The 60,948-nt window shown below is 42.4% G+C and overlaps 1 protein-coding gene across 1 annotated transcript; it reads right to left on the bottom strand.

The window, feature by feature from the left end:
• Window positions 1–16,838: 16,838 nt before the first annotated feature.
• LOC306982300 (vitamin D3 receptor B-like) lies at window positions 16,839–52,299 on the bottom strand. The gene is made up of 10 exons (XM_079582211.1): window positions 52,192–52,299; window positions 51,468–51,546; window positions 36,393–36,540; window positions 33,020–33,150; window positions 29,569–29,765; window positions 28,329–28,428; window positions 24,803–24,980; window positions 20,715–20,866; window positions 20,155–20,271; window positions 16,839–17,104 (listed from the first exon to the last, which is right to left on the bottom strand). The coding sequence occupies exons 3-10, from the start codon at window positions 36,536–36,538 to the stop codon at window positions 16,851–16,853; spliced, it is 1,275 nt and encodes a 424-aa protein (XP_079438337.1). The 5' UTR covers window positions 36,539–36,540; window positions 51,468–51,546; window positions 52,192–52,299; the 3' UTR covers window positions 16,839–16,850.
• Between the last annotated feature and the right edge of the window lie 8,649 nt (window positions 52,300–60,948).

Genomic DNA, 60,948 nt, shown 5'->3' with positions numbered 1-60,948 from the left:
TGAACATATTTTTTTTGATTGACTCCTGTAATGAGAAACAGAACGTTAGATTAAATGCTTGTCGGAATCAGACTTAAAGGAAAAGGCCATCGTTTTTCCGTTCTGTGATATGTTCTTACCTGAGCTTAGACGAGTTGATGTGTACCCGTCTGGTCTTTGTGCCCGTGGAAGAGCGCGGTCGCTTCCAACTTCACCCCCAGCTATAGAAATATACTGGGAGAGGCCAAATACTAACAACATCTTTGGTTTTGTTTTTGCGTGACTGAGGGCAGTTGCCGCAGTGCACAGCCTGGGAGGTTCCGCAGAGTGGCTTTAAGTTAAGCCCAGGACGTTCTATACTTAAAGCAGTACTAAGTAACTCTTCCCTCTAGAGGCCATAAGCGCAACTGCAGGTGTCGTAGCAAGTTACGATTTTTTAACTTATTAATGGTCTTGGAGAGTAAATACTACGCTGACAGGAAAGGCGAAGGGAGAGAGGGTTACTGTGCATCCAATTATACAATGGAAATATTTTTTTTTCACTCTAACTTGGCTGTAAATACAGTTTAAAGTGACGTTAGCCCGCAGTTAGCTTTGCCCGTTAGCATGTTAGCTTCTTCTTCGTGATTCCATTAGTGTGTATTGCTTTCTCCAGTCAAGTTGCAAATATGGTTTTCTGTCCAGAGACACCAGGGGGAGATGAAAGACCCTCCAATCATCCCATAAACACTTGTATTACCCCCACAGGGACGACGGGAAGGATTTATAAAGGTAAACACGTTACTTAGTGCTGCTTTAAGTCCACGTGACATTTAGGCACAAAACCGAGACTTGTTCCCCTGTTTTCCTCCGCCTAACCTCAGCTAACAGCCCTCTCCTCTTTGGGCTTATCAGCTCACAAAACGTGAGGCCCGGACTGTCGGGTTAACTGCCTGCTCGACTGGATCGCTCTGATAACCAGCTCGTACATAACGCACGCCGTCTCGCCATCGCAAAGTTATCTCACGTCCGGAGGAGAAAACCGACTGAGGTGAAAAATCTGGAGCTGGCAGACTGAACCGGGGGTGGGGGCATATACAGTGCGAGAGGGATATGGGGCTTTTCGGGGCTCGGACGCTGGGGTAAACATGGAGGAAAGAGCCCCCGGACGACGTGGGGAGAGATCAGAAGTATTACTGTTGCTGGTGGAGACTGGCTTCGTCGAAACGCTTTGCTTTGGAGTGGAGATGAAAGGTCATGAGGTCGCAGGAGGCTGGAGGCCAGTGGGGGAACACTGCCCTCTGATGGTGACGTGGTAAAATAAACTTTGAGCTGGGGTGGTAGAAAAGCCATAGGGAAGTTAGGAATGAATTTGGATCACCTGGATTTGTACCATGGTCTGGGCAGTGTTAATTTTGACAACATATTTTAATTAAGTTTTAGTCTTTTGACGAAAATGTAATTCGATTTTAGTCTAGTTTTAGTCGACTAAAATTGCAAGTAAATTTAGTCGACTAAATTTAAGACTAATTTAGTGGACTTTGCATTGATAATATTCATTATAATCATATTTAATCCTGTTCCTCTGCTTCATGTTTCTGCTCCACATGAACAAAGCTCAGAGCTGCTCCTTTGGCAGAGAATTTACATGATCTGAGGCTCTTTCAGACGCTCAATAGAAGTTTGGATGATTTTAGTCTCTCCTTTTCATTTTTATTTAGTCTCATTTTAGTCGACTAAAATATCTGGACATTTTAGTCATAGTTTTAGTCTCATGAGAAACGTTTAATTTAGTTTTAGTCCAATTTTAGTCGTCAAAAATAACACTTTGACTAAAATTAAGACTAAATATTTTAGTCGACGAAATTAACACTGGTCTGGGTAAATACTCTGGCTGGAGGGTGCAGCTTAAAAAGTGATCATCTAGACCAGTGGTTCTCATAGTGGTGGGTCGGGACCCCTCAGGGGGGCCTTGGGTACATCATAGAAATTTGTGGAATTCATTCAATTATTCAAAATAAACTGTTTAAACACATCTTAACTTCATTTTAAAATGTTTTTCTGCCCTTAAAGGAATAGGCCACCGTTTTTACATACTGAGATATGTTCTTACCTTAGCTTTGACGAGTTCTTTAGGACCTGTCTGATCTTCACCTGTGCCTTCAGTCACGTAAACACAGCGCAGACGGCGTTAGCATTTAGCCTCTCCCTCTCTCCACTATAGCTCCAAAACAGGTCAAGATAGAAGCTACCAAGCTCTTCCACATTTTCCCTATTTAAATATGGTTACGTGAAGTGTTCCACTATAGTATAATTACACAAAATTAAACAATGTGGATTTTCTAAGCGGATAAAAGGGGGGACTATATTGTAAGGCGTAATAATACCAGGAGTAGTTCAAAATCCGCGCAGTAATCTTCACTTTACTGTGTGGACGTTCGGTCAGTGGCCTTGTTCAGGCTCTTCTAACCTGTGGGAAACACCGGAGAGAAGTTCTGAGGCGGTACTTGGAACCCCGTTGAGAATCTTTGGGATGTGCTGGAGACGGCTTTGCGCAGTGTTTACACTCGCTCATCCTTGAAGCAACGTGTGGTGTAATCAAAGCTAAAGGTGCTACATCCAAGCGTGTTGTTGAAAGGTCAAAGGTTATCTCATCCCCAAAAACTCCGGTATAAAAATAACTGACCAGTTCTCAAGATGAAGCGGCGTTCATGTGGAATTTTCTTCTCGGCAAGCGGTATTTACCAGGATTTTGATGCAACATGAAGGTAGCGTCAACATTTTTCCACCCTAGAAATGCACTTGGTTAAGAGGTTGTGTAAATTCATAATAAAAAAAGACCACGACCGACCTGCTGCTATGTACAACCGTTTATTTTGATTTGCAAAACACTTGACAAAAAATAACATTACATTAACACCGATTTATAAAAGGGAAAAAGTCATCTTTGAAAACAAAACAAAAAAATAGTAAAGAAACAAGATAATATAAATTTACTTTAGAATTTCAGGTGACTTTTGTCAATACTAAGATTACTTGGACGCGCTCCCGCCGCCCTCTAGTGGCGGCTCAGGGCTTGTACTATTCTAATTATTAATAGACTTTTACAATAAGTGCTTTTCGTTGGTTTCAGGCAAATTCTTTCTTTTACAACAAGTGATTATTAAAGGTTCACAGTGCACGATTTCAAATTCTAATTCTAGTATATATTAATATGGAACCCCTTTAGTAACCGATGCAGCTGCACGGGACGAGAGAGCACGTGGCCTTTCCAATGGGAACAGGGTCCAAGTAGCCGACATGAGCTAATGGAACAGTTGTGAGATGGGGGGAAATGCTGATTCAGGATTTGCGTTCGTTTAAGTGCTTCTAGTTTCTCACAATAGGACCAAAAACGCAAATCTGAGCAAAATTATTGTGCGAAAATAGTCAGGATTTGTTTTTTTTTTTTAGCTTTTAATCATGCCAGAACAACTTATTATTAGGGCTGGGTACTGTTAAACGATACCAGTATGGTATGGGGGGGGAAAAAGGTTCAGGTACTAATGGGATTGAAAAAAAAATAATGAAAAGCAGGAACCAAAAAGTCTAAATCTAAATCATAGATATAATAAAGATGAGCGGGTCCCATTCAGCCCGACTCATTGAAAAAGGTTCCCGGGTCCTGTGTGAACCTTGATGGCCGCTGTGACTCCTCCTACGCAGCCTGTTCCTTAAAAGGGCAAAAAGGCGGGAAGCCCTGCACTCATGGGGTGGGCGGAGCCTCCACAGAGGTCCGGAGCCAGTCAATGTACTGAAAAGGCTTCCAAATTTCGGGCAGATAAACAAAAACTAGCGTGGTTAAAAATATTTCACTTCCCCCAGTGTGGTCACATGGGTCACGGCGATTTTTACAAAAAGAAAAACTCTTTGGAGCCAGGCTTTTAAACCGTTCTTGGGACGTTTCAAGTCCCATTAGAGTCAATGGTCCCAAATGTCTCTTGGAGTCGCCCATTGATCTACATTCAAGTTTTGATGCTGTTGGTCATCAAAATGTCAAAGATAAGATGTGAACGACACGCTGATAAAAAAAAAATGGAGGAAAAAAAGGGGAGAAAATTGAGAAAAATCAATATGGAAAATTTGGGAGGAAAATCTGAAGAAATTGGTTAAAAATGGGGGAAATGAATAAGAAAAACTTGGAAAATGTTTTTTCTGCGCTTTTGTAGTTAAAGGAAGTTTCTTGGTTGTTTCGCCTCAAACAAATGTTACAGATGCAAAAGAAGGAAAAGGTCTAAAAAACATTATTCATTTGTTATGGTTCTATATGACAAATACTGTTGAAGTCGCGGTATAAAAAACAGTACCCAGCCCTACTTCTTACATGACTCCGTGACAGTTGAGGAGCAGTACTTTAATAACTTCAGTGTTTAGACTACAATAACTCACAAACAAAGTGTCTGTTAGCAGAAGGATGCTAGTTGCAGTTAGCCATGCTGCTTTTTGGACTTTTCAACAGGCTCCACTGCCCAGTGCTACCAGTAGAGGGCGTGCTGTGAGCGCTCCCAGTGAAAGAGGCCAAATGTATTTTTGATAGAATGAAGTGGTTGAAGTGGAAGGCCTGAAAAACAGAGGGCAATTTGAGCGCTGAAATGAGCAGGACAGAGTTGTATTGACTTTAAAGACGTCATACCGTGATTAAAAGCGGTTTACCGAAACCTCTCGTCAGATTTGTGCGTGCAGCTGATTCGGGTTTCCACGTAAGGGCCCATGTACAAGGGCAAAACCCGACACCAATTCAACAACCAATGGAATCACTCGCTTTGGGACAATCCTTTTTCTTTTTTTTTGGGGGGGGGGGGGGGGGAATTACGAAAGCCAGTTTCCGGACAATTGTATTGTTAAAATGGCACACATCTTGGCTGTTTGATTGAAAATAGGTGATTCTTTCAGTGTTAACCAGAAGCAGTTTGACATTGAGAGAAAATAACATCAATTCAAAAAGATCACCATAATAATAATAATGATAATAATGATAATGATAAAAGAAAGTTGAAAATAAACTCTGATTCGCTTGGAATTTTACCGGAGGGAAAAAAGAAGCAGCGTAATTTAAAAAAATAAAATAAACATTAATAGGAGAGGTGTGAAGACTTTGAACAATAAAGGAGTAGAGACAGGTAGGGGGCGCTCTAGAGAGACAAGCATTGATGCGTAAAGAGAATGATGAGGGGAGCGGACAGGAGCAGTGATGTCGGAGCGGATACTGGGCTCAAAAAGTACCACAAATGTATTATTCCATCATATTTTAGCCTTTTGGTCAACCTTAAAGTGCATATGACTGCTGTTCATTACTCCAAAACCTCGATATCGGTGCGTGTTTGACCGTTCAGTGACGCAGCCGCTGTGTGTGGTCCGCATGGCGCCTTTGCTTTCCATCGTGGCGACCTCTGTGACGCTCCGGGATTCATTATTTTCAGGGTTTCTGGTAGGCATACGTTCCATTGAGAAAACCTACCGGGAACCGAAAAAAACAACTGATCCCGGAGGTCATGGAGGTGATTTAAGTTTAAATAAACCTTTTATTTGTTGCATAAAAAGCCCCATAATGCACCTTTAAATTGATGACGGCTCTCGATGCCGATGATGAAGTCTGATTGGCTGGAGTTACGCACACATTTGCATGTGATCTTTAGTGGATCTAAGAGCATTTTGTGTCCAGTCTCTCACCTCAACCATTTAGGCTTTCTGGATGGAATGTTAGCGTAACCATGGAGATGGTTCCATCAGCAGAGAAGACCAACCAGAACCCTAAGCACAATAGATTGCATAGATACCGACGGCATCTCGTCATAGAAGGGGGCGTGGCTTCGCCGAGGGGGAAAATAGAATCTTTAGAGAAACACAATTTTTCACTCTACCATTTTCTGGTGGAATATGAACTTATTTATCACATATAAAGTCCAGTGTAAATCGGGCCCATATGGATATTTTCTCACAGCAGATTGTTCTGTAGAAGTGAAAAAACGGCAGTTGTAGCAAGCGCTAGCTAACCGTTAGCATTAGCCCGATGCTAACATGTAGCATCAAGTTAGCATTCTCCGTTATTCATGTATTTATGGGCTGTTGAGCCACTTTGCTCCTCCCCATGTCTTTGTATCATTATTTAGTAGAAAATATTCATATTTCAGCATTTGTTAAAGTAGTTTTTGAATAATTAGAGAAAGTTTAGATTTTTTCAAAATTGTTTTCCCCCTTAACTGTTTTCAAACATGACCATTTATGGACAATTCCAGAGATGCCATCTGTATCTATTGTGTCTCAAGAATTCCATAATGGTAACTATGGTAACTATGGCTAACATCTTTGTCATTTCTGGTACAATCCGCATGAAACAATGTTCAGTGTCTTCCTAAAGGACTTTCAGCTTCAAGATGAATATTGACAGATTTGTTGATCCAGTCACTGCCAAATAATGATCAATTTGAATATTTGTCCGTTTTTCTTGACCATAGAGTTGTACAAAACCTAATGGGTCATAAAGTTAAACATGCATTAATAACACTGTTTCTTTTCCTGCATAAAAAAGCTCCATGAAGCACCTTTAATCTTTTCATTTCGACTGAAGAAACTGTTACATTTATTATAATTATTTTACCAAAGGACCATAATGGAAGCGTGTGTTGCAATGTTTGTGTTTGGAACTTTCAAAACACAGCATGACTGTACAGTGCCGGTTACTCAAAGGAAGTGAAATATTAATCATCAGAAAACTTGGCAGCATTTTGAGAGAGAATGTGTCATATGCACTTTAAGAAAACAACTTTGTGGGCCGACTGTGAAGCCTGTGTCTGTAACAACTGTACGTGATTTATCTAACCTGTGGATACCTTTTGTCGCCCAGTTTTTCACGTTCCGGTGGTCAGATGTGCAGGCACTCGTTTTGAAGAAATAATACAAAAAAAAAAGGCAATGTGAGAACCGAGGGGGAGGAGAAAACAGAAAACAAAACCAGAACTGTACAATAAAAAGAAAGATCTGAATCGGACTTCATTTGAGCTGGACTCTCCCAAACGTTTTGTGAGAAATCTGAGGTAATCATTGCAGTTTTCATTGATAATAAATACAACATGATACAAATACTTATTACAAAAAAGAGGCAAAAATGCTTGATGCTAAAAGTTAAAAGAGGTAGGTCTTCTCTGTTCATAGGTAGATAACTGTGGTACATCCATTTTTTTTTTTTCTCCATAAGGACTACATTGAAACGCATTACAATCCCTGTGCCAAGCGCCAGAGTTCAGAGAGGAAGAGTGGCTCGCCAAAAGGGAAGACGCCGCTTGGGGATTTCGCGCGGTCGTTCAAGCGCGTCTTAACCGCGAGACCTTCTTTCGGTTTTCGTCAACTCGTTTGGAAACTGAAAGTGACGCAAAATCCCGACGGCGATCTTCCCCTTTTTTTGATATCAGGACAGGCTTTGTAATGTCGGATACATAAAACATGACGACAGTAAAGCTTTTGCTGGTGATTGTGTACCATTGAGTCAGTTCCTATTCAGATATTGCAGGCATTGTGTAATTCTGATGCTAAACCAAAAAAAGTCAATTATTTTCTCTATTTTCTCGTTCGTTCAAGTTCCGACGTCAAAAACCGCAACACAAAACAAAACTCAGAGCAGCGAGTGACTGAGGAGGCAGAAGATGTGGCCATAGCGTCGCAACATTGGCTCGATATTTTTTTGTTTTTTGGACAAACCATTTCTCGAACGCCATGTCCCGAAGTCTCCAAAGATCCAACTAACCTTTGCAGTTCTCCAAAAACGGATCTTCTCAATTTGGTTCTGATGAAGAACATTCAGCCTTCGTTTTGCCTTGAAGTATAATAGCGAGAAAGATCTACGCGGAATCTGTTTTTTTGTTTGTTAATACGTACGACGTCGCTGAAAGCATCAACATCGTCGGAAAAAGAATCGTATCGTGTTGCAAAATATCGCGATATATTTCCAAATCGATACATTGCTGTGGAACATGTCATTTTTCCCCCTGTCATTTTTCCCCCTGTGCATTTAATTGAACATTGGCAAATTTGTGGTGGGCGTGGCTCTAAACCAGGGGTGGGCAATTCATTTTCATAAGGGGCCACATGAGGAGCCTGAATTGAGTCGGAGGGCCGCACCAACAATAACTCAAACTTATATCGGGATATAAGTATAATATATCGGGAGTGTATCGCTGGGGTCCATGAACAAAAGCTCCAAAATAAAAAAAAATGTTTTGATTGGGAAAATACATTGAGGACTTTTTTTCAATATCTATAAATTATTTCAATATCTATAGATTATATCTATATAATCTATAATGATGAGCCTGGCAGGACTGTAGCCTCATAAAAACGGCTTACACTTTACAAGCCTGTGTCACAAGTCTCTGCTACATTGTAGTCAATATTCATTCACTCCGCACTCCGTGGTAGTAAGCTACTATTGTAGCCACAGCTGCCCAGGGGCAGACTGTCCATTTCCCACTTGCAAGTCACACAATGTGTTGTTTATATCTTTATATCTTATTATGCCAGTGCCCTTTGCTGGACACCTGTGGAATTCTTTACTTTTATTCTTATTTAATCTGCCCCCTAGTGGCTGGAGTGAGCACTCTGGTAATAAAAATAAAAAATCACAACTCCGCACAGGAATGAGCTAGAGACTTACTTTTTTTTTTGACATGCTTATGAATTTATGCCCTACAAGTTATGGGCCGGACTGAATCATCTCGCGGGCCGGATGTGGCCCGCGGGCCGTACTTTGCCCAGGTCTGCTCTAAACGATCCAGAAATGAAAATCGAATTGAATAAATATCAAAGGAGAACTGCAACGTGGAAGGTAGATCATAGTGTGGGCCTTTGGTTTCCGACTTGGCTTCCGACAACGGCTTTTTGCTTTTTTAATGTCAACGTTTACAGCTGTATGGCCCGCATCCTCTGCGTTTTCTTCTTATAAATTTCATCTTTTACCCTGTTCTTGTGTGTTGGGATCTGTCCCCTCGTGGCACTTATGTTATTCCACAAAATCCTCCACGATTTTTTTTTGTTACAACATCAACCTCTCACTATATCAAAAAAATAAAATCAGGAAGAAAATTCTTATTCTACGTATGCATTCCGTTCAAAACATTAACTATCAACCCACGTGGACAAACTTCCAAACGTTCAGTAACCAAGCACATAGCTGTCCCCCTGTGTGTAACCGAGTGGTACTGCCTCGAGACTCGTCCGATCAGGTCACAGCTAAAAGAGGATCTGTCAAATTCTTTTTCGAGAGTCAAGAACCATTGCAAGACAAAGAGGGCAGGGGTGAAGGCCCATGCACTTAACAGCAGCCTCCCTCCCTCCCACGTAGAACGATTTCAAAAAGAAGCCGTCCTTCCTGTGCACATCGGCTCTTCACACCCCTGATAGGCGTCTTTCCATAGGAGTGGTACGGGGCGGGATGGAGCGAGTTGGGGCGTTTCCAGGAGTAGGGAAAAGCTGCAGGCCAGGAGGCGCAACGATTCGCCTTCTGTTGGTACAGCGGATCAAGACTGTCAGCTTTTAGGAGGTATCGACTCAACGCACACGAGGAGTCAGTAACCCAGATATTTACATTTTTTTCATTAAAAAAATTTATGTAATGTATCGAACAGATTTGGAAAGTGCTTCCGTTAATTGATGAAGATAACTTCAAATCTAAGTTGCTTGTTATTTTTGTTCCCTAATAACCCTAGCAAACTAAACCCTAGCGACACTAACCCTAGCGACCCTAACCCTAGCGACACTATCCCTAGCGACCCTAACGACACTAACCCTCGCGACACTAACCCTAGGGACACTAACCCTAGCGACCCTAACCCTAGCGACCCTAACCCTAGCGACCCTAACCCTAGCGACCCTAACCCTAGCGACCCTAACCCTAGCGACACTAACCCTAGCGACCCTAACCCTAGTGACCCTAACCCTAGCGACACTAACCCTAGCGACCCTAACCCTAGCGACCCTAACCCTAGCGACACTAACCCTAGCGACCCTAACCCTAGTGACCCTAACCCTAGCGACACTAACCCTAGCGACCCTAACCCTAGTGACCCTAACCCTAGCAAACTAAACCCTAGCGACACTAACCCTAGCGACACTAACCCTAGCGACCCTAACCCTAGCGACACTAACCCTAGCGACCCTAACCCTAGCGACAGTAACCCTAGCGACCCTAACCCTAGCGACCCTAACCCTAGCGACCCTAACGCTAGCGACCCTAACCCTAGCGACACTAACCCTAGCGACACTAACCCTAGCGACACTAACCCTAGCGACCCTAACCCTAGCGACAGTAACCCTAGCGACCCTAACCCTAGCGACCCTAACCCTAGTGACCCTAACCCTAGCGACCCTAACCCTAGCAAACTAAACCCTAGCGACACTAACCCTAGCGACCCTAACCCTAGCGACCCTAACCCTTGCGACCCTAACCCTAGCGACACTAACCCTAGCGACCCTAACCCTAGCGACCCTAACCCTAGCGACCCTAACCCTAGCGACACTAACCCTAGCGACCCTAACCCTAGCGACCCTAACCCTAGCGACACTAACCCTAGCGACACTAACCCTAGCGACACTAACCCTAGCGACATTAACCCTAGCGACACTAACCCTAGCGACACTAACCCTAGCGACACTAACCCTAGCGACCCTAACCCTAGCGACACTAACCCTAGCGACCCCGACCATAACACCCCGAGCCCTAGCGACACTAACCCTAGCGACCCCGACCATAACACCCCGAGCCCTAGCGACACTAAGCCTTGCGACCCCTACTGTAAAACAACCTGAGCCCTAGCGACCCCGACCATAACAACCCGAGCGACCCAAGAGAGAATGGCAAGCTAATGTTGAGCGAAAACGTTTAGCAAAACTAAGCTAGCTCATTAGCAACATCTGTTTGGGGCGCTAGCTTCAAGAATTGACAATGCAGCTCTTGTTTGGAAAATATTTCGAAAGATGGAACACTAGTTAAACCCATTACATTGCACAATGAGTTACTGAAATGTAATACAGTGGGGCGAAGAGGTGAAAGGAATACAACACGTTTGGCGATAAACAGAAAGGAGTTTCCCCTTAGCTGTAGCTCGGCCACTCCCATGGAAGTCTGAACAGCTTTATTAAAAATAAACACACCGTGCAGCTCCCATTGAAAGACGCCCATTTCCACAACAAACCAGGACCAGGAACTCGCATAACCCAGTATCACAGTGATGTATATTCATATAGGGCTTAGTTCACTTCCATTAAAAACTACAAGCGCTCTCATCAACAGTTACTGACACAGATCAGCCAAAAATCAACTCTGCGCTCCTCGTTTCCTCCTACATTTGATCAGACGGTACTTCAAAACGGACCGAGCTACGGCGAGTAGAACCTCACTGGTCACTTTACTAGTCCTTTGAGCGTGACATGTCGAAGTCTGCGACAGCGGGACCTAACCTAGCGCCCGTTGGGTTCCCATTACTGGCCATTCCGATTGACAGCAAAGGTACACAAGCGGCGAAGGTCAGAGGCGATCTGTATGGCTTAGTTCTAAGAGAGCAGCGCGGGCTTTAGCTTGTCCAAAATGAAAAGACACCAAAAATAAACAAATAAACGGCTACTTTAACTTCACCTATTTTGACAGATTTCTGCACAGAATTGCTCATGTTTATTTGTTTATTTTATGAGTGTAGGAAATTTGTCCCCCACCAAAAATAAAACAAAAGATGTACTTCCACTTACGCCACTACAGACAACTTAATAGTGATGATTCAGTATAGTACTTGCATATATATAATTTCTTCTAAAATGAAAAAGTTGAAATAATAAACCTTTATGGGGCCCTATGTACAGCTGCAGGCATTATCATACTGTTTAGATATACATTACATTTCTACCTGGTATTTACAGAAAAGCCAGCAGAGGGCGGTACACCTCGACATTGTTCCCAGTCAAAATGAAAGGGCTGTGTGATCCGAGGAGGTCTGTATACTGTATACTGAACTGCCACAATTCATGGAATTGCTATTATTATTATCATTATAAACGTCATCCGTGTAGAAAAACAATAGGAGCTTTTGCATCAGTGTCAACAGGTGCCCATCCGAGAGTACGGAATACAGTGGGGAAACTTGGACCGTTTTAAATGTCGAAGGGATATAAACTTAGAGAAATAAAGTGTGAGCAGGGAGGGCATCTGGGGCAAAAACAAAATCGACAAAGCTTTTTATTTGAAGTAGTGTCTGATTTAGTGACGTTTCAAGCTGTTTTGTTTAAATTTAAGTGTAGTCAACAGCTAGTCAATTTTAAACAGTCATGTTTTTAAAAATATTTTGTTACTTATTGCTGGGTTGCAGGTGACATCACCGCGTTCTAAAGGCCAATGCTATAGATACAGACGGCATCTCGTCATAGAAGGGGGCGTGGCCTCGCCAAGGGGGAAAATAGAATCTTTTAGGAAACACAATTTTTCACTCTTTTTAGCCATTTTTTGGTGGAATATGAACTTATTTATCTCATACAAATAAAGTCAAGTGTAAATCGGGCCCATATGGATATTTTCTCACAGCAGATTGTTCAGTAAAAGTGAAAAAACGGCAGTTGTAGCTAGCGTTAGCTAACCGTTAGCATTAGCCCGATGCTAACATGTAGCATCATGCTAGCATTCTCCTTTTTATAATGTATTTATGGGCTGTTGAACCACTTTGCTCCTCCCCATGTCTTTGTATCTTTATTTAGTAGAAACTATACTCAGAATTCAGCATTTGTTAAAGTAGTTTCTGAATCATTAGAGAAAGTTTAGATTTTTTCAAAATTGTTTTCCCCCTGAACTGTTTTCAAACATGACCATATATGGGCGATTCCAGAGATGCCGTCTGTATCTATTGAAAGATCATGGACCTAGTGATTGATATTAATGATCATTTTTCTAATTCATACATTTTCTTTTGAGCTACGACTTGTGAAAGTGTAATACTGTTAATAGGGAAAACTGGCTCCTGCCCCCCGCTGGGCCCGATGACATCACATTCTAGAACCTGCAACCCAGCAATACCTGAATTTTTCAAAGTAGCCCAGACGGTTCTTTTTTTTTTTAAACACAAAGGAGGAGGAAAGATATTTGCATTTTCATAGCATTACTATGAAAGTCGAGCTCCAATTTGCTCTCCGTTCATAAAAACTCCCATCCTTGTGCACTGGAATATAAACTCAACAATTCATTGTTGGGGGCGTGGCCTAGCGAGGGGACAGGAAGTTTGACGTTTTCTGTGGACTATGAGCATACTCGGCACACACAAATTAAATCGAGTCAAAACCAGGTTCATATGACTGTTTTGACACAGCAAATTGTCCGGGAAAGGGAAAAAAAAAAAACTGCACTTGAAGCTAGCGTTAGCATGTAGCATAGAGCCAAGGCTAGTTATTGTTAGCATTCCCTGTAATATGTACAAAGCCATTTTTTCCCCGTAGTATTCACAAATTACTGATAAGCACCTGTTTTTCTTCTTTTTTTTTTTGCAAGTGATGTTCCACGAGACAGGCCTGTTGTGATTGGCTCGCAAAATATGCAAATTGTCCAGTTAGCTTCGGCGTGTTAGCCCTTACTGTGTCATGATTACATAGATACAGATACTGTCTATATCAGTACATCGAGTCCAAAGGTGGTATTTAACAGTGCTTAGCAGTACAAGTGGAAGCGGTTAAAGTATTTACAAGAAAAAACACTTTGATACAGAGAGGAAAAAGCAGTAGAAAGTATCTTAGGCTTGGTGTGATTGTTAGTTGTAGTGTATAAAGATGAACCGTTAGTGGTCGCCAAGCCCCGAGAACATTACAAAAAAAAAAAAAAGATAGAGAAGAAGAAGAAAGATTCCCGTTCCTTCATGGCTCGTCGGACATTATGGAAGAAAAGTAGAAGAGCGTGAGACCCCTTTGGCGACACGGATTTTTGAATGACACAGAAATCGAGCAAAACATTACGACCACTTAACCAATCAGGATGAAGGCAGGAAGATAAGCTGCAAAATGGATAACATCAAGAGCAGGAAGTCATGAATAATTGGTTCGGATTTTCCTGGAGGAGGATTCCCAAAAGCTTTATGACACTAAAAGCGATACAATTGACCTTTCCCAAAAGCTCCGCCCTCCTAGCAGCTGTTAGCTAGCTCCGTCAAGACACTACAACTATTGGGGCTAAAGCACCAGTCTCATGTGAAATCGGAAAAAACAAATTGCCGGAGCTATCTTAAATGCAACCGGCACAGTTGTGTGAACTAGTCATGCTCTTGCACTGCCAGGTAAGTTCTAGTCTTACCTCGGCTTACAAGTTAGCAGGAGCTGTTTTCATCTTTTCCTGTATGGCTGAAAGAGGAAAACTACATAGTGCTCCACTATCTTCTTTGTCAGGTGATCCGGAAAACGGGCAACGGTTGCTATGAGGTATGCTTGAACAACAACTGTTTTTTGGGGGCAGGGGTTTTGCCAAAGGACAATTATAATCAAAACCTTTAGATGCAAATTTGCCATCAAAAAGTTGACGTCTCCTCCTAAAAAATATCCCACGGGCCGGCTTGACAAGATGAAGGCGTTAGTGGTCGTAATGTTTCGGCTGATCGATGCATATATGTTGTATACAAATGCTGCCTTGGAAAGAAGCATATACAATGAAATCGAAAAATAATATATAAAAAAAAAAAACCTTTTAACAATAATGTGCAGGCACTGCTGTCGTCGGATGACTCTGCGCGTCGTCCTGAACTCCTAGGGTACGGTCATATTTTCACATCGAGGCAAATGCTAAATATTCATATATAAAAATAAAGAGGTAGAATCAACAGAATGGCTAAAACTGAACTGAGCTAATGTAGGTTGTGTGTTGAACATATGGATATGTCAAAAACATCCACATGTGTTTGATGTCCAGGCATTTGAAGCAGCTGAAGTTGGATTTCTTAAATACATAAAATAGAAGTATAATAGGCAGGACATACATGTACTCATAAATTGGTATAATATGGTAGTGATAATAATCATAATAATAATCATAATAGGATGCTCCCTTGGATCCAGTGGTTCTCAAGTGGCCGTCAACTGGGACCCGCAATAGGCCAAGACAATTCACATGCATTTTAAAGGTAAAGGGAACTTAAAGGAAATGGGGGAAACAATGTGATTTTTACATTTGTTTGCATTGTAAATAATCTAGACAAAAATAAAAAATTATAACACAGGGCTCTCGAAACTACTACTATTATCTTATTTTGTAAGCCTTGTTTATGGGGGATTTAGCTAAAAATGACTAATACCAAGTTCCAAGATATGGTAGGCTTTCACAATTGAAAAATGTGCAAATATATTTTGATATTTTCATCAAGCTCAGGGGAAACACACAATTAACTTTTTGTTGTCATGGGTCTAGAATAGCATAACCTAATGTATTACTTTGAAGAAAACCTCTCATGGGAATCACAATTATTCACTATTTTTAGCCGTTTTCTGGTGGACTGTAAACATATTTATCACACGCCAATAAAGTCAAGTCTAAATCGGGTCCAAATGGATGTTTTTCACAGTTAATTGTTTAGTAAAAGTGGCAAACAGCACTCGTTAGCTAACGTAGCATGAAGCTAACATTAGCTTTGCTGGCATCCTGGTTCGCATGGTCTGTTTTTGCAATATTTATGGACCGTTGAACCATTTTGCCCCCCTTTATGTCTTTGTATTTTTATTTAGCAGGAAAGTATATTCATAATTCAACATTAGTTAAAGTAACTGTGGATAAATGTTCAGTTTTTTTTTTCGTTTTCTTTGTTTTCCCTCTGGTTGCTTTGAATATGACCATATATGGTTTGTATCTATGACCAGTTTTGATACATAACTTAATACGTACATTTGTTTTATTTAAATATTTTGGTGAAAGGAGCGTAGAGCGCCATTTCTTAAGTGCCTCTTGTTGACTCATTTCTCGTTTATCATATCGTTTCATGCAACTAGAGAACAACATCTATGCCGAACATGAAGCCCCTATTCAGCCTCTTTGTGGCTCGCTTTGTTTTTAGCTCGGGGTCCGCCAGTTGAGAACCACTGGTCTATTCTATAACACCATCAACTCTTTTTTTTCTCGATATACTTCTCAGACAAGACGAAACAGAAAAATCTTTTCCTACCAATCCTCCTGGGACTCGAAAATGACACGTTTGACTTTAAATAAATGCGTCTGTCCATCTTCCCCGTTCCATTTCTTTACGCTCACTCAAAGAAACCAAAGTTATGAATCGCTTTCGGCTCGAAATCCGTGTTGCGAGCGTGTACTTTTCCGCTGTACAAAATGGCTTCCTTTGGCTAAAGAGGCATTTAAATATCGCCAACATGCCATTGTTTGTCGAGTCCCGTTACATTTCCGCCCCCTTCTCTCCTACTCCGCCTATTTTGTTAGTCATATATAAGGCCTGCGTCAGTCGGCCATCTTGTTTTCTTGGAGGTAGTTTCTGGAGTCTTAATATCATCATACTCTAATAATATGCTTCATTTTAGTCAATATTTTTTGTGGATTCTTTCTAAAAATTCTGCCTTACTAAATACATACTGTTCTCTCTTTCCATCTGTGGTATTTTCGTTATTTTTCTTTTGTACATTACTTGTGCATAAGGATTTTAAGTCGATTAAAAAATGAAAAAACATGACACTCGGTCGGCCGTGTTGTTTTTTGAGAGGCCGTCCTACAAGGCTCATTATTATTGACTAAAATTAAAAGCATATTACTCAACTTGAACTTCAACTTTTTTGTTTTTTTTTACCAGTTCTTTCTCCTCTCCTCCTCCTTTCTTAACATCGCCTCCCGCCTTTGTTTCTCTCTGCGAGTCCTACGAGACCTCGCTGCCGAACACCTCCAGCACGAGCGGGGTGAGCTGCATGCTGTGCTCGGGCTGGAAGGAGAGCGAGCGGTACTGCTTCGAGTGCTCCTCGTTCAGGCTGCGCAGGTCGGCCAGCTTCTGGATCATTTTGGCGTAGAGCAGGCGTCCGCCCGGGTGGTGCAGCTGGATGTAGGCCTGCAGCGTCTCCGACAGCCGGTCCTGCAGCGCCTCGATGCGGGCGTGGTCCTGGACGCCGGGACGGTCTGAGAGAGGGAGGAACACAAGTTTGGTTTTCTTAACTTAGCGATATATTCATTATAGGGCTGCTCGATTATTGAAAAAATAATAATCACGATTATTTTTGTCATAATTGAAATCACGATTATTCAAACGATTATGTGTTGCCTTTAAAAAAACGTCTATCTTTATTTTATTTATTTATTAATCAAAACAATATGATGATATTTTATGTTTTCTGGACAGTCATAAAAGTACAAGTGATTTCAACTACGCCTTGATTAAAGAGAGGTCCCTGTTTCACACCTGCCCCCTGCTGGCCAGCCCTCACACCTGCGCAAGCAAACTGAGCAGCGCGGCCTGATGACATCATCACACAGCGCTGTTTGCTTTTATGTCAGACAAAAGCACGAGCCATGGCACGTGAAAAGCGAAGGGAAAATAATCCCAGCGCCGTGAAATAACGCAAGTCTGCTTTGCAAAAAAAATGTTTTTAAAACATGTCGTATTTGACCATTCAGTGACCGGCAGGTGGTCAGCATGGCACCTTCACTTTCCATCCCGGTGACCTCTAAGGTGCTCCGAGACCAATTGTTTTTAGGGTTTCTGGTAGGTTTCCACTACAATGGATCCGTCTTCATGGCTAGGACACATTCTATCCCGAAAAGCTACCAGAAACCTTAAAAAAAAAAAAAAACTGAAATAAAATTGGTCTTGGAGTGTCCGAGAGGCCTCAGCGATGTGAAGCAAAAGCACCGAGCTAATCACCAACTAACTCATTCAACCCAGCACTAACCCCGATGCCAGCGTTTAGCTTCTGTGTTGGCAGCAACAATCCCTAAAATAAAAGCTTCATCAATGTAAAAAGATCCTTTTGCCCACTTCGTTCAGTGGCTGTGTCGGTTTAACTCTCGCCCTAATCTCTGCATAATTAATGAGGAATGCAGATCAGAGCTAGCCACACGTTAGCGAGACCTGCATGAAGTCCATGTATAAAATATGGGCCTTAGCTCCTTCAAACGCTCAGAGAAAACCCCCTCATGAAGGAGCAGCGCTGGAGAACAGCTGCCCCTTCAGTCGCTCGTCTCCACTTTGTATAACAATGACTCGATTTTTGATAAACAATTGAGTAAGTGACACAGACTTCCCCTCACAGTTTAAATAAAAGGAAAACCCAGCCACAAGGGGGCAGTAAAGGCACAGTCTCGATGGTGGTAATAACAGGATCTTTGGTTTCAGTCAGGTAAAAACAGTCAGTTATTGTTGTGATCTTTTACATTGTAACATTTTACGACTTTTGTTTTCAATCGGTGGAATGTATTGTACAGGAATGAGTTAGTAAAAAAATGCTACAATATTGTTATAATATTGAAGACCGCTATAAAATTATTATTGTTGTTTTCAATGGAAGCACTGTGACGTTTAAATCTAAATGGATTCTTCAACGTAGCAATTTGAGTGACAAATACAAAGCGTTACAAATTATTATGCAAATGACATTCTTAACTCAAATGAGTCAGCATGATTTTCAAGTCTTAAAAATATATGTGATAATGTGGAAACTATTGAAAAAACCTCCCCGTGATAACAGTATTTTTTTCAAAGATAAATATAGTAAACAACTCAAAATCTACTGTTCCAAATTATTATGCAACTCATCGTTTCAATACATTTTAAAGCTTGAAACTGAAAATGGTCATTTGTTGAATTTGCAGCATTAGGTCATATTTACTGAAATCAAAAGATATTTCAATCAAAAACATTTTAACAGGTCAAGTTATAGTTTAACATAGGACTTATTTGATAGGAGCTTCTAATTCTTAAATCTATTAAACGTTTCTGCTTGGATTTCGTTGCAGGATGTCAGAATAGTCTCCCAGAGCTGCTGTTTGGATGGTTGAGGTCAGGGGAGGATGGAGTAGGGCTGGGCGATATGGACCAAAAGTCTTATCCTGACATATTTTGGTTGAATATCGATATACCCGATATACGCGCTATGGTCTAATTCCATATCTCATAAAAAAATATATCGATACATCTCAAATATCGATATATCGCCCAGCCCTAGAATGGGGATCCACATCATGAGTTTCTCTCCTTTTATGCCCATAGCAGCCAGTGATGCAGAGGTTTTCTTTACAGCAGGACATGGTGCTCTGAATCATCCACAAATCTCTAATCAGTACGATGATTACGCTTAATCTTTCATGAAATATCGAAGGTTTTCATACCTAGACCAAGGCATTCAACTATTTCACGTATTTCATCAGCAGAGATCCTTTTTCTTTCCCTTATTACTTGAAAATGTTGGTCTGCTTAATAATGTGGAACCTCCTTTTTTAGTTGTTTTTCCCTTAACTGGGCGTCTGAGATTGAGGTCAGTGATTCAAAGAGCCTTGAGACACAATACCATCAAAAACTGTTTTTTACCTTTATGACACTGAAATACAATTTGCATAATAATTTGGAACGCGGTGTAAATGAATAACTTTGCAGACTTGCCACTCAATTTGCTGCCGTTGTCGTGGTGGACTGGTAAATGCCGTTCTGTTGCTACGTTACGACATTACATTAGTCAAATCTATCCAGCCTTTGCTAAGCAACCATTCACATTGCTTGAGTTAAATTGTATGGACAGCACTTCAGTTTGACTGAGCGAGCTCAGGGAAAAATAATAACATAATCAAATGTATTAGTTTAGTTCATTTATACGTTTTAAAGTGTAAATGTACCTGTACATTTCTCTCTTGAAAAATGTGATGACGCACAGAGAGAAAAGCCCTTTCATGTGCAATGATGGCGCTTCAACTGCGCCTTGTAAAATAGGTTAAAGCCGTAGTTCTAACCTTTTCTTTATAGAAGTATAACTTTTATGTGTCAGTCACTTACTTAGTTATCTTTGTTTTCCCTCCAGACTTTTTATTGTCGGCCTCTTCGACTGATGAAGATACGTTGGCTTGACATTTTTTGATCATCTCAACTTATATATTTTCCAGTCATTTGATTTTCAGACCGGCCAAAACGGGGCTAAACCCGGCTAACGGAAGCCATGCTGTTCCAGAGTGTTCGACTGTACCTGGGGACAGCAGGCAGATGGCCATGAGCATCACGTGTTCCTCTTCATGAAGGTTCAGCTTCTTCAGTCCCACCTGGAACTTCACCAGAGGCTCCAGCAGCTCCAGGGTGTGCCCCGCTAGACGCAGGAAAGACAAATCAATGAAACAGAAAACAAATAACTAGAGACGCACCAACGCAAGATCGGATGTCGGTGCCGGTCCAGGAAAAATACCGGATCAGATACCAGATACTGAATCAATACCGTTTTGGCTTTTTAAAAAAAACACAATGCCATACCTCATTTGAAAGCTCCTACCATCTAGTTTTACAGTTTGCATTTTACATTTCTGGTGAATAGTCGGAGTTAGTGAATGAGGAGCTCTGAAGGGAGACACAGGCCATTAATATTGGAACACGCAGCAGGAGACCTATGTGTTTGACATCGAGCTGAACACCGTGGGGTTTCTACACGTGTTATCACAGGGAAAAGCTGAGCCCGTAGAAACCTCTGTGACTTCTGAAGGGGAATGCGTTGAGAAGAACCGTTCCCGCCCCCCACAGTCAAGAGTCTGTCCGTACCTTTAGTGACGTCGCTGATCTGGTACTTGAAGTCCGGGGCTCCGCAGCTCCAGCTCATGTCCTCCAGGTTGAAGGACTGGTTGGAGCGCAGCATGATCACCTCGATGGCACTGGACTTCAGCAGGGCGATCTGGTCCTCTGCGGTCAGCTCTCTGCACAGACAACAGAGGATTACAGAACGATGGCATGATGCTCCCGCCATATTGTGCTCTGAGGACAAGAGGGAATGGAAATAGCATACGCTCGTGTCCTTGGCTGTTTCACCCAGTGGTTACACGGTCACCACCACTGACTGTCAGACGTCAATGCCCTTTGAGAGGCTTTGCTACGACCAGTGTTTGGGAAACACGTTACTTATTTTAGCAGCACAGACAGAACTCATTACATTTTCAGCTCGTCATGGAGCATGTCAAAAACCACAAAATCACTCGGTGCAAAACTTTAGGGCTGGTTTTTCTCTAAATGAGGTTTTTGATCCACTCAGGTGGACGCCAAACTTTCCAGTCTTGGACTTAACAAGACGTTTGACGATCTAATTCCAAGCCTGATTCATTGAGCTTTAAACCCAAAAAACAAGGACGTTTTTACAGATTTTTTCACTTAGCTTATTGAAAAACTAACATTTTTATGCACAAACTTGCAATATAGTTTTGACTTCTCATATTTATATAAATAATGTTCAGCAATTTTTTGAGTGATAGTCTGTAAGTCTAAATATTTTACAGATTTGCTAGATTGCGAATAATTGACCGCCTGTGTCTGCAATTTGACGCAACGCAAATAATATTAAAGGTCCTATATCATGCAAAATCGACTTTTTGGAGCTTTTAGCCATGTTGTTTTGCTATTTCCTTATCAAAAACACCCCCAGAGTGGTTTGTGGCTTCATTCACGCAGCTCTCAGTAATCCTCCTGAATCCTGCTCTCTGAGCAGCTGCTCCTCCCTCTCCTCGTGAACGACTGAGTGTTCAGTTGTGTCGTCACAGCGGAACGGAAGTGCTCGACGTCTGTAATGCAATGTCTTAATTCTATGTTTACGGCCTGATTTTAATTTGTAAAACAGCTTTTTCATTATTTCTGTTGTAAGAAAGAAATAAAGGGGAAAAAAAAAAAAGAAAAAAAAAAGGATGTGCCCGAGGTGCTTCCAGGTCAGCTGTGGCCAAAACAAACACATCTCTGAGCGTCTGAACAGATCAGTCATGTTTGCGCTGCAGCTGAAGATGGAGCTCGTTATAACTGGACACACCTGTTCTTTATTCTTACCTAACGATCATGTCACGGAGAAAAAGAAGCGCGTTTGGCTACAGAGTTTATTCAACCTTTTTCAGGAAGAGGCCACTCAGCTGTTTTTTTCTCCGGGATTCGGCGACTATCACCAAAATATTGTTTTTCTGTGACTGTCTCTGATGGATGTTTGGGGAACCTTCGCCAGAACCAAAGTGGATTAACTTTTATAACCAACGCGAGTCCCATAATGTAAACAGCGATGGAGCAGAGGGTGAGTCAGTCCAAACGCGGGTTAGCTTGTGTGTTAGCATATTAGCATGTGTGTTAGCCATTTATGAAGCTGTGTTGCAGATGTCAACTCCATATAACTGCATCGTGAAGTATCTTCACTTATTGCTGTTTATTTATATTACGGGAAAGTTGTATGTGCGGAGAGAGGGGGCGGAGTTAACTGAATCGAAGCGTTGTGTCTTCCGGGTTTGAAAAATACCTCCAGAAAACACTTATATTTATCACAAAAATGAGTGCTCCATAATGGTAGAGGTAAAATATATCATATACATGCCTATACTTAACTTTGGAATGGCTAAAATAGCATGATATAGAACCTTTAAATTATATAAGTCCCTCCCTTTGCTGAAACAAATCAGAATCCTCGGTGCCATCACTTGGACCAATGAGAACCGTTCTGTCAGGAGGGCAAGGGAAGTTGATTGAATATTTTTGAAAGTTTGTTCTCGCTCTCCTCATTTTGCAAAATGACATTTGAAAGCATACCAGAAACCCACTCCATCTCTCTTCTCACTTTGCAATCTTAAGAACGATCGCTTTAAAAAGGAGCTGCTCACCATGCGAGCACATTTTCTCCAGTTTTACCCAGTTTTTGTTGTCACTTTTAGTCGTTTTTGTAGCATTTTTAAATCATGTTTTCGATGCGTTTTTGTCACGTTTTTAATGTTTCTTTTGTAGCATTTTGACCGCATTTTCTTTTTATATTATAATGTAACTGATCAAGCCACAAACATGTGACCAAATCATGTCAAAAAAAGCAACAAAAAGGTGGTGAAAATACAACAAAAGAGGACGAAAACGTGACAACCTTAACGGGGAAGAAGCTCAGATCAGCTTTGTAGGTCTTAGCTTTCAAATGAGGCGTTAACCTGGACTACAGGTTGTGTAACGCCTATAGGCCAGGTTATGAGAAGCTTCAATTTGGGCAAAGCCAGACTGGAGAAAATACAGGTGGTTTTAAGGGGGGGTTAAGAGGTTAAATACGTCTATTAAGTTCAGAAAAGCCAGTCAATAATAATAATCATAATAAAAATAATAGCAGCTCAGTCACTTAATGGGACTTTTAAAAGTTACACGCCCCAACTCTAGCCCAGTTCCTCCTGTACCTGAGACGGGAGCTTTGTGTCAGCAATTCAGATGATCAGGCAAAACATCTGTGTCAAGAATGTTGCAATAACAATAATTGGGCGATTCATTTTGCAGCCCCGGACTGTGGATTTTCCCTTTGGATCGCTTTCATCCTGAAGTATCTGAAAACAGTCTCGAGACCTGTTCTTCTCTTCAGTTCAAACCCGCTCTGGCCTCTCGGTCGGCCGGGTCTGGTTTTGTTGAGGACTTTAAAAGAGGACAAACATTCCAGCGTGATCAGTGCTGTCCATCAGAGGGGGTCTGGGCAGGCGAACTTTCAGGAAATACAGGCCCGGGCACGTCCACAGCCCACAGCCACATGAACCCACGACCAAGACCTGGGGTTAGGGCCGTCCGGAAGACACGGGGATAATAAACTCATTACTGTACAGAACTAAACCGCTAGGGCTCCCTTTCATTTAGCCTCTTAACCCCCACCTTAACCCAGCACAATTTCTCCAGCTCCACATCTTACAGGTGGTGGGCCTTACCTGATTTTTCAACAGAATATACTCAGCTTTCCTTCTTTTGGGGGCTAAATCTAAAAAGCAGCGTTCGTGCTGATAAAATGACTTGTTTCACACCATGCCGACCTAACCAGGGACCCTCTGACCACTCGGACGGTGTCAGTAACTTCTGTTCTCGTGACGAGGTGACGGGAGCGTTGAGGCGCATGGCCTGTGGCTGCAGCAGTTACGTAATGATGAGTGAGGTTACTTTTGTTCAAGGCTGTTTTTCTGAGGAATGTGTCCTGGTTTATGTAAGCGTGGCTTTACCCCACGTTGTGCACTTAACGCTTCGATTTCAGGATTATTTGGGAACTCTGACTGACATCTCTATAAAAATAAAAAAAAGCTGCGTTTGAGATTTGTTTACTCTCCTTTGTGGCAGCAGATGGTGAGTTCAGGAGTTGTATATGGACAAAGACCAAGTTTTAGTTTTGTTTACTTATTCTCTATCATTTTATGTATCTCAGTCAGCCATTCCCCAAAGTTCCCCCCAATAATAAACAATAAACAAAAAGGTCATTTCATCCAGGAAGGACTGTAGGTTTAAAAACTGTACATTTTTGTAAATAAATGTATTCTTTCCACAAAAAAAAATCAATGAAATTGTTTCGTGATCAAGCGTTGCCCCCCTTGTAATGCCCCTGAGGCCCACCAGGGGGCCCCGGACCCCACTTTGGGAACCACTGACCTAAGTGATGAAAAGTGATGGGGTCAAGGATCAACACTACGACTTGGTATCATGATTTTTCTTCCCCGAGACCGGCACTTAAACAACACATTTCAGGATACCTATATTAAAATATATATCATACAGAACCATAAAACATACCAATAATTTCATTCCATTTCATTTCTTTGACATCTGTATTATTATCTGTATTATCTATTTGACAACCAACAACCAAGGTTTGGAAAACAGAGGCGGGTTTGTACCTGAACCCTGGGATCATTTTGGCGAATCCGATGACCTTCTGGATGCTGTAGGACACAAGGTCGGCCAGATGGGGCAGCATAGAGAGACTGGAGCCCTCTTCTTCGCTGGACTCCGGACTGCTGCCCTGCTCCTGGTACATCATCAGCAGGTTGTTGAAGTTCATCTTTGTGTCCGACTCTGGTTGAAGAAATAAAGAGATGCCCCAAAATCAGATGTGAAGAAACAAATAATAAAATAAACTAGAAATGCAATGGCTGCGCCATTGCGATTGACTGCAGAATTGTGGGAAGCGAATGCAGAAATTGCATAAACTCTTCAAATTGCACAATACAATTAGCATAAACTGGTAAAATGCATAAATGTCATGTTGCATAAACTGTATAAACTGCATAAAGTGGTAAAATGCATGAATGGGTTAATTTGCATAAATTATGTAAATTGCATAAACTCTTTAAAATTCAGAAATCCTAAATGGCATAAACTCTTAAGCTGCATAAACGCTTTAAAATGCATAAAGTGGTTAATTTGCATAAATTGTTAATTTGCATAAACTTTTATATTCCATAAACTGGTCAAACTGTTGAAATGGCCTCAGTGCTTGATTGGCAGAAGCTGCACAAATGGCTGAAAGTCCTGGAGTCTCCCCATTGGCTGGATACCCCCATACACACTAATGCAAACATTTCAAACTCTCGTATAAAAAAACTGGAAAACTGCAGAAGGCCAATTTTTTCTCAAAACCCACAAGTTGCAGAAGCTGAACATGCACAAAGTGCAGAAATTGCATAAAATGCAGAAAAAAGTGCAGAAAAGCATGGATTTGGAGCAGCCCCATTATAAGTCAATGGGAAAAATCTCCGACATTTTGGCCGATTGCGGAAAAACCTTAAGTTGCAGAAGTCCCAAAAGTAATAGCACCCTTCTCCTCAACATGCGGAACATTTTGATGCATAAGTTGCATAAATTGCACAAAGCATGAAGGTGCTGAAAGCTCTAGAAAATCGGGAAAAAGATGGAAGAGGAATAATAATAAAGAACATGAAAACCAATAATTGACTGCGGAAGAATTCCGCAGTCAATCAATAACAACGACTTTGAAATCCTTAGTGCTCACATAACCGCGGTGTTTAAAGAGGGGGTATTATGCTTTTTTCAGTCACACAGCACCAGTCTATATCACACTACAATGATGAGCAAACCTTCTGTTGGTCTGTAAATGCAGTAAATTAGAATAACTGCCTTGTATAAAATGTCTCTCTCAAAATGGCTGTAGTGAATGTCTTGAAATCGGCCTCTGTCTCTTTAAGAACCTCTGACCCTTTCCGACACGCCCCTCCACACGCTGTCTGTGGCATCAGTGGGGAGGGGGTTCTGCTGAGGAGCAGTGGTTGGTTACTCGGCTGGTGACGAAAGCTCGGAGGCGTCTCCAGGAGGTGGGGGCGTTCCTAGGAGGACTCAGGCAAACCTATCCCTAAAATGGCCGCCATCAGAGTTTATACAGATTACTCAGAAATACGTGAATGTGCCAAGGCAACACTTCAGGCATGTTTTTAATGAGGGAGTGACATAATAACATGATGTAAAGCTTGAAAAAGTCGATTTTGCGTAATACCCCCCCTTTAAGTCACGTGTTATACTAGCGAAGCTGCTGAGCTCCCTGACTGTATGAGGAGGCCCCTAAAGTAAATAATAAAAGCTAAAAATATCCAAAGGTTGCGGAGGGCCCCCTCGGAGCATTGTTCCTCGGTGTGGTGGTGGGGACTGTTCATTTCCTACAGTTCCAGCTCCGCTAGAACACATCAGCGAGTGCAGAGCAGAGGGCAGTCAGGTGTCGCTCCCTGGAGCCTCACACGGTTCTCAGAAAAACATGCAAACACATTATGTAAGCAGAAAAACAGCCCCCGCGCGCAAACGGTCAAGCATTAACCATTGATGGGCTCTCGCGACCACAGGTTCAACTCGGCTTTTGTTCTCGCTGATTATCAGGGTGACATATTTTTAGAAGAAGCAGGGATCAAATTTAAAGAGTGAAATCTGAGCAGCAAAACTAATTCATCAGTCGCTCGGCTCAATTTCAGCACTGTTTTGTTTTTTTCAGCTGAAGCGATTCATACTTTTTTTACAAAAGCTTTGATATTGTATTCTCCCTATTAACCAGAAGGAGCGCTGTTTGAACTTCTGCTTTGGATTAACTTGTGCCATGTTTTTTTTTTAAATCAAAGTAAACTTTCAAGTGGACATGTCATGGAAAACACACTTTCTTTGAGCTTTAAGGCGTGTTTTAAGTCGACAGAGACTTAGAGAGAGTAATCCTCAGGTAAAGCAGTAAAATGTACCGGTTTCTTCTTCTACGGTGTCAGCGCTGCGTTCGGAACTTCCTGGATACAACTGCATAACAAACTCTCCTTAACATCGTGATTATCAGGCCGCGCTGAAGCTGTAAACCACGCGGCAAATCGAAACTGAAAGTGAGTTATTCCCACCGCTGCCAGCAGGAGGAGCCCCACTCAAAGTCTTTACTAGCTCTAGCTGTATTTCACTGCTTCAATTTAATTCTTAGAAAGGCATCATTCTTGTAATTACAAAATGTGGCTCAAAATAATGTTTTTAAATCTATTTTTAAGCCCAGTGTTAATTTTGACAACATATTTTATTTTAGTTTTAGTCTTTTGACTAAAATGTAACTTAATTTTAGTCGAGATTTAGTAAAAAAAAAACTTTCAATTTTAGTCTAGTTTTAGTCGACTAAAATTGCATGTCAATTTAGTCGACTAAATTTAAGACTAATTTAGTCGACTTTGCATTTGTAATATTCATTATAATCATATTTAATCTTGTTCCTCTGCTTCATGTTTCTTCTCCCACTTGAATAAAGCACAAACCTGTTCATTTGGCAGAGAATTTACATGATCTGAGGCTCTTTCAGATGGTCAATAGAAGTTTGGATGATTTTAGTCTCTCCCTTTCATTTTTATTAAGTCTTATTTTAGTCGACTAAAATATCTGGACATTTTAGTCATAGTTTTAGTCTCATGAGAAACGTTTAGTTTTAGTCCAATTTTAGTCGTCAAAAATATCACTTTGACTAAAATTAAGACTAAATATTTTAGTCGACGAAATTAACACTGCTTAAGCCCCATATGCAAGGGTCCATTTAGCCACTGCTGTTCTTTCTAACTTTTAGGGGTTAGGGTTGACCAAATCTAAACGGTCATCCGAAATGGTTTGATTGTATTTCCATCATCTCCAACTGACCTTGCCTCCGTCTGTCTGAATAATTTTACCCAATATCGATCCCTGTTCATGACTTTGGTCTTGATTTGAACAGTCACGAGGCCTCGCAGCGTCGGGGACTTCCTGTCTTTGTTCCAGACCAGAGCTTGTTGTAACCGAGCTGCGACAGGATTCGGTTCTTTCACACTATCCGAGAGAACGGGCTAAGACTGGCATTACGAGGGGGACTTTGTAAATGTGATTATGGTAACGCGCACACTGAGGATTCTTCGAAAGCAGCGAGTGTTTTACCTGGGGAGTGGCTGAAGGAGTCCGACGAGGCGTCCGACAGCGAGTGGAGAGAGGCCGCTCGACTGGCGCTGCGCGTCACTGGACCATCACGCACCGGGGGCTGAGCAGAGGAACAGGAGCGCAACACACAGCTCAAAACATCTGCTGAAGTTACAGGGCTTTGAAGATACAAACATCACGCAAACTATGGGAAACACAAGTCATTACATGAGCGAGGAAGACCGGCACGTGAGATTTGGTTACATTCATGTATCTGCAAATTAGCTAAAACGGGGTTGTTATGTAGTACAGGCATTTAAAGATTTGACACTACAAAAACTAAAGCAAGCATAGGCTTAAATGACTTGATTTGAGAATATTAATCTTGCTTTGAGTGGCTTTAGACTCTTCCTGATCGGACCAAGAACACTTTGCTTGTTTGATGACATGCCAGACTGGTTCTAAGGTCATTTTTCTTAAAATAAGAAAGTAATTGCCAATGGGACAAGCACAATTTTCTAACCCCATTGGAAGATAAAATAACCTGAAATAAAGACAAAATGTATTGAATCGAATCAGAAACATCTCAGAACAAGTTAAATAATCTGTGTCAAACAACCAACTACATCTTAACTCATTGACTGCCAGCCATTTTCAAATCAGAGAGCTCCCCACTGCCAGAGGTTTTTCAGGATTCTGACTGTTTTTTCAAGACCCACAGATGATTTAGGTCTAGGTCTATGTCAACACGAAACCCACCAAAAGAAAGATTAGACTCTTCTTTCATCTAAAAAAAAAAGTGTGTTTGTACCTCTTTCCATTCTTTAGTAATCGTCCGTAGAAAATAGGTGAAATCACCCAAAATGCTGATTTCTGACCAAAAAGCTGAGAAAATGAAAGCGCAATGCTGACACCTAGTGACTCAATAAAAGAACTTGTAGTTCTTTTATTGAGTCACTAGGTGGCAGCATTAGGCTGCACAACTAAGATTTTAACAACAGACATGCTCAAGGCTTTGCTGCAGCTGTTCCCATTGAAAAACCCAATTAACGTCTATAGACGTCATTGGCAGTCAATTGGTTAACCAGTCAAAACAACTCCATTTGAGATATTTAAACTCCCCGACATATCAAGTTTTTCAATAAAAGGTGCCAAGAAAAGTAAGGAAGTGATCTGGATCAGGAAGTTTCAATAGCAGCAAAAAAAACATCTTTAATAAAAGATTTTAATAATAATAACAATTTTATTTATTTTGTCGTACCCTGAACCTGCAGAAATCTGAGTAGGAGTCGTCGTAGGTCTTGTGATGTGCCTCCACCAGCGTGGAGATGACCCTGCTCTGCTCGTCCGTCAGCCTGGGCCGGCGCGCCTCTTTGTCGGCCTCGCGCTGAGCCTCTTCGTCCTTTCTCCTCTGGATCAGATCCTTCTTCCTCTGCACCTCCTCGTCTGTCAGGATGACTGTCACGATAGTGGGAGGAAAAGACCGTCGTCAATAAACAAAGTGCTAAAACATTCGTGTGTAACTGTGGATTATGAACCTGTTTGTGGGCGACGCAGCACTGATTTTCACATCATTTTCAAACCTAAAAGAAGTGTCAGAAAAAGACACTTCACCAGCAAGAGCTATGTCAGTGTAGACTGTTGCGAAACTGAGCTCCATTTGAAGGAAAGCAGTGGGAATTATCCAGATTAATTTAAGATACGCACAGTCATTTTAAGCCCTGGGACAAGCTGAGGGAGCCCAAGGAGACATGACTGACATTCTATGACCCCCTGACTGCTGATATTGATAAGGCGTTCTCATTTACACTGCTCAAGGAAAAGTAGAGTTGCCACAAAAAATTCCTAGATACGAAATAGATACTAAAAGTGGTATCGAAGCTATTTGAGCAGGTATCGATACTTTCTGCGTTTCTTCCGGCCTGCGCCTCCTGGGCACTGAATAAAATTCTAAAACTAAATGCCTCTGATGTCGAAGTGTAGGATCTGATTACTGCTGCTGAAACGAGGAGCAGAAAGGAGCAGGATCTGTAGAATCTGTAGAATTAGGTTCATTCCGTGTGGTTTCACCCACTGCCTCCCAGGTGCAGTAAATCGCTTAGACTGTTGTTTATATTATTACCTAGCATCATTTTAGCATTTGACTTTAATTGAAGAGAACAAAGTAGACCTTTTAAAACAATAACCTCTCAAGAACGTGATGAAACCAAATAAACTGATAAACTGTTCTAAAATGTAGATTATACAGCGCAGATGGAAAAAGAGTTTCCTAAAGCAAAAATAGTACCGTATTTTCCAGACAATAAGTTGCACCAGCCTTGGCAACTGCCTGGACATGGAGGCGTAACTAAACTGTTTACAAGCCTCTCTTTGCATCACATGGTTCTTCATTGCAGTTGAAGATTTTAAATCTTTAGTGATACAGCAGTAGAAGATACAGGTACACAAGCCTAGAGCGCCCTCTAGCAGCTGTCAGTGTGAAAAAACAAACTATAAATACAAACTATAAATAGTACACTATAACATACGGTATATATGTTTTGACTTTTTTTGTGCTATTGTATCGAAATCAGTATCGAGAATCCAGTTTTATTCTCAGTATCGTGACGAAACTAGAGCCACGTCCCTTAAATCTCCTTTCTGTTGTTCAAGAATAAACCTGGACCGAACCTGGACTGAACCTGGACCAAACCTGGACCGAACCGTCCAACTTTTTCATGTGTCTGCATGGACTCCCGCGGGCTCGACTAAAGTAATAACGACAGATCAGAGCGCGTTTGTCGTCTTCATGTCTGACGACTACATGCACTCAGATTGGGTGATGGGGTCAGGACTCAGGAGTACCTCATCAAGCGGCCCGTGTGGGAGTGGGAGTGCCTAATGGCTATTGTAATTCCCAGTAGGAAGTGAGTGGGAGGGGTCCGTGGAGGAGAATGGAGGCTCTTTGTTGTTATCGGGCCCGGTCTGTTCTCAATGAGCTCACAGTCAGGTCCGGAGACACAGACAGACGCACGGAAACTCGCTGCACTTTCAGACAGAATGTAACCACAGACAGAACGCTGATCTGGAAACTATCTTTGAAACGACAAGAAGCGCTGCCTGGGGCTGAATACACCAAAAACACAAAAGAGTGGAATGAAATCACCATGGAATCCTTTATTCAAGGACAAATTTGGTTCCAATTGTGATTTTTTTTTTTTTAAGTTTATCTTTTGCAAATAACACAGCAACAACTGCTCTGGCGTTGTTAGTGTGCGATGAGCGCCACGGGGGGAGCCACATTCACTCAGTCCATTGTTCATTTACTGTTGTCTGTGGTTCAAACAGGACGGCGGCGTTTAGCTCCACATCCAGGGCTTCCTCGTGGCAGGTTTTGGTGGCTTCTTGTTTAAACAAAACCCCGTTGTTTCAAGTAGTGATGCACGATAATGCCAATTTGAACCGATAACCGATAATTCCGCATGTCCCGATACCGATAACTGATAATGACACCGATAATTATGTATATATATTTGCACTTTATTTTGTGACAAGAACTCAATGTAACAGTTCTGCCCAAAATGTATTAACTCTACCAAGCAATATACAAGGTTTTTTACAGTTCCATCATCTGAGCAGGTCTGTCTCTGTTCATCTGTGTCACATCTTATTTAAACAAAAAAAAAAGAATAATATTACTACCACTACTACTTCCTTCCTAGTATTTTTCTTTTTCTTGACATCATACTAATGGATTCTTGTTTACAATACTGGAATATAGACAGTATTATAGTATTTCACAGAGTCTAGAGGCGTCTCTGACATGAGAGAAAAGTGATGCCAAATCTGTGACAGATTCAAGTTTGATTAATAATACGATACTACAGCACAAACAAGACTCTCTCCTGCATTGGGCTCTTTTATGCATTTGTGACGAGCAGCGCGGCTCATTTCATCAATGTAAAACTCCTCTCGTTCATAGCGCTTCAGTCGCGGGGCTATCGTGTTTATTTGATCAGAAATACGAAGATAATACATGGCTTTAACCGTTTAGGCCCCGCTCTGTTCCAGTAACTTACATGAGCGGGTCAGAGGTTCGCATTTCCTCGTCTTTTTCTCATTTTGTTGCGGTGCTAATGTTGAAGTTACTTCTAAAAAGCTAAAACCGTGCAAAAGTCGGCCGTGGCGAGCGTGTATCTGCTGCTGTAAATGTGCTGTCCTGAGTCTGCAGCAGCTCCGTGCGTGGCGGCGCCGCCGAGAGAAAGGCAGCGAGCTGGAGCTGCAGATTCAATGTCATTTGACCTTATAATTATCGGGCCTAATTATCGGCCAAATTTTTTTTATCGGCTTTATCGGGGATTGCGCCAAAATGCAGATAAATGCCGATATCATCGTGCATCCCTAGTTTCAAGTAGAGAAATCCATACATTGCTAAACTGTACTTTGTTGGGCCACATCAGGAATACAGTAAACAACAGGGTGAACGGAGCAAAGACCTAGAGAGACTTGACCCGAGCTCAAACATTAGATAATATTTACCGGAGCGCGCGGCCTCACGACAAACTGCCGCGGGCTGGACATGTGTTTGAATAATGGACGACCAACACAAGAGAGAACAAGCCTCATTCATGGCCTTGAGAATCAGCCACGGGGCGAAAGCCGTTCCTAATTGACCCATGTGTTGTCCAGCCACACCACAAAAGACGTGTCCCCTATCTCAGGAAGGTACTCACACTCCTTCATCATGCCGATGTCCACGCAGCGCTTGAGACGGCAGGCCTGACAGTGGCGCCGGTTGTCCTTGGTGATGGTGCAGCTGCCGTTAAAGGGACACGTGAACGCGGCCTTCCTCTTCATGCTGCGCCTGGAGACAGACGGTTTTCGGATGAATCACAAATATCGTTACATCAAAAGTGCCGCTGATATTCCCGTCTGTGTGTGTGAATGCCCCCTCACCCTGTGACCCGAGCGCCCCGTGTGTGCTTATGTAACTGCGGAGCGGCCATTACGGCTCTGCGCGAGCGAGGGGGGGGTTCGTTTACATACAGGCGCGTTTATCTGCATATACGCCAGGACCATCGCAGGTCAATACGGACCGTGGACGAACCCGGGGTCGATGAAAGGCATGTTCTACAGCTGCATGGAGATTTATGTGCTCAACTATAGAGGAAAACATACAGGAACAATGTACAAGGGCTGCATGAGTTTTTGTATATCAAAATCACACCTGGAATGATCGCAACTGGCAAATGAGCTGCAAAAGACAACACGCCCACTGATAAAAATAAGAAACTTTTGACTCTGTAGTCGGGCTGAACGATGTATCGCATTTGCAGTTTTATCACGATATTACACAACGTGATTTTGAAATCGCAGAGGCACGTGATTTCGGCCCATGCAGCTGATGGCCGCGGCCCATAGATACAGACGGCATCTCGTCATAGAAGAGGGCGTGGCTTCGCCGAGGGGGAAAATAGAATCTTTAGAGAAACACAATTTTCCACTCTTTTTTGCCATTTTCTGGTGGAATATCAACTTATTTATCACACGAATAAACTCAAGTGTAAATCGGGCCCATATGGATATTTTCTCACAGCAGATTGTTCAGTAGACGTGAAAAAACGGCAGTTGTAGCTAGCGCTAGCTAACCGTTAGCATTAGCCCGATGCTAACATGTAGCATCAAGTTAGCATTCTCCGTTATTTATGTATCAATGGGCTGTTGAACCACTTTGCTCCTCCCCATGTCTTTGTATCTTTATTTAGTATAAACTATATTCATAATTCAGCATTTGTATCTATAGATACAGACGGCATCTCTGGAATCGCCCATATATTGTCATTTTTGAAAACAGTTAAGGGGGAAAACAATTTTGAAAAAATGTAAACTTTCTCTAATTATTAAAAAAACGACTGTAACAAATGCTGAAAAATGAATATAGTTTCTACTAAATAAAGATACAAAGACATGGGGAGGAGCAAAGTGGTTCAACAGCCCATAAATACATAAATAACAGAGAACTTGATGCTACATGTTAGCATCGGGCTAATGCTAACGGTTAGCTAGCGCGAGCTACAACTGCTGTTTTTTCACTTCTACTGAACAATCTGCTGTGAGAAAATATCCATATGGGCCCGATTTAGATTTGACTTTATTTATGTGATAAATAAGTTCATATTCCACCAGAAAATGGCCAAAAAAAGAGTGAAAAATTGTGTTTCTCTAAAGATTCTATTTTCCCCCTCGGCGAAGCCATGCCCCCTTCTATGACGAGATGCCGTCTGTATCTATAGAAGTGAATGTAGCGAGAGACGCCACCGACGTCCGCCCCGTGCTCCACCGCATACTTTTGTTTACTTCTCAGTCTACGTAAGGTGCGCGGTAGATCGTGGATGTACTGTGAAAACATCAGCGTTTATAATGCAGCCACCGTGAAGGACTATTGCTTTTTTTGTCCGTTAGCATTGCGTTAGCTTCAGCGCTAATCCCTCTGATGCACTGATCACAGAAACTCTCCTCCGGATTCACACGTCTCTGCCTCCACAGAGATGAAGCTGAGCCTGTGCTGCTTGTTAACACGTTGAGTGACTGTTTTGGGGATTCAGGTGTAGAGTGCCAACAATCCAGACCATTTTTCATGATATTTGTAGCACCACAGCGTATTCTGTGTTGTAGTTATGGACACATGCTATGGCTCGTTTTAAAGGTGAGACTCTAAGCTCTCCCCGTAGGTGAACAGTTTAATTCTACAAGCCTCAGCTCCTGAGAAATCCAAAGCTAAACAGAGGCTAGTTTAGCTAAAAAATCACTGTTAGATAATTAGTGTTAATGCAACACTCTGCTTTCTGATTTACTCCTCTCTCCAACTCTCTTCTCCTCTGTCCTCTATGGACGGATACTAACATTATAGGAAGAGGCAAATGCCTAAATATCTCTGTTTCAAGTCAATTTTCAAGGACAGCATTGTTGACACGTTTTGGAACACCGCGTGTTGCTGCAGATCAATTGCTTTTATGGCGTGTGCATTTAAACAGCCTGGTTCTGGATTACGTACTTTACCAGGATGTTTCTCAGCCGAAAATGAACTTTAAAATGAGGTGCAGCATGTCCATGTTCGCTGAAATTTAGTTCTTAAAATGGTTAGAGCCAAAACAGATCAGTTCAGTATTGGATATTTGGAATCAGTACCCAATGCAGTATTTTTTCCAGTATCAGCTTCGATATCCGATAACAGAATTGGTACAACCCTGGTAACAAGGCATCGAAATTTGGTACTGCAGGAATTTTTCCACGACCCTTCTGGAGCTTTCCAATCAGTGCCAGTTTGGGGAGTCACGATTTAACATTTTTGAGTTATGATTATTGGGAGACAATATTGCGATTTTACAATTATTCACGATTATTGACCAAGTGAAAGGAAACAACTGATATTTTATGTATTTAAAATGTTTTAATACTTGAACTTGTAAACATTCAATGTTTCTAAAAAATAAAAATAAAAAGGCTTTAAGACTCCTTTGCATTAAAGAAATACACTGAATAATACAAATCAATGTCAATCACTACTTCATAATTATCATAACTATTATTTACTATACATTATTAGGCCACAATCTAGTCTAGCTTTTATGCTATCAAAACGTAAGCTGCCTCTTAATCATTTGTCAGATGTTTTGATGAACAGATGAAGGAAACGTGTTTCTAAATTGCTCTAACGCGACTCGCTTGAACAGCTGATTATTTCCTGCGCACACTCTCATTGTCCTTTCTGTTTATTGCGCTGAAGCCGAGGACCATTAGTGTTTAGTTGGCATCCTGAGTTGTTGCGGCTAGTCCCGAACATTTGGACAACTTTATTTGGAATTATGCAGTTCGACTCTTCCTTGCTCAAATATCGGTGAGTTTATGCAGCAGCCAGTACGTCAGAGTGCAACATTTCAGCGGTAAACCGTGGCTTCTACATTCTTATGGTTAACCTATCGCGTCCTTTTATAATCGTTGTAATCGTAAAACCTGGTTAATCTTGACATCCCTAGTACCTGTGAGTTGGTAAGTTAAACAGTACCCGGCCCTACTCTTGTGTGCGCTCACGTTGTGGTTATTTACCTGAAGAAACCCTTGCAGCCCTCGCAGGTCATGGCGTTAAAGTGAAAGCCCGTGGCCTTGTCGCCGCAGACGCCACAGATGCGCGGCATGTTCCGGTCGAACTCCTCTCCCACTGCTGTGGACGTGCTCACAACCGTCGTCTCCATCACTGTGAACGAAGGAGAGGAACTATCACAACAGGGCAACCCTACAGAACATACAATTTCATTTTCAGCTAAACAGTAGCACGTGACACAGGCCAAGATCATTTTTTGTGGGGTTTTACATTCGTGTTTTGTCTCATTCATGTATGTTTGGGTAACCTCGTATATAGCCAACGAGAGCTCAGAATGTTCTGTACCACCTGCTGATGTCACGAGGGAGGTTCTGCTTTGTGTACCTTCACTCACTCCGATCAGTCCTGATTCCACTACTAAGTATGTAAAAGGAGTTTTGCTTTAAGTTTGTTCTAACAGTGGTTTATAAAAGAAGTTGCAGCAGATCAAATGTGACTAAATATCCGTTTGTCTACAGAGGCACATGAGATAATGCACAATCACTCCCTGTTCTTTTTCAAACGGCTGTGTCTCACCAGGGGTGTAACTAACAAACCAGGGGTGTAACAAAACACAGTTTGGACCTGGCCTCTATTAGCCCCGTGTTAGTCTTAGTTAGAGGTCGATATATGGATATTCTACCATATTGACTATCGGCCGTTATAATGCAGATCAAAGGCCGATATCTCCGTAACCGAATGTGATAAAGACTGACTGGCCGATCTCACTGGAGGAGAGTTGTGGATGCTGCCAGTCGCGCAACGTCTCTGAAACTCGGCTTGATTGCTCGCGTACAAAGGGACTCGAGATGTCGCCGGTCACGGAGATGTCTCCGAGACGTCCCCGGAGATAAAGTGAGTCTCCAAGTAGCCTCGGTGAAAGCAAACCGGTTCCATTTCAGAGGAGACTACATGGTCTCAGAGGTGTAGGCCGTCTCAAGCATTGTGGCAACGTTGCAAACACGTCACAGAAACGTCACAGAAACGTCACAGAAACGTCTCAGGTTGAGGACAACAAATAGTACTTGTATCACAACTACATCAGACCGGGCCCACATGGAAATTTTGTCAAGTCGCCATGCGGTTAGCGCTCTCGCTTCACAGCTAGAAGGTCCTGGGTTCGATTCCCACCTGGACGGGGCCTTTCTGTGTGGAGTTTGCATGTTCTCCCCGTGTCTGCGTAGGTTTCCTCCGGGCACTCCGGTTTCCCCTACCACTAAAAACATGTACAATAGGCCAGGATGAATGATGTGTGTGAGTGAATGTATGGTGGTGGTCAGAGGGTCCGTTGGCGGAGACGTGTGCAGTCGGGACAGCGCTTCTGTCAGTCTCCCCCAGGGGAAACTGAACCTACAAACGTAGTTTACCACCACCGAGTATGGAGTGAATGTCCAATTGTCTCATGTAAAGCGCTTTGTGACCATGTCTGTGAAAGGCGCTGTATAAATAAAGATCTTCTTCAGTCTTCTTTTGTTTGTTTTGTGAGTCTGTTGATCTTTGTCTATATAACGAGCTCCCTCTGATGCATTTCTTAAACATGACTGTCAACACTATGCCCCTAATACAGCGCCCCCTGCAGTCATAGTTTCACCCTGACACGTGTTATAATTTAGGAGCATCATACACAGGGCTACAGACGAGGCCAAAAATATTGGCGGTGCATGTCGACATGTCGGAAAAACCCACATCAGTCGAACTCTAGTCTTAGCCCTAACACAACTCTATCTTAGCTCTTGTTTCATTCATGGTTTACCCCCATTTTAGCTCGGATCTGGGCTTTTAACTGATGTAACGCTATAGCATTCATTTCTAGCATCATTCTCCCATTGTGCCCTCATTACACGGCTTGCCTCGAAGACGGGTTCGATTGCTCTGTGCAGAAATAAAATGCCAGCGAAAAAGGAGAGAGCGCTCAATACGAGACTTGTCACACGCACAAATCAACTCTCGGAACAGGTACAGAACATGAATATTTCAAAACGCGTGACAAACAAGTTCATCACTGTGTTCCTGGATTGAAATGTTGCGGGGAACAGTTCGTACGGAGGGATAACACTTTGTGCAAACAGGATCTACTCGTGTGCAGACCGCCGAGCAGAGAGGAAATGGGCGCTGGGTTGAGTGATTCGGAAGGGAAACAAAATCGAAATTAGATGAAAATGTACTCATGGAAGTGTTTAAAACGTCCATTCTGAACTTCAATATTTCAACATCGATGTTTAATCACAATTGCTATGCTTTGCATTTCGTTATTAAATATTCATCCAAAATGGTGCAGTCATATTTCAAACTGTGGATGAAGAGAGACCAACCCTCGCTCATTACATTGAACTGAGCCCGGAGCCTATTACAGTAAATGTGCTTCGCATCGAGAGCGGCTTAAATAATGCATCAAGTAGTTATAGAACTGTGGAGATCCTGCACCGGGACTGACCCAGGACTGACCCGGGACTCGTTTAGACCGGCCCACAGTGCATTCGGAGGGTTCGCTCATCCATTAAGTCGCTGCCTTTAGACTCAGCGACGTAGGATCACATCCACTTGAGGACGATCGCTCTTTTGGCACGAGGCATTCAGACTCAGTACACAGGGTTTTACGCAGGAACTACATTACTTACTAATTAGCGTGTGGCCAGCAGGAACATACAAGAACATAAGGTCATATAATAAATAGAAGCTAAATAAGGCAAAAACGTATAATTAAAACTCTACTAAAAGTGAACACGCGAAATTTGCATCACAATTCATATACAGTAGCAACCAAGAAAAAGGTAAGCCTGCAGGTTGACCATGGCACTGTAGTAAACCTGTAGGCCGAAGCCACGCAGATTCAGGACAACAATGCTATAGCTAAGCTACTACCGCCAACACCCGTAGGTTGAAGACTCACTCGGGAGTCTTCAACACCAAGTGGTTGAGAAGCCAACTCTTCAACCACTCAGGAGCCGCTAAAAACACTCAGGAGCCGCTAAAAACATAAAAATGCCAGAGAAAAGTTCCTTGTTACTTTGTTGTGCTGTCATACAGTTTTTACAGGAGTCAGAAACTCAGGCAGAATCCAATCCAAAAGCGGAGATGAGAGCGCTCTCGTGGGTGTGCACATTATGGAGAATAATTAGCCATGTGCTCCTAGCGCTTACGTCTTTAACAGGTCCTAAACATAATAGAAGCAAATAGAGCTTAAAGCAATATCTGCTGCTTTACTGTTTGCTGTTGGGGCTAAAAATGCTGCTATTACAATACTAAATCCAGGCACTCCAAGCAAATATGGCAGCAGGAGGAAGGCCTTTATCTAGATGGCCAAGCAGACATGTTTCAACCACCAGGTCTTCATCAGGGCTTGATATAAAACAGGTTTGGATGGGCCACACCCAGACCTAGGGCTGTGCAATTAAGCAATTACGATTTTGATTACAACACTACATGATCACAAAAATAGCATGATCGAGAAAAAACTATTATTAAGGATCCAAAGCGCAAAAAGTCTGTCCTGCGCATTGACAGTCCATTGATTAAATCCACTGTCAATGGTCCTGCGCAGTTTGTGTCAGCGCGTCTGATCAGCTGAAATACCAGTGCAATAAACCACAAATGTGTAAAGCCAGGCTCATTATTTGATCATCGTAAAGGCTGCTTCAAGTAGTTGACTGCTTTATTGACGTTATTTGTGCATATTATGCTGCGTGTATTCAATTAATTTTCCGAAATAGCCGTTAGCACCTCGCGGCTAGCTTGTTAGCTCCGGGAGAAAACCACTCGGCTACGACCCATTGTAGATGAAATGTGAGCAATAAACTTCATAATCAACAAGCCAGGCTCAGTGTGTGATCATTGTTAAACGGTTCTTCGCGTATGAGATGGTTTTATTGACTTTATTCGTGCATATCTCTCGTTTTCACGTGATGACTCGAGGTTTAGCTTAGCATTAGCTTTCTCCGGAGGCTCTGTGCATCATCAAGGCCCAAAGACATTCCCAGCGCAGAACCAGCCGCTGAAATAAGTGTTCTTGTCAGTTTTAATCCTGGGTGTTTAGGTAAAAGAAACTGATGTGTGTCTTTGTAAAAGTCTCAGAGCTGCTGTAGCTCCGGTTCACAACACATGAAGCTAATCCTCCATGATGACTCTGTTGACATCTTAGGGCTAGACACTGCGGGGAGGGGGTTCTGCTGAGGAGCAGTGGCTGGTTACTCGGCTGCTGACGAAAGGTTGGAGGCGTCTCCAGGAGGTGGAGGCGTTCCTAGGAGGGATCAGGCAAACCTATCCCTAAAATGGCTGCCGTCTGAGTTTTTGCAGATTACTCAAAAATATGTGAATGTGCCAAGGCAACACTTCAGGCATGTTTTTAATGAGGGAATGACATAACATGATGGAAAGCTTGAAAAAGTACTTCCCTGTGCCGCTTGTATTTGTCTTTGGATTCCTTTCCAAAGAGCACCTATAGAAACATTTGGAGTACATTTGGACGCCTGGAGCAATCAGTCATATTTTGTTGTTGCTAAATCCCCAACTTCTTGCATGTTTATAGAAAGGCCTGTAATAAACCGCCAATTGGTGAAATGATACAATATGCAATAGGTTTACAATTGATTATTCTTACAAAGGATGTAATATATGAGTCTAGTCTAAACTAGAACTAAACTAAGCAATGACTAAACCAAGACCACAGGGCTGTGGCTGCAGGGGGCCAATCCTCTATGAAGTTCTATTGAACAAGAGAAAAATTTCAGTTTTTGCCAAATCTCAAAGACTTCTATTGTATTAGGCCCTCAATAAAACGAACAGAGAGCTGTGCGAACGCTTGCCTTGCGTCTTCATCCTCAGCGTTTTCTCCCCTCCACACTGGGTGCGGACACTTTGTAGTCCTTTAAAAGGAGCTCTGGTTTGCCAGCGCTGAACTGGAGAGGGGACACTGAAATCGCAGCCAGGGAAAGTGTGGCGGATCGCGTTGTTTGGATCGTGTTCGGAGTAATTAGAGACTCGTTCTGACCACGCGACACAACAGTGAGGGGGAGGAGGTTTACCACACATTTGTAATTTAGCATTTGAGCTTGTAGCAATGGACAGAGTAGGAAGGACGAATGATACTGTCATGTAAAACAAATGGGGGACTGGGGTTTCTAACTCCTACAGTAGGCTTAACTCAGAACTGCACCAGATCGAAGCCCCGGCTAAATCCCACTCAAACCAGGTCTTAACCTGCTCTCAACCAGGTCTTACAGGAGTGTGCTCAAATCTTATTAGGACTATTTTTGGAATAAATCAGAGTCTGAACGAAATTTGGGAAACTCTAGAGTCAACTTACATTATTAAACTCCTGTTGACTCGTCTTGAGACCTCTGGATTGAAATACACATGTATTGTGATGCAGTTGGTTGGCCATAAACAGCCCTATTGCTTTAGGAAAGACACGCACATCCATAGCTTTAAACCAGTTTGTTATATCAAAAAAACAGTACAGTGAAAAGACGATAGAGCCGCGTGACTGATGCTCGCCAAGTTTTTATTGCTCTTACCGGCAATAACGTTTCAGGCCTCAGCCCCGTAGTCTTTACTAGGTCTGAACTGGGTCTTAACTAGCCTGGACAGTCAGACAACACGCTTTTCCAATCCTTTACAAAGACGTGCAGTCGGCGTTCTCTCTGCAAGTTCTCAGAGAAACTGGTCTGTCCAATATGGCGGCTTACGGTCTACGAAAACATTGAACAAGAAATATCTTCGGCAAAATCAACAAAACTAAAACACGTAAGAGAAGTCATAAAGTTTGTTCTGAATGGCGTGAGATTTGAGAGTCTTCCGCATTTGAGTGACTGTGATTGGTGCGACACAAAGCGTAGCCGGTTTGTTTTGGGATTGACTACCGGCAGGCAAGAGAGTCTAGCTGACCAAGGCCTAATCTTAACCAGGACTGAACCGTGGCTAAAACTTGGCTCAAACATGGCTAACCCAGATCCAAACTAGATCCACTCCACTAAGGGAAACCCAGGTCTTAATCATGTCTACACCAGGACTAAACTAAACAAGGTCTTAGTGAAGGTGAGCATGGTCTACAGTAGGTCAAGCGAATGACTAAACCAGGTCCAAATGAGGCTAAAATATTAGCATAACTGTGCACATTTTAAACATGACCAGACATGCATTATAGACAATGTTTGTAGAGCTCTAAACTACAGAGTTAGCGGCTTCAAGACTCCGCTGGAGACACGGGGGCATTTAGTTGTTTGCAGAGGTCCATTATTTTACCTAAATAACAGCAGCCATTGTGAGTGAGTAGCTAAAAATACACATCCAAGCTACAAGCCAAATCGAAATCTCTCATGTTCAGAAGACTCCACAGAACAAAGGCGGCGTCTTTGTTTTGTCGCGGTTTTGCTATTTTTACACGGACAAATAAAGCAAAAGTCAAAGACACGGCGACGGCAGCTCGATGGGGTCTTGAAAGAATTTGACAGATTTCTTAAAAACCTCAAAATGAAAGCAGATCTGAGTATATCTTATTGGAGTAAACACGTTTCAAAGTGTGGGCATTGTTCGTTTTGCAAGGGGTTTGGTGATCGTTTCACACACCCCTTGATCAGTCTTGGTTTATAGATCCAAAACACCTTGTTCTAAATTTCCCTTTGCCTTACTTCCTGGTTTTTAAGCCCCTCCTCCCACCGCGCCGAGAACATGTCCGAACTAGTCTTGGGAGAGGGTGGATGTTTTTCACGAATCTAGAGATTTGAGAAAACAAGACTGTCACATGGTACAAAGCTCTAGAAGAGATTTTAGATATCTTAAATTTTATGAGGGGACTCGTTTGTCGCACCGGTAACCAGTTAACTGTGTTAGAAGTGCATCCATTGGGTCTTTTAAGTGCAGGGATAGACGGCTGGACTGTGGGAACATGTGCGGAGGGAAGTGTTTTATGGTAAACCTGGGTCCGGGTCAAATGGAGTCCAAGAACATAAAACTGAGCTGCTCTGGACTGACCCTCCGAGTCCTGCACTGTAATCCACTGTAGACGGAGTGGGAGTACTCGCAGTAGTAGAAGTAGTAGTAGTTTCCATTCATCACCAATGTTCATAATTAGAAAAAGCACAAAGGCTGCAAGTCTTTGGAAAAAACATCTTATGCTGAGAAGTACAAAGCATGTTTAAAATGTGAACTTCCTTCCTTTCTTTATTCTTAAAAAAGGCTAATCTACTTGCTATTGCTCTTCCTTGTTCTATGAAAGTCATATAGATTTCTTCAGTGGGCCTGTGTCCGGCCTGGTCCTGGTGATGTCGGCCGCTCTCCCTGTTCCCGGCCTCTCACAGACAGTCTGCCCCTCACTGTAAAAAAAGGACTGTCAGCTTTCAAAACACTTCTTTTCTTACTCCAGCTACCAGCGAAACAGGAACAGCAGCTCACACAATTAAAAAAGCAGTATCAATGGTGAAATGTCTGCGTCTATAATAGATAACGTCATGGTCAAACTCTTCCTCTATAGGATGGAACAGTGGGCGGGGATTTGTGATTCAGTCAATTTCCAATTTTTTTCCCCCCAAAAGAATTAAAAAGCCTGAAGCTGCCATCATCAATAGGCGGCCTGCGGGTCAAATAAGGTCCATAGAGCTCACGTCCTACACAGGTCTCTAGTTCCATTCTTACTTTGATTAAAAGTAGTTTTCTTTGTTTCTGTCTTTGGTCATCCCAAGTCTTCTGTGAAGATATATTTTAGCACTGGGGCAAAAGATGGTATTCGGTCGGAATGTTTGATGAAAGCTACTGTATGTAATGACCATGAAGAAAAGTTATTTCTTTTCCTTGCTTTTCTGTTTGTGTCACTTTTTGTAATTCTTTGGTTGTTTTTTTTGTTGCGTTTTTGCCACTTGGTCATCACATTTTTGTTACTCTTTTGTTTTCACCCTTGTCTCTGATAATTTTTGTTGCTATTTCACAGTTTTTTTCCCCCCAGGAAGCTTTTAGATTTGGGTAAAGCCAAATTGGAGAAAATGTGCTCGTTTCAGCTGAGGGTTAAGAGGTTGAATATTGATCTGAAACCTTTCTAAACAACGACAACTTTAGCTTTTTCTAAACCTTTCTTAACACTGAAAACTGTTTCTAAACGCAGAGAACTTTAGCTATTTCTAATTAAATTGTAGGTCAGGTTACCTTTGCACTGCTGCTAGATTGCTGCGAGATCCTTGAGCAGTTCAGGCTAGTTTGCTCACATTCCGCATCACCGGTGACTTTTAGCCAAACAGCAGCAAATGCTTCCCTGAAAGTCTCTTGTTTTCTCAGAAATATACATTATCACAGAGCTAATGTTATTTGCACTGTCATCAATCGGGCTTTGGGCAGGTCAGAGGTTACGTTCACTTCCACCACAGCGGATTACTGACGTTTCTAAATGAATTGGGAATGACTGTGGCACAACATAACCTACTCACAGCAAAGGTACATTTGACTCCTGTAGCTGTTGTGTTTTTTTTTTACAGTGTGGGCCTCAGAGAGGCTGCCCCTTCGATGGGCCCCACTGGGCTCTGGAGAGTCCAGGCTCATGTCTCTGAGCGGGGAGAGGACAGGAATATACTACCACCACCGACAGGTTTACACCACCACACTGGAACTGTAGGAGAAATGTACAAATAACAACCTTTAACCAGTACTGCTACTTCTACTACTAAGTGAATAGGCTACTTCTAATCAAACACGAGTGGTACAGGGTCACTTGGTCTTACACAACAGTCTATTAGATCATTAGTTCCCAACATGGGGGGCGGGGGATTACGGGGGTCCCTGGTGTCTTGTGTGCATTGTCATTCAATGGCTGCTCACAATTCGGCGACTGCTGCAGGTTTCATAGCGTAGACTTTGTCTTTTAGGCATTTTCAACGAAACCCCTTCGTCCAATCCACCTCACATCTCATCAAGGAAGGATATAGCGGCAAACAGCGCGAGGAAGAGGCTTTAGCCAGGGAAAGTATCAGAGCAAGTTTGGTGAAGGCCTCTAGACTGTCCAGCAAAGAAGAACATCATGGATATCTCCCAGTGGCGAATATGAAGGCGGGGCGAGTGGCATAAAGCATTATATGGAACCTTTAATCAAGCTGCTAAAGTCTGTGCACATTATTTGGGACATCCTGTATAGCAATATATATGGATAGAGCAGAAGGTTATTGTTATTATTATTATTATTTGGACCTTTCTGGACTATTCTAGCTGTGCCACGGTGCTAACCACTGTGCCACCATGCCGCTCTATTCCAGTAGGGCTGTATCCAGGTTGGGTGATATCGGATCAGTGATTTGGCTTATGTGTAAAATGGAAAATGTGTAATCGTGAGATGCCAAGATGAGGACAGGGTAAATGAGCAGCACTACACTATCACTTTCCTAAAGCCTGACTCCTGGGGCTGTTGTTCCGCCCGAGTTCACTGCCTCTGCCCATGTTTGACTTACTCCTGATCACAGCAGGAGCTGATGGCGATGCATTAGCCCCACTTCATTACATCCCAAGGCAAATATGTGCAACAGGGCAACCATTCACCCACATTTCAATCGCAAATATTGATCAACTCGATTGACAAAAGCTTCTATGTCTTCACACTCACGCACTCCTATTACTTATTCATTTTATAGGCGTACAGCATGTTTTACTAACACTGCATCCCTCGTACAGTACACATATTAGCATCATGACTGGTCTTCAAGTACAGCAGGGTCTTTCTAAAAGGACACATGAGAGGAAGCCACCAATTACTGCAGTCACGGAAAGAGGGATGAGGACCATAGACAGACATAAGCCTTTCACAAACATGCACGCTCGGACGGACCCCGGGCGGCTCAGGAAAGAAAGGAGCCCTCCAAAGCTCTCTCACCGGGAGAAGATACTCACGAGAAACTGATCATTTACACCAACTTCATCATGTAGAACTCAACAACTCAATGAGAGACGGAGTTTTGGAAAGAATTGTGCAAAGGTTTTCCATGGTCATTATTTGGAAGTGATTGGAACCTGCCAGAGTCCTTTTATTTGACCAACACCAAGCACACCAATTGGAATTTTGTCTCCATTTTTGGACACCTTGACAAGACGGTCAGTTTACCGGAGTTCCTTTGTGCTGAGAGAGAAGACGCTGGACTCTGGGGCAATTTATGCTTCATGTGGATTGGTCCAGCCATTACAGAGATATCAACCTTAAACTGTGTCCAACATACAGCATTTCGACAACTACCACAGTTACTACAATACACTCACATACACCAGTCACCCAAACACCAGGCATTTCCTCATGGTTCTCCATCGGTACAACTCAGGCCCATCTCGCCTAACTTCAGAGATTTGTGAGGACCTCTGTTGTCTTTTATCACTCACCTTTAGACTGCCTACAGGTGAGTAATAAAAGACAACAGAGGACCTCACAACTCATTCAAAACCAGACCAATCATACTCAGTGTGTTGATGGCAAGTGAATTGAATTATCACAACATATTTGAGCCCTGTTTGGAATTAGAAGGATCTTGTGCGAAACTGCCATATCCGTCATTTGGAAGGTAAAATTACAATGATGATTACCTTTAGGTTCTCTGGTAAATCTAGTCTTGCACCAATTGACAGGTCGGCATAATGAAAGTTTTAACCCCGTTCATTAATGTCTAGAAATGTATTCAACATTTTCAAGCGTCTTTAAAGTATTTCCATAAGCTCTACTACTAACACAGCATTGCTTTTTATTCATCCGTTTAAAAAGAATAAAGGAGAAATCTATGTTACAATGTTAGACGAGACCCAGAAGCACAAACCTGTTGGCATGGCAAAGCAAAGCGAGGTTCTTTGGAAAGGTTTAGATGGGTTTGGTACAACGCTTAGATCGAGGACGTAGTATCAGAGCGAATGGACTAAGAGAGAAAAGCTCCTCATGAGTAAGGACAAAGTCAAAAGTAAAGTAAGTCAAAGTTAAATAAATATATAACGGATGTCATTCGTTGTAGCATGAGGTAAGAAAACAGCCTTCGTCGTCACTGCAAAGCACACACAAACAAACCTAGCCTCTGATAGAAGCAGCGTAAGCAACATAAATGAGGATTGTTATCATCACTCAGTGGCAAGAATATCTTTCCATCATTTCAAGCGAAAGGTCAGTCAAAGCTTTTTCTGTGAAACCTTCTATAAAAATGGCCGACATCCTGGGGTCATTCAGCTTTAAAGGACAACTAACCTCACCTTCCAGAGCCTCAAGCCTGATTTGAAAAAAGCCTGAAAAAGAGGCGTAGCTTACAGGGTCAGAGAAAGCATGGGGTAAGGGGTGGGAGGGGCCTGGGTCTGTGATTGACAGGCCTAAGTCAACTGACCTGGATGCATCCACGCTTAGCCCTCTACTCGTAAACACAGTCCGAGCATGGAGATCCGACAGCGAGCTAACTTGTTTAGCAACATATCTCACTGGGACAACAAAAGCTTTCTCTACACACACGAGGGCATCATGACGACTCTACAGCTCTCTCTACACACAAGGGCATCATGACTACTCTATAGCTCTCTACACACACACGAGGGCATCATGACTACTCTACAGCTCTCTCTACACACACGAGGGCATCATGACTACTCTACAGCTCTCTCTACACACACACGAGGGCATCATGACTACTCTATAGCTCTCTCTACACACACACGAGGGCATCATGACTACTCTATATCTCTCTCTACACACACATGAGGGCATCATGACTACTCTATAGCTCTCTCTACACACACGAGGGCATCATGACTACTCTATATCTCTCTCTACACACACATGAGGGCATCATGACTACTCTATAGCTCTCTCTACACACACGAGGGCATCATGACTACTCTACAGCTCTCTCTACACACACGAGGGCATCATGACTACTCTACAGCTCTCTCTACACACACGAGGGCATCATGACTACTCTATAGCTCTCTCTACACACACGAGGGCATCATGACTACTCTATAGCTCTCTCTACACACACGAGGGCATCATGACTACTCTATATCTCTCTCTACACACACATGAGGGCATCATGACTACTCTATAGCTCTCTCTACACACACGAGGGCATCATGACTACTCTACAGCTCTCTCTACACACACGAGGGCATCATGACTACTCTACAGCTCTCTCTACACACACGAGGGCATCATGACTACTCTATAGCTCTCTCTACACACACGAGGGCATCATGACTACTCTATAGCTCTCTCTACACACACGAGGGCATCATGACTACTCTATATCTCTCTCTACACACACATGAGGGCATCATGACTACTCTACAGCTCTCTCTACACACACGAGGGCATCATGACTACTCTATAGCTCTCTCTACACACACACGAGGGCATCATGACTACTCTATATCTCTCTCTACACACACATGAGGGCATCATGACTACTCTATAGCTCTCTCTACACACACGAGGGCATCATGACTACTCTATATCTCCTCTACACACACATGAGGGCATCATGACTACTCTATAGCTCTCTCTACACACACGAGGGCATCATGACTACTCTATATCTCTCTCTACACACACATGAGGGCATCATGACTACTCTACAGCTCTCTCTACACACACATGAGGGCATCATGACTACTCTACAGCTCTCTCTACACACACATGAGGGCATCATGACTACTCTATAGCTCTCTCTACACACACGAGGGCATCATGACTACTCTATATCTCTCTCTACACACACATGAGGGCATCATGACTACTCTATATCTCTCTCTACACACACATGAGGGCATCATGACTACTCTACAGCTCTCTCTACACACACGAGGGCATCATGACAACTCTACAGCTCTCTCTCCACACACAGAGAGGCATCGTGACATCGTAGGGACCATGTACCTGAGACTGTTGTGATGCACTGGGTTGTTTTATTAGGGTGACTCCACTGTCATTTTACAAAGCTAGCGGCTAGCGCAACTGGGTCCTGACAGAATTTACCGAAATATTTAAGACATTTGGCTGTAGTCTACAGCATGTGAAGTGTAGCTCAGTGTCCTCTGCAGAGAATGTGTGAGGTATAGAGACATGATTATATGTCTTTATTTTATTCCTTAATACACTAAAGCACAAAACATGTCACATAAAAGCAGTGGCTTCAAAACATTATTCTGCAGGAACATCATCTCTGCCCAAGAGCCAGTTCTCCACAATAACACATTTCTGACGTAAAGAGCCCAAACTCGAGCAGCAGTGACAGTGCCTGTATCAAAGAAAGAAAAGCAGTGGAGAAATCATGCTAAAATACTGACGAGCCTACGCTACAAGGTAAACAGCCCTCTCCCCCCGCTCCCCCCTCCCTGGAGGCAGGGCCAGGGACGTGTGTGGGAGGGTGCGGAGGAGCAGAGCTGACTGAAGTCACATTTTCTAGTGACGAAACAAAATCTTTAGAGCAAATCACACAGCCGCGAAATTTAAATGCTGAAACAAATATGCACTGAACTGTCAAATAGTGACCGAGACAAGTAGACAACACTATTAAATACCAAATTCATCTGCACAAACAAGTAGATTTGGGGGTTAGTCACTCTTTAACCACGGCCAACAGCAAATCTAACAAACAGGGCTTTTCACAATATAAATCTCTTTTCTTTCAACTGCATTTAGAAACATCTGGACAACCCAAGAAACACATCTACGTCTTTAATCATCAATTACCTTTATTTAAAGAATAGGACACAGATCTGAGTTTAGTGACATCTGACAGACATGGCTTTGGAAGTCAATAATGAGAGCAAAGTCCTTTACATTAAGGCTCAAAATACTGAAGTAAGCAACACAAGGAGTTCTATCTCCACAGACCCGACAGCATATTGATGTTTTCAAATCACTAACAGCAAACTGCCCCATTTAGATAAGGATACGGGTGAGATTTTGGAAGCACGTAGGAAAACTAATTCATCATAGTGCGTTGTGTTAAAACATCAAAGCTGGGGTTCCAGGGTTCTCCCATTTCAAACCTTGAAAGGATGAGATAGTTTTAATATAGTCTTTAAACCCACAATTCCATTTCTTCATGTGAATCAGTTATTTGCACATTCGGAGCGGCCGATATTGGTGTTCTCATAAAGTTCAATCTTTGGGAGGTAATTAGAAAATACAAAAGTTCTACTGAATTCACACATAATTGTAAGTGATTGGTTGCTTGAATTGTATCGAAACGAGCCTAAAAAGATGGCAAATCAGGCTGAATGAGAAAAATCGTGACTATAAAACTGAACTTTTGTTGTAGGCTCCACTTGCAATCAAAATGTGCAAATCTCAGTCAGGAGGAAGATCTCTAGAATGTTGCGGTACATTGTGGCCTTTTGGGGTATGAATATTGCGTCATCTACTACGCCGACAGAAACAATCTGGCAGTACGGTGATGCCCTGCTGTTGGGACGTTTTACAAGGAATCATCACCAGAAAACGGGGAAGTTTTCGCGCTTTTGAGAAAGTGAAGGAAACAAACCCCAACTCCACGCTCTTTCACACAACGTTAAAACCAGTGTTAATTTCGTCGGCTAAAATATTTAGTCTTAATATTAGTCAAAGTGTTATTTCTGACGACTAAAATTGGACTAAAACTAAATTAAAAGTTTCTCATGAGACTAAAACTGTGACTGAAATGTCCAGATATTTTAGTCGACTAAAATAAGACTAAATAAAAATGAAAAGGAGAGACTAAAATCATCCAAACTTCTATTGACCGTCTGAAAGAGCCTCAGATCATGTAAATTCTCTGCCAAATGATCAGCTCTGAGCTTTGTTCATGAGGAGCAGCTCCATGAAGCAGAGGAACATTGATTAAATATGATTATAATGAATATTTTCAACGCAAAGTCGACTAAATTCGTCTTAAATTTAGTCGACTAAAACTAGACTAAAATTGAAGATATTTTTAGACTAAAACTGGACTAAAATCGGATTACATTTTCGTCACCCTGGTTAAAACGTGTTTCAACAAGCTCAAAAAGACAGTTTAAAACAACCTTTCGCGTGCATGAGTCTTGACACAAGCACCGCCACGGACGACGTTACGTACCTGCAGGTTTAACATGCTCTTGTAACAACTGGCCAGTCGTAAAGCTTTCTCCAGTTCCGTTTATCCCCACGCGTTAATCCTGTTAATACACAGAGGGAAAAGTCGCATTTCGCAATTAGAGTGACTGCAGTGCGCGGGGGCCCCTAAGCACTTACAAACACCACACGACTTACTATCAGCGCTACAACTACCTCTGCGCTCGCGCTTACGTAACGCGTCGCTAAATCGAATCACAAAGCGTCAAAAGAACGAGCTGTAAAATTGACAAGAAACACAACACGATGACAAGCCGTTGGAGACTTTTCGCTTATTAGGCGGAATACAACAGCGACATCAGTTTTACACAGCGTTCATCGTCTTCTCGCGATAACAAACAATACATAACAGGCGGTGGATAGTTCGTAATTGGAAAGTTTGATTGAGATTTCGAGATGAGATTTCCTAAAAATGGTTGGATTTCGTTACAAAGCAAAGCTGCGCGTGGGAAAAGCGACGTGAAAACAGAACGAAGCGCGTGTTGTTGTAATAATAAAATGGTACATCTACCTGCGCGTGACTGGCTGGTTGGTTATGCGTAGGAAAAATACCCCTGTCTTCTCTTTTTACAAGGCTCAATCATGACTTTGCAAACGCCGTGGGTGATAAAACGCAGTCCCAGCTCTCGAAAATGCGTGTGGCGCCGCTCGGGAGAAACTTTTTTTCCGCGTTCCGCCAGTGGTCCTACCTTAGCTCAACTTTTCCCCCATCGAGACCAGAGTTCACTTGGCTTTTAATCCGCTTTCGTCGCCCTCATGCCCCGAGAGCAAAATTCCCCCCCGTCTTCTGTCTCCTTTTCCACTCTCCTTTCCAAACGTGCAGAAAACAGTGAGGTAAACCCGTTTAGCAGCCACGCGTTTTTGTTTTTTTTACAGCAAAACGCGAAAAAACAAAACAAAAATACGCCCTTCTTCTTCTCCTCCGGACGCGTTGCCTCACGCGCAGCAGCAGCTGTAGCTAGTAGGAGCTAACGTGGCTAGCTCGCTGCTCTGAAGCGAAGTTTAGCTCGCTTTTTAACCGTTTCGTGGAGCGCGGCGGCGAACAGGCGTGTAGGGCGGAAGTGGTGTCGAAAGCGGTCCGGGTTCGCTGTCGAAAAGGCGGAAAAATACAGCTTCAACGCGAGGAAATCGTCCCCGCTCCTACACGACCCAAATAGATGGCCATTACTTTTTGTTATGCCCCGCCCCCCGATCTGCGAGAGCAACGGCTGCAGCCCAGGCACTCCGTCCGCCTGATTCATGTAACATGTTATGCTGAGTTTTGGTTCGAGTAGTTATCACTTTAATGGTTGTGGGGGGGGGAAATGAAGTATACTTTAGGCTAGTAGTGCTAATAATGATCATATCCGTGGCATTGGTTCCACAAATAGGATAATCCCGGGTCGTCCTTCACCCGTTCATCTGGAAAATGTGGAAACAGGAAAATCAGACACACTACAGTTCGAGCATGATTTTCTCCGTGACTTCAACATCATTGCAGTCATTCTTCTGTGATCGAATAGCCTGTTATCACCGCATACTGTGTCCATACATAACATTGAACCGTCTTCATTTTGAATTAAAAACAACAACCGAGCAGACTTATGAAATGGTCGACATTTTCATTCATTCTCTTTTGCCTAAATGGAGTTTTGGTCTTTAGTCTTCTAGTCAAACACAAAATACACTCTATATTGATGTGCTTGATTATTTTCTCTTTTGCATCAATGGTCTGCAACTGCTGAGTGACGTACGACCCCACCCCCGAGCGGAACGCCTGGCTTTTAGTGAGTGGCTTCTCGAGAGAGGGAGAAAAAAAAGAGGGATTTCCCCCAACCCCTTTCATAGCCAATCGCAGACGAGTTCTCCCTGGTGTTCCTCTGTCTGATTGGTTCACGCTCAGTCTATCACGGGTGGACCCGCCCGCCGGAGCAGGGGTGTGTCCTGACGTCAGAGGTAACCGAGAGGTAAACAACTCTGACCGCGTGAGCGTTAAAGCAACATGGCCCTGCTCCCTCTTCTCCCTCCCCCCCCCTCCCTCCCTCTCTTTCGGTCTCTGCCTCCCATCCTCCCCGCTCTCTCAGATGTATGTGTGGGAAGATTAAATAGGAATCCGCAGAAACCAAGATTTGATCTCCTATACAACTGTAATGCGCAGATAGCATCAAACACTAACATACAGTGATATTTATGAAGCTACACAAAAATGCAGTGCCTACTTATATACTGTATATCCGCCCAGTGTTGGGGAACTTACTCTAAAATTATAATATATATAATTATTAGGGCTGCATGTTGAAAAAACTTGTGATATGCAATGTGGTTGTGCAATAAGCCGAATGCCCATCTCGGGTCACCCGTTGCATTATGGGTAATGGCATTTATTTTGACTACCAAACAATATCGATAGCAAGCGTAAAGCAACAAAGAAAGCTCTGATTTGGACCGTTTAACTTTTTATTTCTATGATTTTAACCGCTGAAAAGCTGATGATTTAAAGCGTTTTTGTCGTTGCCGTGGAGCTTGTTACAATATTATCATAAAGTCTATTTTTACAACCAGGGCTGTATGGAGATAGACAGAAACGGAAAGAACTGAACGACCATGCATATGTAGAGATGCTTCAAAAGTGACGACGAGCCCAGTCCTTGTTCACATAGTTTGAATAACTATGTGAGAAAAACGTTCTTGACCCTTGAAGGCGATTGTTGGACAAAGTCCAGGGTCTGTCGGTGCATTCGGTGCCGTCAGTGCATTTGGTGCCGTCAGTGCATTCAGTGCCGTCAGTGCATTCGGGTGCCATCACTGCAGTCGGTGCCGTCGGAGCCGTCGGAGCTTTCGGTGCAGTCAGTGCTGTTGCGTTTTCGTCATGTTTGTGTCACATTTCCATCACATTTTCAAAAGAGCAATGAAAATGCTAAAAAAGTTGCTCAAACTTGACAACAAACACAAACTTAGGCGAGTTCTGTCGGCCTTGGCTTCGAGGCGTCACACTGACCAACAGGCTGTAAACCCTCAGGTCGACCTGGAGACAATGTGCTCTGTTACGGTCGGGTTGAAGAAGTGAAAATGCTTTGTAGTCGACTCACTCTTTCATAACGATGACATGGCTTGAAACCAACACAATTCAGTCTAACCCACAGCCCGCGTATCATCACGTAGGCCTTTATAGTGAAAGAGAGCCAAACGGGGCGGTATAAGCTCCTGTTGTGCCGATCACCGTGCTCTTGAATATAGGACACTGGTGGTACTATTGACACATTTTCCGGAGCGTGTGCAGCCAGGCGGATGTGCAGGAGGGGTGTGTCCGCTCCGCAGTGCGTGGTAGGCTGCCGGGGAGGGGGGCTCGCGTGGAGAGGGGGATGATGATGATGTTGTTGTCAGTGCTGCTGCTGCTGCTTCTGCTGCTGGTGGACTTATATTACGTGAGGGGGGGGGGTATTGAACAATGTCATCGTGGACATCGTCGTGAAAAAGAAGCGCGCGTAAAGAGAGAGGGGGTTGGATTTGAAGGGAAGGGGTAGTTAGTGGGTGGAAAAGCGGCGAGGGCCAAGCGCAGGGGCCCGGGGTGAAGGTCAGGGGTGTGTCAGAAATGTAAACAGGAGAGAGAGAGAGAAAGAGAGAGAGAGGGGGGGGGGGGGGGCTCATCCTGTCGCTCCTCCAGAAAAATGCTGTTTTTACTGCCGCTCGGAGAGGAAGCTTCAAAATGGCTGCAGGGCACATTTTACAGCTTTGCCTTTTCTTTTCTCTTTCTTTCACACCCACAACAGTAAATTGCCCGTATTATGCTAAATTCACTTCAGAACGAATGACAGATGTTTGGTTTCATTCATAAAGAACTCCTCCGCGAGTAATGAGTCGTCTAATCCGCGGCATGTTCAGGCCGGGTCCTCCTCAGGCGGAGCTCGATCGCACGATCCGTTCCACTCGCTGATGTCATGACGTGAATCGTTCGCTTTTGTGATACAAGCCACAGACTTAGCGACTGTTTCAGAAAAGCCCGTTAGCCACCCTAAATGGAATAGGCCTATCACCGAAATCACATAATCCCTGTTGTTTTTTGTTTTGTTTTTGTTTTTTTTACGTTTACATTTTTTATTTTTGAAAAGATGGAAACGCCAGTCCCTACAATGCTATTTTGTATTATTCTCATTATTCTAATCACAAAGTCTATGATTGTTTTCTAGTCCTTTAAACAAAAAAGTTTCCATTTAGAGGTAAAATTCAAACAAAAAAACAAAACAAAAAAAGCCATTTTGCAAATAAAAAGGATAAAGACTTTAATTTTTGGAGACATATCATGTGGTCTGACGGGGGAATAAAAATGTTTGGCCATAAAGACCATCGTAATGTTTGGAGGATAAAGGGGGAATCTTCAAGCCTGAGAACACCATCCCAGATTTGAAATACGGGGGGGGGGGGGGGCAGCATCATGCTGTGGGGCTGTTTTGCTGCGGGAGGGACTGGTGCACTTCACAAAAGAGATGACATGACATGAAGAAAGAACTTTATGTGGAAATATTGAAGCAACATCTCAAGACGTCAGCCAGGAAGTTAAAGCTTGGACGCAGATGGGTCTTTCAATGACCCAAAGCAAACTGCTAATGCTGGTTACAGAATGTCTAAGGATAACAAAGTAAATGTTTTGAAGTGGTCATCTCCTGATCTCAATCCAGGTGGAAATGTATGGGCAGAGTTGAAAAGGCATAGGCACGCAAGGTGGCTACAAATGTGGCTCAGTTACACCAGTTCTGTTTGGAGGAATGGACCAAAAAGCTTGTGGAAGGAAATCCAAAACGTTTGACCAAAGTTATACAGTTTAAAGGCAATGCTACCTAATGTTAATCCAATGTATGTAAACTCTTGGTTTAGTAAAAAGTAATAACAAAAAAAAAAAAAACATCTTTCTCTCATTTTTCTGGAATTTGATAAATAGAAATAATTCTAAAAAATACCAATTGACCTAAACCAAATAAAAGTCATTTCTGGTTTCATGTCTGACAGTTAGAAAAAAAAAAAGCAAACGTGTCTTTTTGTAAAGTATATGTCTATGGTCCGGATGCTACAGAGCACAGTTATGCCAGATCTGGTGCATGTATCACAAAGAGAGGTTTTGGCCAAGATGTGGGCCTAATCTGAAATCTAAATCTAAATCTAAATCTAAATCTGATACTGTATTAATCTCTGTAGAGAAATTAGTTCTCTGCATTTGACCCATCCTCGGTATCGCATGGGGCGACCTGTAGGAGCAGTGAGCTGCCAGCATGGGCCGGCACTCGGGGACCCGTCTCCATGATGTGGAGCCAGGCTGGTGGTCAGAGACACCTGGCTGGAGGATTAACCTATTGCACATGTTTTTTATAACCTACCACTAACCTACGCAGACACGGGGAGAACATGCAAACTCCATGCAAAGGCCCCGTCCAGGTGGGAATCGAACCCGGGACCTTCGAGCTGCTAACCGCTGCGCCACCGTGTCTTAAAATCTGCTCTAATCTGCTCTACTATCCTTTATGAGATTGAACAACTTCACCAGATTCAATTCTTTCACTCCTCTAATTGTCTCCAAACGCACATTTCTTGCTTGGAACTCACCATCACCCGACAAAGACAGACAAGCCACCACCCAAATAACAAAACAAAAAATTCTAATATATATGTAAAGTAAAATACTGTACTTTCCCTACTAATTATTGTTGAATAAGTGTTAATAATGATAAAACCAACCCAATAAGGGCGTCATTTTAAGACGTTTTTCTCTTTCAGCAACAGTCCTGAAGATGCAAGACAGGCTTCATCAAATCCGGTATTTTATCTGAACTCGTAACTTTTAAATTTTGATGATTATTTACATTTAGTGATTTTATTTGGCCTATAACTATAATTTCATGTAGCCGACTTCTGATGCATTCATGTTCGGCAAAGCGCTTTTACAAATGAACCTCCCCTGCCTCGTCTTGCCTTCTGCTCTCTGAATGTTTTTTTTTTTGGGGGATCATTTCCTTTTACCAGTGCGTTCCTCCAGACCTGTTAACATCACAGACTTCTACAGGCACTCCCATTAAAAACCGCTCCGCTCCGGTTTACGGCCCGCGGCACCTGTTGGTCTAAATTTGTGAGATGATTAAATAGGAGAAAAAGAAGGGGGGAAAAAAAGAGAGTCCTTGTTTTTGCATTTGGGACCAACACGTGCGGAGGCCTGTTAACTTCGACGTCGGACCGAGAGGCTCGTAAAAACACAACGTCTAGATTTAGAAGAAAGGTTTGGATTTGTTCAGAAGGTATTTTTGGATGTCTTGTAAAACAGAAATGAAAATCGTTACAAATTCAAAAATGAAGGATGTTTAACCAGCTTTACAGTTGTGGTTATAGAAAGTTGCGGTTACGACCCACGGTATAGCGCTGTCAAAACTCATGAAGTCAGCGGGACGTTCAACAATCTAGTGTGTTCCAAATGTTATCCATTGTTTTGATTAAAAGGAAGAGTCCCAAAAGAACTATGTACAGCTGCCTTTTGTATTTATTGTGAATTCATGAGACACAGATGAGGGAATATCCGATATGGCTAGTGATAATACTCCATTATCTGCTTATTATTTCAAAAGCACTATTTTATTTGTTCGTTTTACGTGAGTGTAAAAGTATTAAGATCAAAGATAACATGCTGACTGTTCAAGTGAAACAACCCTTAACACAATTGTTAAGGCAGCACTAAGTAACTTGTTTACCTTAATAAATCCTTTTCGTAGTCCTTCTGCGGTAATACAAGTGTCAATACAAGTTGCTTTCCCTGCTCCGACCCGGAGACCCCAATACACACTAATGCAGTGGTTCACATTTTTGTTATTTTTTATCACATTTTTGTCATTTTTTATCCCCAAAAAAAAAATTGTCATTTTTTTGTCACATTTTTGTCATTTTTTTGTCACATTTTTGTCATTTTTTATCACATTTTTTTCATTTTTTTGTCACGTTTTTGTCATTGATTTTGTCAATTTTTGTCAATTTTTTGTAGTTTTATTGTCAAATTTTTATCACATTTTTGTAATGTTTTTGTAACATTCTGTCATTTTTTTCGTCACTTTTTTGGCTAAATAGAAATTCATGAAACTACAAACAAATAATGTCACTCTGGTAAAATAGCACACACATGCTACAACAAAATATCAGATTACATGCTAATGAAAATATGTCTATTTTATCTAAATGATCTGGCGACCCCCCAAATTTGTCTCGCGACCCCCAGGTTGAGAACCACTGCACTAATGGAATCACGAAGAAGAAGCTAACAGGCTAACGGGCAAAGCTAACTGTGGGCTAGCACCACTTAAACAGTATTTACAGCCAAGTTTGAGTGAAAAAAAATGATCTCAATTGTGTATTTGGATGTACAATATCCCTCTCTCCCTTTGTCTTTTCTGTCAGCGTAGCATTTACTCTCACGGACAATTAATGAGTGAAAAACGCGATTTGCTCCGACACCTGCAGTGGCGCTTATGTCCTCTAGGGGCATGAGTTACTTAGTACTGCTTTAAATAATAGCATCATGGTGAATAATTGTAAAATAGCAATGTTTTTCCTCACAATGATTGTGACTTGGACATTTTGAATTGTGACGTTGCTATTCAAGATTCATCTTGTTTTCAGTAAACCAGGCTAGGAATTACATATTGAAAAATCCCTCTGAAGGAACCTCAAGAAACATAGTGAAGAACACAAGATTGGTATCTTTTAATATGGTTTTGGGTGCTACCAAAGTGAAAATGTGGTTGCAACAATGTGAGAAAAACATTAAAACAAAAACAAAAAAAGGTCTAAACAAGGGCTATAAGTTACATCAGTAATGGATCATAAGAAAACAGGACTAATCGAGGTCTAATCCAGGACTAAATCTACAAAAGCAGATTTACAAGGTACTTCTAGACCCAACCAGGTTTACTGTGTTGAAAACTTGAACCATATGGACCATACCAAGATTAATCAAGGGCTAAACCAGGACTAAACTCGAACTAAACCTCCAGGTCCAAGGATGAAATCAGGACTAAATAGAACCTAACCCAAGACGAACCCGGGATTATTGTTTCACTGCGGTAAAAGGCCGGTCTGTTGTAGGTGCCTGTTTGCTGGCAGCCCATCCGTTCCCTGTGAGTTCCAGTTTGGGCATGCTCCAAGTCTGGCACCGTCTCAGCCTTTCTGCAAGCGTGGATTTAGCTGCTCAGACGGTGGCCATTTTGTGTCCTTAAATGATCTCACTTTCAGTGTGGAGCAGGTGTATCTGTCCGGGGGCAAGGGAGTGGAAATTAGAGATCAGAAATACTGTCAATGGGAATGAACGTTAAATCAGCGAGTATATTTGGAATGTACAAGAACTTGCGTGACTTTCTGAAGTAGCTGTACTTAGTTTTATCCCAGAATATGATAGAGGCTGAAGAGTGAGTTTGTCTGGAGAGAAAAAGTTGATATTCATGCTTAATTGACCTTTGGACACTGATCGGCCAGAGTAGTGACCGCCCTCACTAAAACAGGCAGGTCGTACGAGATTTCCCAACATCATACCTCTGTTGAAATGGGTTATTTTGCCGATGATACCTTTAAGCCACTGTTAGCATAACATTAGCTTACCATCATAGCTTGTCTTTTAGCTGCTCCTTTCGTCTGGTACCTCTGAATCATTCCATAAGCTCCATCCAAGGGCAGCATTTCTCAACATTGTTCTCATTGCTGCTCACAAAACCTTTCATCGCCGTTCTGTTGTTCCTTCAGTAGTGTGTATTCTTGCGTGCACACCCGTGGGATTACGTGGAAAAACGACATAAAGGTGCCAAGCTAACCACCCTTACAACCGCCCGGTCACTAAATCAAAGTGACCGGGCGGTTGATTTAGTGACCGGGCAACATCACGCCCAGGTTCTTCACCTGTGAGGAAGGATTAATAGACAGTGACTGTAGTTTGGGTAAGAGCCTCTCTCTCTGGGCCTCAGGACCGATGACTAAAACTTCAGCTTTGTCCTGGTTAAGCTGGAGAAAGTTTTCTGCCATCCAGGATTTGATTCTAAAATGCAGTTAAAAAGTGCATCCATTGGCCTGGTGTCATGAGGAAACATGGAGATGTATAACTGTGTGTAGTAGAGTGGACTGCAGGTTAAACTTAAATTTAACATGCAGAAAAAGGCCACACAGATTTGTAAAATTGGCAGGACAGAGGCATTCATTTACAAAAGTAGGATCTTTATTATTAGTTACATGTTTTGTTAAAATTGTCCATCGTTTCCTTTGTCCAAGGGTTGTCCAATAAGTTAAGGTTACAGTTCATGACGGTTTCTCACGTGAATGAGCACGTTCACTTCAGTGTCCATATTAAACAGCACATCACAGTCTACAACATAAAAAACGGACGACCCTGGCGATACAGGTGAAGAAGAAGAGGAGGTGTGTAACGCTGACAGGACCCTAAGAATGGGAAATCT

This window comes from Gobius niger (genome assembly GCF_951799975.1).
Source record: "Gobius niger genome assembly, chromosome: 24".
Taxonomy (NCBI): Eukaryota; Metazoa; Chordata; class Actinopteri; order Gobiiformes; family Gobiidae; genus Gobius; species Gobius niger.
Note: the sequence above shows the minus strand (reverse complement) of the source record. Positions and strands in the feature narration are given on the sequence as shown.

Bases quoted from the DNA above. Each gene is read 5' to 3' on its own strand.
- LOC306982300 (XM_079582211.1), bottom strand. From the start codon at position 36,538: ATGGAGACGACGGTTGTGAGCACGTCCACAGCAGTGGGAGAGGAGTTC. The intron at 28,429-29,568 runs GTACGACAAAAT...TCCTCTGCTCAG, and splicing joins CAGATTTCTGCAGGTTCAGG to CCCCCGGTGCGTGATGGTCC. The intron at 17,105-20,154 runs GTACAGTCGAAC...TCCCTCTCTCAG, and splicing joins CATCTGCCTGCTGTCCCCAG to ACCGTCCCGGCGTCCAGGAC.